General features: G+C 39.1%; 2 protein-coding genes and 1 long non-coding RNA gene across 11 annotated transcripts; 2 read left to right on the forward strand and 1 right to left on the reverse strand.

Annotated features, from left to right (window-relative positions):
- Positions 1–18,840: 18,840 nt before the first annotated feature.
- LOC136685255 (uncharacterized) lies at positions 18,841–46,557 on the forward strand. Of its 8 annotated transcripts, none has more exons than XM_066659327.1 (18): positions 18,841–18,937; positions 40,167–40,281; positions 40,562–40,669; positions 40,758–40,811; positions 40,890–40,961; positions 41,166–41,543; positions 41,621–41,722; positions 41,838–42,070; positions 42,160–42,338; positions 42,419–42,500; positions 42,575–42,925; positions 43,027–43,144; positions 43,280–43,371; positions 43,487–43,604; positions 44,114–44,218; positions 44,909–45,073; positions 45,489–45,671; positions 45,951–46,557. In XM_066659327.1, the coding sequence occupies exons 4-17, from the start codon at positions 40,775–40,777 to the stop codon at positions 45,653–45,655; spliced, it is 2,199 nt and encodes a 732-aa protein (XP_066515424.1). In that variant the 5' UTR covers positions 18,841–18,937; positions 40,167–40,281; positions 40,562–40,669; positions 40,758–40,774; the 3' UTR covers positions 45,656–45,671; positions 45,951–46,557. The 8 variants fall into 8 exon arrangements, with proteins under 8 accessions (XP_066515424.1, XP_066515428.1, XP_066515429.1 ...); XM_066659331.1 differs by lacking the exon at positions 18,841–18,937 and adding an exon at positions 37,738–37,979; XM_066659332.1 differs by lacking the exon at positions 18,841–18,937 and adding an exon at positions 38,006–38,024.
- A 2,475-nt stretch (positions 46,558–49,032) lies between these two features.
- On the reverse strand, positions 49,033–57,794 carry LOC136685257 (uncharacterized). Of its 2 annotated transcripts, none has more exons than XM_066659336.1 (10): positions 57,294–57,794; positions 55,269–55,477; positions 54,812–54,968; positions 53,399–53,686; positions 52,950–52,997; positions 52,565–52,644; positions 52,246–52,288; positions 51,416–52,019; positions 51,020–51,161; positions 49,033–50,934 (listed from the first exon to the last, which is right to left on the reverse strand). In XM_066659336.1, the coding sequence occupies exons 2-7, from the start codon at positions 55,473–55,475 to the stop codon at positions 52,271–52,273; spliced, it is 798 nt and encodes a 265-aa protein (XP_066515433.1). In that variant the 5' UTR covers positions 55,476–55,477; positions 57,294–57,794; the 3' UTR covers positions 49,033–50,934; positions 51,020–51,161; positions 51,416–52,019; positions 52,246–52,270. The 2 variants fall into 2 exon arrangements, with proteins under 2 accessions (XP_066515433.1, XP_066515432.1); XM_066659335.1 differs by having other exon boundaries at positions 56,873–57,794.
- A 7,877-nt stretch (positions 57,795–65,671) lies between these two features.
- Positions 65,672–67,564, forward strand: LOC136685256 (uncharacterized). The gene is made up of 4 exons (XR_010800041.1): positions 65,672–65,777; positions 66,505–66,605; positions 66,750–66,919; positions 67,419–67,564. It is a non-coding gene; the product is annotated as an uncharacterized lncRNA (long non-coding RNA).
- The last annotated feature ends 4,199 nt before the right edge of the window (positions 67,565–71,763 follow it).

The raw sequence follows: 71,763 nt of genomic DNA on the forward strand, positions 1-71,763 counted from the left end.
TTTGTGCGGGCTGCGCGCTCTCTCTGAGGTTTTTTTGTGAGCTTTGCGATCTCTCTGTGTGTTTTGTGCGTGCTGCGCCATCTCTCTGATGTTTTTTTTTGTGAGCTTTGCGATCTCTCTGAGTGTTTTGTGCGTGCTGCGCCATCTCTCTGATGTTTTTTTTTGTGAGCTTTGTGATCTCTCTGTGTGTTTTGTGCATGCTGCGCGATCTCTCTGAGGTTTTTTTTATGAGATTTGCGATCTCTCTGAGTGTTTTGTGGGTGCTGCTCGATCTCTCTGAGGCTTTTCTTGCGAGCTTTGCGATCTCTCTGAGTGTTTTGTGGGTGCTGCGCGATCTGTCTGAGGTTTTTTTGTGAGCTTTGCAATCTCTCTGAGTGTTTTGTGGGTGCTGCGCGATCTGTCTGAGGCGTTTCTTGCGAGCTTTGCGATCTCTCTGAGGTTTTTTTGCGAGCTTTGCGATCTCTATGTGTTTTGTGCGTGCTGCGAGATCTCTCTGAGGTTTTCTTGTGAGCTTTGCGATCTCTCTGAGTGTTTTGTGCGTGCTGCGCCATCTCTCTGATGTTTTTTTTTTTGTGAGCTTTGCGATCTCTCTGAGTGTTTTTTGCGTGATGTTCGATCTCTCTGAGGCTTTTCTTGCGAGCTTTGCGATCTCTCTGAGTGTTTTGTGGGTGCTGCGCGATCTCTCTGAGGTTCTTTTGCGAGCTTTGCGATCTCTCTGAGGGTTTTGTGCATGCTGCGCGATCTGTCTGAGGTTTTTTTTGTGAGCTTTGCGATCTCTCTGAGGGTTTTGTGCATGCTGCGCGATTTGTCTGAGGTTTTTTTTGCGAGCTTTGCGATCTCTCTGAGTATCTTGTGCGTGCTGCGCTCTCTCTGAGTTTTTTTTGTGAGCTTTGCGATCTCTCTGTGGGTTTTGTGCATGCTGCGCGATCTCTCTGAGGTTTTTCTTGCGAGCTTTGCGATCTCTCTGAGGTTTTTTTGTGAGCTTTGCGATCTCTCTGAGGCTTCTCTTGTGAGCTTTGCGATCTCTCTGTGTGTTTTGTGCATGCTGCGCGATCTGTCTGAGGTTTTTCTTGCGAGCTTTGCGATCTCTCTGAGGTTTTTCTTGCGAGCTTTGCGATCTCTCTGAGGTTTTTTTGTGAGCTTTGCGATCTCTCTGAGTGTTTTGTGCGGGCTGCGCGCTCTCTCTGAGGTTTTTTTGTGAGCTTTGCGATCTCTCTGTGTGTTTTGTGCGTGCTGCGCCATCTCTCTGATGTTTTTTTTTGTGAGCTTTGCGATCTCTCTGAGTGTTTTGTGCGTGCTGCGCCATCTCTCTGATGTTTTTTTTTGTGAGCTTTGTGATCTCTCTGTGTGTTTTGTGCATGCTGCGCGATCTCTCTGAGGTTTTTTTTATGAGATTTGCGATCTCTCTGAGTGTTTTGTGGGTGCTGCTCGATCTCTCTGAGGCTTTTCTTGCGAGCTTTGCGATCTCTCTGAGTGTTTTGTGGGTGCTGCGCGATCTGTCTGAGGTTTTTTTGTGAGCTTTGCAATCTCTCTGAGTGTTTTGTGGGTGCTGCGCGATCTGTCTGAGGCGTTTCTTGCGAGCTTTGCGATCTCTCTGAGGTTTTTTTGCGAGCTTTGCGATCTCTATGTGTTTTGTGCGTGCTGCGCGATCTGTCTGAGTTTTTTTTTGTGAGCTTTGCGATCTCTCTGTGTGTTTTGTGCGTGCTGCGCGATCTGTCTGAGGTTTTTTTTGTGAGCTTTGCGATCTTTCTGAATGTATTGTGCGTGCTGCGCGATCTGTCTGAGGTTTTTTTTGTGAGCTTTGCGATCTCTGAGTATCTTGTGCGTGCTGCGCGCTCTCTCTGATTTTTTTTTGTGAGCTTTGCGATCTCTCTGTGGGTTTTGTGCATGCTGCGCGATCTGTCTGAGGTTTTTCTTGCGAGCTTTGCGATCTCTCTGTGTGTTTTGTGCATGCTGCGCGATCTGTCTGAGGTTTTTTTGTGAGCTTTGCGATCTCTCTGAGGCTTTTCTTATGAGCTTTGCGATCTCTGTGTGTTTTGTGCATGCTGCGCGCTCTCTCTGAGGTTTTTTTGTGAGCTTTGCAATCTCTCTGAGGCTTTTCTTGTGAGCTTTGCGATCTCTCTGTGTGTTTTGTGCGTGCTGCGCGATCTGTCTGAGGTTTTTTTTTGTGAGCTTTGCGATCTCTCTGTGGGTTTTGTGCATGCTGCGCAATCTCTCTGAGGTTTTTCTTGCGAGCTTTGCGATCTCTCTGAGGTTTTTTTGTGAGCTTTGCGATCTCTCTGTGTGTTTTGTGCGTGCTGCGCCATCTCTCTGATGTTTTTTTTTTTTGTGAGCTTTGTGATCTCTCTGTGTGTTTTGTGCATGCTGCGCGATCTCTCTGAGGTTTTTTTTATGAGCTTTGCGATCTCTCTGAGTGTTTTTTGCGTGCTGCTCGATCTCTCTGAGGCTTTTCTTGCGAGCTTTGTGATCTCTCTGAGGTTTTTTTGCGAGCTTTGCGATCTCTGTGTTTTGTGCGTGCTGCGCGATCTGTCTGAGTTTTTTTTTGTGAGCTTTGCGATCTCTCTGAGGTTTTTCTTGCGAGCTTTGCGATCTCTCTGAGGTTTTTTTGTGAGCTTTGCGATCTCTGTGTTTTGTGCGTGCTGCGCGATCTGTCTGAGGCGTTTCTTGCGAGCTTTGCGATCTCTCTGAGGTTTTTTTGCGAGCTTTGCGATCTCTGTGTTTTGTGCGTGCTGCGCGATCTGTCTGAGTTTTTTTTTGTGAGCTTTGCGATCTCTCTGAGGTTTTTCTTGCGAGCTTTGCGATCTCTCTGAGGTTTTTTTGTGAGCTTTGCGATCTCTCTGAGGTTTTTTTGTGAGCTTTGCGATCTCTCTGAGTGTTTTGTGCGGGCTGCGCGCTCTCTCTGAGGTTTTCTTGTGAGCTTTGCGATCTCTCTGTGTGTTTTGTGCGTGCTGCGCCATCTCTCTGATGTTTTTTTTTTTTGTGAGCTTTGTGATCTCTCTGTGTGTTTTGTGCATGCTGCGCGATCTCTCTGAGGTTTTTTTTATGAGCTTTGCAATCTCTCTGAGTGTTTTTTGTGCTGCTCGATCTCTCTGAGGCTTTTCTTGCGAGCTTTGTGATCTCTCTGAGTGTTTTGTGGGTGCTGCGCGATCTGTCTGAGGTTTTTTTGTGAGCTTTGCGATCTCTCTGAGTGTTTTGTGGGTGCTGCGCGATCTCTCTGAGGTTTTTTTGTGAGCTTTGCGATCTCTGTGTTTTTTTGCGAGCTTTGCGATCTCTCTGTGTGTTTTGTGCAAACTGTGCGCTCTCTCTGAGGTTTTTTTTGCTTTGCGATCTCTCTGAGTATCTTGTGCGTGCTGTGCGATCTGTCTGAGGTTTTTCTTGCGAGCTTTGCGATCTGAGTGTTTTGTGCAAACTGCTGGCTCTCGCTGAGTGTTTTGTGCGGACTGCGCTATCTCTCTTAGGTTTTTTTTGCGAGCTTTGCGGTCTCTCTGAGTATTTTGTGCAAACTGCGCTCTCTCTCTGTGTGTTTTGTGCGTGCTGCGCGCTCTCGCTGAGGGTTTTGTGCGTGCTGCACCCTCTCGCTGAGTGTTTTGTACGTCCTGCGGGCTCTCGCTGAGGTTTTTCTTTGCACTGTAAAATGTGATAAGTTGATCTTACTTAAAGGAATTTAGGAATCCGGTTGCCTTGAAATAGTTAAGTAAATATAACTATTATTTTGAAGTTATGTTAACTTAACGTCTATCATTTAAGTGTACTTAAAACGCAACTGTATTTACTTAATTGATATGAGTTGTTCTGACATTAAGTAGTACATAGATGTAAGTTGCCATTTTTAAGTACTGCCAACTTATGTTACCCAAGTTAACATAATTCCACAAGAGTCCTGTTTACTTAATAGAATTTAGGAAACCGATTGCCTTAGAAAAATAAAGTAAGCACAACAAAGAATTATTATTCAGTAGTACTTCTGGTTTATTTTAATCAAATTCCATTACATCACAGAGCACATCAGCCTATCTAAATACATAAAGTTACCCAAAAATAAAATTAATTCCACATTTAAGTCAATTAAAAATATTTTTTAAAAGAAAACCTCCAGTAATCTTTATTCTTGAATGACTCAAATGGCACAGTCTGTGTAATAAACAAAAATGTACAATAATGTTTAATGCACTTAACCAAGCTAAAGTTTTGCACAATAAATTTAAGTGCTTTGACACATTATGAACAACACAAGAACATTTTGCAAGTGCAAACCATATAAATGAGAGCCTAACATCAATAAGAGGGTAAAGCTGGGTCCATCGAAACTTAGAAATCCCTTAAATTATTTTGGGCTCAGATTGCCTACTCCCAGGTTTAGCAAGTCAAATGTGTTCTCCAGTCTTTTGGGATAGTCCAAATGAAGGTTTTATAGTAGTTCAAATGTCAGGCAAATAGCTTGAGCATGGTTTTCAATGTTCTCCATAACGTTACCTTCCAGTATGATATTAATGCTAGATGGCTCAAAGTGTATGGCATTTGGACCTGGTTGCTGGCTGTCTTCAGGTATAACAGTCAATAACCCATCAGGAACCTGAATGAAATCTGTGATGGTATCTGAATCCTGCAGACAAAAGGTAAATATAATGAAAAAATATATTATTGCAAAACCTTCATGTCTTCACTAAGTAAATTTTAATTATACAATTTGATGTAATACTTACAAAACAGACCTTGAAGTACTCACTGCCTAATCTCCAAGATAAACCTGGAAGACAACGAAGGACAGCAGTCCACATTGCTGTAATATCCTGGATCTACAAGTTAAGAAAAAACAAACCAAAATATCTAAAAATAAACATGAGACAAATGTGTGATAAATTATAAGTTAAAACACATAGGTGTCTGTGTTCTATAATATATGTTACCATCCCATTAAAACAGGATTCATCTGCTAAAAAAAATATTATTGGGTGTTTGTGCTGTTTTGTTTAACTTGTCTGTCTTTGGGCTCCATGGTTTTAGAAAGAACCATTAAAAATGAAAGAAACATTACACAGCACAAAAATAACTGATTTGTCTTTAATAGTTTTCGGGAAATAGTGCAGCTCCATGGCAAATAAATGTTGGTTCTCATGTTTGGAATTAGTTGATGATGACAAGTCTACAGGAAAACTAACCAACCTTAAAGGAACACTAGCTAAGATCAGTGGAGCATCACAATGATTTTTAAGCTGTAATTAAGCTAAAAAATTAAGGTAAAAAATATTATCTAGTGTTCCATTAAGGAGGTGACTGGATCACTCTTATAAAAGTAACATTCCAAATTGTAATAAAAAGATTCCTTACCTTAATTTCAACTTGGGCAACAATGTCTGCAAGTGTACTGCCAATAATTCCTTTCCTGGATTTAAAGATCTCAAGGAATCGTGGGGTGTGACTGTCCAAGGCCTCAAAAAAGTCTTGTTCAAGATCTTTACTTGCCACCCTTGTGAACCTTTAGGAAAAACACAGCACACATAGAGCCATAATTCGATTTGTACCACATTAACAGATTACACAAATTAAAATACATTTACTCTTGTAGAAGTAATATGTTCATGTTAATACGATTGTATGTTTTATTTTACATAAATTACATATTTGTTACCATACCTGCTGCTTTCTGAAAAGGGCTGGCCAGCGCTCCAACATGCGTTTCACTGGTGGCTGTAACCACCATGTTTCTGTATCTGTAATGTCTAAGCAGTTGCCCTTTCTTTCATACACAAATTTGCAAAATTTACATGCCCACTGCATCTGATTTAGTTGTGTTCAAGCTGCAAAAAAGAAGAACCTTTTTTAAAAATGGATTCAAACATTGTAGATATAGTGCTCACACAAGGTAAAGTGTGTTTCATAAAATGTCAGCCCTGTGCTTACAAAAAAAAGGCTAACCCGTGTCTTCTATATTATTTATTAAACGTGCTCTGTTAACGTCGACTTGGTATGTGTTGTAAATAATTGTTTTATCCATGTTATACGGAGCGCTGTTGGAGTATTTTTCCGGTGAACACATTCACACAAGACTTGAAGTTATGTAAGACACTTCAGACAAAAGGTTAACCCCAACAAAGTTATGCCTTAACCAGCTTTGCATTTGCCGTTACAAATATGGAGCTTTGCCTGGGTCACGGTTTTTTAAAAAAAAAGTAACCTCTGCCGCTTTTGACTCACCATTGAGTTATGCTATGGCTTCAACAGAAATTTTGTGAGTGCTGCGCGCTCTCTCTGAGTGTTTTGTGCGTGCTGCGCGCTCTCTCTGTGTGTTTTGTGCAAACTGCGCGCTCTCGCTGAATGTTTTGTGCGCGCTGCGCGCTCTCAGGTTTTTTTTTTATTTTTTTTTTTTTTTTTGCGAGCTTTGCGCATCCCTCTGAGTGTTTTGTGCAAACTGCGCGCTCTCTATGAGTGTTTTGTGCGAACTGCGCGCTCTCTCTGAGGGTTTTGTGCGAACTGCGCGCTCTCTCTGAGTGATTTGTGCGTGCTGCGCGCTCTCTCTGTGTGTTTTGTGCAAACTGCGCGCTCTCGCTGAATGTTTTGTGCGCGCTGCGCGCTCTCTCAGGTTTTTTTTTTTTTTTTTTTTTTTTTTTTTGCGAGCTTTGCGCATCCCTCTGAGTGTTTTGTGCAAACTGCGCGCTCTCTATGAGTGTTTTGTGCAATCTGCGCGCTCTCTGAGTGTTTTGTGCAAACTGCGCGCTCTCTCTGAGTGTTTTGTGCATGCTGCCCGCTCTCTCTGAGTGATTTGTGCGAGCTTGTACTTTCCACTTCGGACGTCAGTCGCATGCTGAGCAGAGTGAATGCATGGAAGGTAGCTGGCCCTGATGGTGTACCTGGCCGGGTGCTAAGAGCTTGTGATGTGGAACTTGCGGGTGTCTTCACTCACATCTTTAATGTTTCGCTTGCCCAGGTAGCTGTACCATCTATCTTTAAGTCAGCCATCGTTGTGCTTGTGCCTCACTCACCCCAATAATTTCCAAGTGCTTTAAAAGACTAGTTCTTTCTCACTTGAAATCCTGCCTGCCTGCTACGCTGGACCCACACCAGTTTGCTTATCGTAGCAACAGATCCACCGAGGACGCTATCTCAACAGCACTACACACTGCACTAACCCACCTCGCTTGGAGGCATAAGGAAGCATAAAGTAATCTAAATCTCCCTGGTAGGCGGCTGCGTTGACCTTGGACCTCAGAAAATACAGTGGACCCACACCATCAGATGACATGGGACCCCAAACTGCCACTGACTGTGGAAACTTTGCAGGGTACCTCGAGCAACGTGGATTCTGTGCCTCTCCTCTCTTCCTCCAGATTCTGGGACCTTGATTTCCATAGGAAATGGTCCTTGGTCTCCCAGGACCAAGATGGCATGGCGATCACACTGCGAGGCTCAGCGTCTTACCGGTTTTAGTGATGTTATACTTCTGTACTTAGCTATCTCCAGTTTTCTTGCGCAAATAACTCTTGCGAACTACAGTTACGACAGACAGACACTTTTGGAAATTAACATTCACCGCACAAACACCGGATTCAGCATCGGTTTGACTTTAACCAGCTTCAAAACAACACCCCTCCCCCATCTTGGACTGTCCGATTATCTTTCTTTGTTCCTGCTTCCCAAATACACTGCAGTCATGCATAGGATTAAGCCTTCAACCAGAACTGTAAAGATCTGGATGGATGGGGCTGACTCCTTCCTTCAGCAACAGTTCCAGCACACCGACTGGAGTGAGTATGCTGCCCGAGCCACCACAGTCTCACACATCCACTTGGACACCTACACTAACTCTGTCCTGAAACAAATCAACAAGCGCTCAGGGTACAAGAGTCCTCTGTACCGCCCACTGGGGTTGCTGGCAATATGAAGAGACTAATAGCTATAGCCAAGCACTGCTACAAACGCCGGATTGAGGAGCACTTTACCTCCTCTGACCCTCGGCGTACGTGGCAGGGAATACACGCCCTGACTGACTATAAACCAACTAGCTTTGTTCCATCTACCAACAGTGCTTCAGTCCCTGATGAGCTGAACAACTTCTACGCTCGTTTCGACCAGATGATATTGATATCTTCAATAAATCTTCCACCGACGACAACCCACTTGTACTTTCCACTTCGGATGTCAGTCGCATGCTGAGCAGAGTGAATGCACGGAAGGCAGCTGGCCCTGATGGTGTACCTGGCCGTGTGCTAAGAGCTTGTGCTGTGGAACTTGCGGGTGTCTTCGCTCACATCTTTAATGTTTCGCTTGCCCAGGCAGCTGTACCATCTATCTTTAAGTCAGCCATCATTGTGCCTGTGCCTAGGCATTCTACTGCTTCAGACTTTAATGACTTTCGACCTGTAGCACTCACCCCAATAATTTCCAAGTGCTTTAAAAGACTAGTTCTTTCTCACTTGAAATCCTGCCTGCCTGCTACGCTGGACCCACACCAGTTTGCTTATCGTAGCAACAGATCCACCGAGGACGCTATCTCAACAGCACTGCACACTGCACTAACCCAACTGGACTGTCAAAACTCATAGGTGAGTATGCTGTTCATCGATTTTAGTTCTGCATTCAACACAGTGATTCCGTCTATGCTGATATCCAAACTCAACCATCTGGGTATCAGCACATCACTCTGCCACTGGATTTTAGACTTCCTGTCTAACAGACCCCAATCTGTTAGATTAGGCAACCTTCATTCATCAACCATCACCTTGAACACTGGCGTTCCACAAGGTTGTGTTCTTAGCCCGATTCTGTACTCTCTCTTCACCCATGACTGTGTACCTGCCTATGGTTCAAACACCATAGTCAAATTCGCAGATGACACCATGGTGATAGGCTTGATTACAGACAATAATGAAACGCCCTACCGGGATGAAGTACAGCATCTGTCCTTGTGGTGCCAAAACAATAACCTAGTACTACGCTGGATTATAACTTACTTCTGAACGTCATCGTTCCATTATCTTGGGCATGATTTTAATGTGTGAGCAATCTTTTTGTGCTGACTATATGCAGGTGTATTGTTTAACATTCGGATTCTGACTGGTGTTCGCTCAGAAGCTTTTACATTTTTCGCTTCCACCTTAAGTAATGCAGCACTAACGTTAGGTAACTTGAAAATTTGAAAGTAAGGCGTTCGGACAAGAGTTTCAGAAGGGCAGGCTGGCTCACTGTGGTTACGTGTTTGTCGGTTTACTGGCATTATAAATATATCAAAGATAGTTGGAAACTTTGTGAAAGGACGTTTGTGTTGCCTTATCAAAGTAGCCAACACTTTAAAATGTTAATGTCTATGGATGTTGGGCATGTTAAAAGTATTAAAAACATTACAAAACACTTCAACGAATGATAAATATATACGCCATCCCAATCCCAATATATTTGCCTGTAATGGAATGTAATGGAATATATTGGAATCGAGACGTTCCGGGAGCCACCTGGTGGATTGATGCAGAATTGCGGGTAAAAGGCCCAAACTTTGAGGATTTTTAGCTCCCACCACGTGTGCCCAGGACCCGACCCCGGGCTCTGCAAAAAAAAATCGTCTAGGGTGCGCCGCGCGCTAGGCCGATAAGGTCCACCAAGCAGCGTATCATATATGTGGATTGGGATGGTGTGGTACTACGAAGAGGTAAGCAACTGCTATTTTCTCGACTAAATGGCCTTTCGGACCTAAGACCCCACCACCACCTGTTAGGTCTAAATGGAATTGTGGACACATACTCCCATTTGTGGCCAGATGGTAGTATGTCAGTGTAGTTTTTATTTATTTTTTATTAAGTTAATGCAACATATGATTGGTCATTTGAAAATGGTACTCAGGCAGCTAGTACTTAACCTTTTCCATGTTACATATTTCAGATTATTCCAATTTTGGACATTTCAATTCCAACATTACTGATTATACACAGAGTCTTGTACAAAAAAGAAGGCATGGGTTTGAAAACGTTCAACGTACACATGTATCATTGTCACAAGCATTTTAAAATGTGCACTGTGTACACATTTGAATTTGATATGTATTTTTGAAATTGTGATGGAGAAAATAAGGACAAGTATTAAGAATTGAAATCTAACAGAGCATTTGGAATCAGAAAGTAGTTTATTTAACCTTAAGGTGGTCAACATACAATAGCAGAGAGTACTATGTGAATGTGGACAAAGGAGATGTTTTCACAGAGATATTTATATAGGTAGTTTATACGTCATAACCATAAGATAATCACTCGATGTTTCTGCAAGCTTAGTTTCCTTAGAGACATCTCAGTTTGATATACAAGATGTGGTTTGTTCTAATAAAGCATTGACCTCGAGCTGACCTGACATACACTTAGTTTTTGAGCTCTGTTGACGATTAGAAATGAATATACTGACAAACAAGCAGACAAGTTCTTTCAACAGAGACATATAAAAATTACCATTACAGAAATATCTGAGTTTGGATATCCCTATCTTACTAAGAAAAGTCGACAAGAAATGTTGTAGAGCAAATCAAAAGCTGTTCAGCAACATATAGCAAGTTTTGGTCCCTTGTGTACAACCAAAAATACAACCGCAAAGTTGCTTCAGAATATAGTGCACCTTGTCTGCCCACTGTAACGGGCTTATCCGCGCTATATTTTACCAGCCGTAACTACGAAACCTCATGTAATTCTACACACTTAGAGCAGGCCAAGCCATTTAAAATGAAAATAACCTGTTTCCAAATTGAATTATACAAGAACAAGTATAAAAACAACAATAAAGTAATTTTCACTATTAGAATTAACTCACACATCCATTCCCCTCATTTTCCTTCAGAAAAGGGTACTTAAATATCAGAGCTTTACACACTTGCACATACTCATTTGTACACTCTAAAAAGTGTATTTGGGCAGTAGTTCCTATTATAGACTTATTTACATTAACCTCAATTAATTCTTTTGCCTTAGTTCCTACAACTTACTTTCATGAGTTCAATTAACTTAAAAGTCACACATTTTATCTCAAAATAACTTTTTACTTTGAGACTACGTGAAACAATTAAGTTTAAAGCAGCTTTACGTCTGACGTCATTACGTAAGCTTTGCGCGAGGCAGATCTCTGGTACCGACAACAGGTGCGCCCCGCTTTTTCTTCCGAACATCGACGGTCGACGTGACTCGGATAAAACAGTAAGTATGCTACCCACCATAACCAAACATTTAATAAACCTTAAAAAAAAAAAACAGACTGCACTGTAAAAAATCTAACTTCAAATTTAGTTGATTATACATTGAAATAGTGAGTTGGGAATAGAACTCAATTGTGTGATAGTTCATCTAACACGAAATGTATTGTTCTGATCAACCTGTAGGCACAACATAAAAAATGTGTTGAGAAGATTTGTTTGGAAAAGTTGCTGATTAAGATAAACCTGCGCATGCTCTGTTCTAGTCATGCGCATGCTCAGTGGGAGGTTCGGGAATACGCGCGAAGGACGGTTGATTCCTCTTTGTTGTGGCTCGAAGTTTGGAGAAATTCAAGATTGAGGTAAATAACTAGTGATAGTTCACAAAGCATTTTAAAGTTACGTTTCTAGTTTTAACACTATCTTAAAGCCGTGAATATGTGAGGGAAGTTGCCGTGGCATTGTTATATTAGCAAACTTTGCCAACTCGACTGAGCCATGGAAAGTTTGAATATGAGCCGTTTGTTTCATTTAATCAAATGCCCAACGTAACAGACTCAAGCAGGCTGTAACAAGCCTGAGCGCTTTCTTTATGTTCTATTTTGAAAATGTTATGTATCTTGTTGGCTGGCTTTTTTCCATTCCACCTTAAATACCGGAATAGGTAACGCTATATTGAGCCTCCTCGGTGTTTGTTGAGCTGTTTAAGGTAGAACGGAAAATTCAGGATGCTGACTACAACAACGCTCCTTTAGTCTGATGTCATTTATATGAAAGCAGCAGGGTGTTATTACAAGATTAAGCCGTCAAAGATACAAAAATATCCGTATTGTCTGAATCAGACCTACTATTTGTTTTTTGTTTTGCTTTTGAGAAGTTCGTAGGTGTCTAACAGCACTAGCACTATACCTAACATCGTCTGTTTCTCAAAACATTTAGCTAAATGTAATATATGTGTGTGTGTGTGTAAATAAATTACAAAAACATTAAATAACGTTACATAGAGTTTGTGGTTCTGTAATTGCATTTACAAACTATAATTGTGTACAATGACAATACTAACACTAATATTGTTTTCATTTTCAAGGAAAAAAGGGATACATTAGATGAAGTGCAAAATCTGCTCTTTCACAAGCCAAGACACAGACGTTGGGTTGAAGCACCACAGAGTACGCCATGGATTTCATGGTACACGCTGGCCCTGTTTTCACTCCAATTGTGTGTGTTCCTTGATATGTCGTTTTTCAAAATGTCACAGTAAATTATCTACATGTCACCAAAGTTCTACCTTCAAATGTGATCTTTGTGATTATAAAGATGTTTGCGATATAGCCCTGCAGGGCTGAGTGAGGATTCCTTGGAAGAAGAGAGAAAGGCAATGAGGGCTGAGATAGATAAAAAGGGTCCAAACATTTTCTTTACGGTGGAAGGAGGTTGTTGAGCAGGAACCTCTGGTTGGTCTGGTTCGAGAATGATGGCCAGCACTGTTCTTGGAGAGTCAGGTGAGTAGTGTTTGTTTGCTGTACTTGTGACTCTGGCCCATTTCAGCATATTTTTCTTTTTATAGTTTTTGTAGGATTGTTTCACACTGCAAAACCTAGTGTGAACCAATCTAGTTTACTTGTCTAAAATGATACTTAACTTTTTTTCCCCAGAACAGTTCCAAAACTGTTATAATGCGAAGTCATCAGCTGTTTGGATTATTTACTTATTTTTTTAGTTATTTACTTATTAACCAAGAAGCGTACAGCATTGTCCAACCACAGTAATGTTATTCAACCAAGTTGAATTTCTGAGTAGCGTAAAGGTATTTGACTCCTATTTGCAAAACTAAAATAACATGCTAAAAAACACTTTTAAAATTATTTAAATGTAAGCTGTATTTTAAGTACACTGTAAAAAGAAAACAGTTGATCCAACTTAATTGAATTGCTTCAATTGGTAACAAGTAATTCAATTAAGTTTATCCAACTTAATTGTTTAAGTTTAACCTTAAAAAAATAAATTGAAAAAACTTAATTGAATTACTTGTTACCAATTGAAGCAATTTTCTTTTTACACTGTATAGTGTGAGTGATAATGTAATGCTCAGTGTCACTTCGTCAGCAGTCATGGGGGTCCAGGTGTATGGAATGGCGTTGGTCTCTTATAGAACAGCGTTGGGCTCTAAACGTGTGAACACATGCTCGTTAACACGTTATTAAAAATTTGCGTGTTGACACGTAAAATTTTGTCGTGATAACGTGACCAAAATTGACACGTTTACACGCTTCTTAAGGTTTTCGCCAATGGGAGGCCTCAAATCCGGGCGTACTTACATATTCATGATAGGATTTACATCACACCCTGTAGCTGACACGAAACATAAATCCTTTGTGAACGTAGTCCCTACGTTTCATCTGAATTATTCATAACATAGTGAGCTAAGCACTGACCTGTGGCTACGTTGAGCCCTACATGAGCAGTGTGAAGACAGCAATACTAGTAAGCTGTTTATGTTTCACAATAAAAAAAAACTGTTGTTTAGTACCTTAAAATTTGTAAACATGCATATTATTATATAACTTCATTCATAACATGCTCTAAAGCTTTTCATAATTTTATAAGAAACAAACATCACTATTCACTCACACTGTGTGTGACACATACTGAGGCGTAATTCATTCACATTGATAAATTATGTGCATTCTTTTAATAGCATACTGCTAAACAATACAGTGTCAATACAAACCCATAGTGAAATTAACTTTCCAGATCCTCCTCTTTCTGTAAACATGTATACTATGTGTAAAGATACATTAATTTACTCATGTGTTATTTAATTATGTGTATGTACTTATATATGTTAAGAGAGGATAAATCTCCTTCAAAATTAAATTGAACAAAAAAATCTGAATTAAAAAAGGGCTTTTTTCAGCAGTAAATTCAGTGGTGGTTGAAGTGAGGGGTATATATATATATATGTGTGTGTGCGCTTTTAAACGTATTTATGTTTATATAAATATTATGTTTGTATAATGTTTATACAAAATCTCATAAACATTGTTCAGAACATTAAACACTGGAATTGTTTCCGTTATTTGGTAAGTTAAGGCTTTATGTTGTTTCAGCAATAACGCCATACACCAGTAGGTGGCAGTAAAGCATCATGATTCACGAAATACACAAACTTAACGTGTTAACACGAAATTATACGCTGCGTGTTAACACGGAGAATCCAACACGTTTAGAGCATAATTTAAAACAGATGAAAGAAAAAAAAAACAGGAATTCAAGTTTATAAAATGTATTGGACTAAAAACAATAAGCTCGTAGCCTACTTAGTGTATACTCAAATACCTACATGCAACATTGAGCCATGCTTTGGTACTGCGTTCTTATAATGTTTTTTGTGAATTGACTACACTCGGCTCAGAGTCACAGTCAGAAAACAGCGTTGGCCCACAGCAGGCTCAGTGTCACTTTTCTGAGTGTTCTTCGTCAGTAGTCATGGGGGTCCAGGTGTATGGAATGTCGTTGGTCTCTAAACGTGTTGGATTTGACCATGTTTTTTTTTTTATGAGATTTTGTATAAACATTATACATATATAAATACGTTTTAAAGCACGCACACACACACACACACACGCACACACACACATATATATATATATATATATATATATATAAACCCCTCACTTCAACCACCACTGAACTGCTGAAAAAACCCTTTTTTAATTTAGAATTTTTTGTTCAATTTCATTTTGAAGGAGATTTATCCTCTCTTAATTTATATATAGAAGTAGATACACATAATTAAATAAAACATAAGTAATTTAATGTATCTTTTAACATATACATGTTTACAGAAAGAGGAGGATCTGGAAAGTTAATTTCACCATGGGTTTGTATTGACACTGTATTGTTTAGCAGTATGCTATTAAAAGAATGCACATAATTTATCAATGTCAAATCTCAGTATGTGTCACACACAGTGTGAGAGAATAGTGATGTTTGTTTGATATAAAATTATGAAAAGCTTTAGAGTATGTTATGAATGAAGTTATATAATAATATGCATGTTTACAAATTTTAAGGTACTAAACACCAGAGGTTTTTTATTGTGAAAAATTAACTTCCAGTTGCTATGGGGATCAGCTTACTAATATTGCTGTCTTCACACTGCTCACGTAGGGCTCAACGTAGCCATAGGTCAGTGCTTCGCTCACTATGTTATGAATAATTCAGATGAAACGTAGGGACTATGTTCACAAAGGATTTATGTTTCGTGTCAGCTACAGTGTGTGATGTAAATCCTATCATGAATATGTAAGGATTAGTTAAATGCTGTTTTAACTACAGTAACTGAAAAATATCACTGGTGAACAAGACAAAATACATATTCAATTATAACTGATATCACAACAAAAATATAGAATTAGAAACCGTACATAAAAACCCAACCAAAGTGTAGTGTAGCGAAACTGGTGGACTCTCTCTTTGTCTGTGTGTGGATGGATATAATCTCGGTGTGGGGACTAAAACTTGTTTACAGACTCACATTTTTAGTTATACAAATACACGCATTTTTGTGTGTGTACGATTGTTTACATGTGTAAGGAAGAGACGTTATAAAAAAATAACTAAATACTCTATAAAGGACTTAAATCCAGGATAATAAGTCTGAATTAATGAAGACATGGCCCCTGTGCATAACTCGTGCGGGAGCTGGCAACGCCAGCCATGGAGCTTTCCCATTGAAGCCAGTTTGCTACGGTCTCTTTTAAATATCATTTGATTAGAATACAACATTTTACATGTGCTTAATGAATATATTTTTTGTTAAATATTGGTTTTAATCATAACATAAATGTGTCGCTTTGTCAGTTACCAAAGTTACATCAGCCAGTAATGTTAAGCTACAACCCGGTCTCACACCTACTCGTGATATAGTAGTCTGCAATTCGTGACATATCGCATATTTTCAGCATGAATTGCAGTCTCCTATATATGTGACTATACCACGAGTAGGTGTGAGACCGGGTTGTAAGCTATCACTACCTCAGGATGTAAAGGTCTTCCATGTGTCTTAGCAAATTGCAAATAATTTAAATAAATGTTTTACAGTTACTGAAAGACATCTACGAAGAAATGTACTGCTTAAATTTTAATTGTTATTTTATTTTATTTTATTTTTTTTTACAGAATATTTGTATGTTAGCATCTGCTAATGTTAGCTAGCATCCAGTTAAAAGTTCTCCTGTTCCACCTTAAACAGAGTGACAGTTATTTTCTGATGAAACAAGAACAAAAAGTAACTGCTTCAGCATTTAAAAAAGAACAGAAAACTCCAGTATTGTGCTTGTAAATAGGGATTAACATTTAGTGCTAGTTTTGCTATGCTGTGTGTGTTTTGAAAATAACATTGTGTTTGGTATTTAATATGCAGACTTTTAACTTTGGGAATTGTGTCAGTATAACAATTAATTTATGTTTTGTATTCTTTATTCCAGATTGCAAACATATGTTCCTGCACTTTTTTAGACTTCTGTTTTTTTTTTAAACTTCCTGCTATATATATTGTGTTGAAAAAAAAGCGTATTTGACAATACAAGAAATTGTATAAAACTTTATCTAGACAGTATAATAATTACATTAAGCAAGACCATACATATTTTTGCACAAATCACTAATATAAGCCTTTTAAAATTCTAGTCAACTGAATGGAGAAAAAACACATAGGGAAGAAATATGAGCATCTGCAATATCTTCAGACCATTCAGCTATTTATTATAATGTTTGTAACAGCTATTTAATACTAAAATTTAATTCAAATCAAATCAAATTGTATTTATATAGCGCTTTTCACAACAAAAAGTCGTCACAAAGCAGCTTTACAGAGATCCGGGTCCAAGCCTCCTATGAGCAAGCCAGGGGCAACAGTGGCAAGGGAAAACTCCCTCAGCACATGAGGAAGAAACCTTGGAAAGAACCAAGACTCATACGGGGAACCCATCCTCCTCGGGTCCACACCGGAGACACAACAGAGAACAGAACAGAAGTAAAAGTGAAATGATGACAGATGAAGGGGTTATAGTAATGTAAATGTAGTATATTAGTGATGTATGAGTCTGAGGAAGGAGAAGGTGATCAGGGATTCTGTGTGAATTAAAAGTAGGTGCAGAGTTAATCTGAGGTAAAACAGCATGGCCAAGCATGATAGTGTAGATGAGACAAGGCCAGGATCTTGTACAGGATACACAGGGGCTGGATCAGGGCAACACCTGGAGAGCAGCAGGACATCTCAAAGCATGAGAGAGAGACAGGAGAAAGAAAACCAGACAAAGGGAACAAAAAAATACAGAGATTAGTAGGGTCATGGTAAAGAACAGGCAAATTTGTCCTGCGAAAAAAGCTTCCACGGGTCAGGCAAGAGAACCCAGTGACAGACAGCGTGTTGGCGGTTACTAGAAAGCTAACTAAAAAAGCTGTAGCTATGGTAGTATGACAGGGTTAATACAGAACAGTGATAATTAACCTGATGCTGTGTATGGGGAAAAAAGCTTGTTCCATTTAGGGGTGGGGTGGGCGTGGCTAGGTCCCAGAGGAGGTTTCAGAGCACCTGTAAGTCCAAAATCGATGACGAAAGGAGATTCACGGTGAACGTAGTCTTCTAAGACCCACCCACCCTTGAAACTTCTGTCAAAACTCAAGCAAACCACGAAGCAGACTCTGGAGAGATTCCAGAAGCAAAAGACCTTATCAGCAAAATCCAAAAAACAATAATGAAAGCAAAGACTGGCAAAATTCAAATGAAATAATGTCAAATAACTGCAAAGAGTATCTTATAAAAATAAACTTAGCACAAAAAGTAAGGAAATTTGTGTTTGGTAGATTATTTTTTTTTGTTGTAACAATGCTTCTTGGCAGTTTATCTCATACCGTTGGAAAGCCTGTTAATTTCCCCTTTAAACGGTGCCACATTTGTAAGGAACATGCATTTGTGGGATGAGCAGTAGAGCTGAGAATGTGGGTTGCGCCTCTTTAAAAGGTAAATGTGGCATCATTTAACAGGCTTTCCAACTGTATAAGATTTATTGCCCAGAAGCATTGTTACAACCAGGAAATAATCTACCAAACACAAATAACACAATTTTAAGAAATTTGTTTATTGTTTTTTGTAGAAATTTTTAAACAGAATTATATTTCTTAAAAAGTTTAGCTTTTTCAAAGTTTCTGTAAATACAAGGGTGTGTTTAGTGTTGAGTGATATTTTTTTTAGAACTGGTCTAAACTACCTCCATGATAAAGTTTTTATAGCAAAGTTGTATAATTAGTGTTCATTGTAAGTTGAACCAGAAAATTTGCACTGAAATATTTTTAATATGTTTACTGTATCATCTTTCAATAAGAATATAATTAATTAATATAATGTGTGTGTGTGTGTATTTATTTATTTTTTTTCCACATAAGATATCAACACAGAGGTGTCTTACACGAGGGGAAAAAAATTGTTGAACTGATGGAAGATGAATGCTGATGCAGCACCACAGACACTTGTGATAATGGGCATTGCAGCAGTGGTAATGGGCAGTCTTTGAATTTACCACAGCCTTCATGAAGCATTTTAGACAGCTGAAATTCGGTGTGGCTTTTTTGAATTTGTTCTGAAAAACGTGAGTTGGTGTTGTGGGCTGTGTGACAAGAAGTTTGTGCAGTCAACTAATACGTTGTGATTAGCAGCTATCGGATTCTGGAGTTTTCAAGCCCCAAAGAGCAGAGGAGCGCGCGCCATGTCAGGTTGGTAACAGTCATTTTGTTTGAAGTTTGTGTTTTTTTCTTTAGCCATCTCAAGTGAACAAAGTCATCAAAACTTTTTATTGCATTAGGCTTACTTTTCTAATGTTTGCTGCAGCTAGCCAACGTGTCATTATGATGAATAGCAAGTGTTCTACTTAGCTTTTAACCCACATTATGTAATGTCTGAGCTAATAGCCAGGTTGTTAAATTTTGAAATTTGAATAATTACTTACAGTCTACTTGAGGTTGAGAAGTAAAATGTTTCTATCATTGTTTCTCAATATGACAACTTTAGAATGTGATCATATACTTTGATATATGAATCACGCTATATTATAGGGTAAGTGTACTTTTAAGGCCACCAAAATCAGGTTTTCAGGTATGTTTAATAGATATTCTTCTGATTTCTATTTGATATCTGTGGGGAAAAGGCAAGGTCATTTGAAAATGTATGCATTTGTTTATGTACATGTTTAGAATATTAAATGGTGATATTTTATGAAATATGTCAGAAGTGTGGTATGGACCTTATTGACAAAATAAAAATGTTGTTGATTAAGGAGGCCTTGACTTACATAGGGGTGTGATTATTTTCGTAACTGGGATTTTCTCTCAATAGAGTTAATGGTGTTGAATATAGATTCTTATAAACTAGGTGCACTGGGATAGACACTTGACTCCCACAATACACACTCCAGCCACTGGGGGGGGGTCTTACTTTTCTTGAGATCTTGAAGTGGAGCCTTTAAAGGGGAGGACCTCTGGTTTTGGAGGCCAGATACCGGAGCGTCGTTTTGGATATATATAAGATGGTGGAAGTTTTGGCGCTGATTTTTCTCTAGCACTCTGGAAACTGTTGCACCTCCAGATTACTACCTACCCTTTTGAATAATCTCTACATGCTTGGGCTGGTCGACCATGGAGTCAGCGCTTGGGTTCTTCGAGGATCTTTAGGTAAGAAGAGTGAACCCTCCCAAGTTCTCATTTCATCACAATAGATTTCAACACCTTATTTTCGTGATCTAATTGTTGGCTGTGTGATTGTAACTTGATAGTTTTGTGCTCTGTTGAGGTTAGCTGTTTGCTAAGGTGGGTATTGGATTGCAGAGTTGCTTGATTGTATACAGTCTAGACCTTTGGTAATTGGGTATGTTTGGTTGAGTTCTCAGGAAATCTGATTTGGTGATGTTGATTTGACTCAAAAATACCTGTTGGAAATTGTGGCCTACTTGGGGCTTCTTGAGTTGTATGTGTTCTTTCAGAAGTCCTATGAGAGGACTTGAGGTAAGGTGGCCAAAATTGTCAAGTACTTTTAGTTTTGTAGTCATACTTTGGTGGTACTTTTACCTGGGACTACCTGGGATTTTAGGCCAATAGGGGAATATAGGTTACCTCTTGGTGTTTGAATTTTAGTAGCCTTAGAGTTAGGGGTCTCTGGTCTGTCCTCATTTCGGCTGGGGGGCTTTTGGTATTTTTTTAATTTTTTCCCAAAAATGTCTCAGTTTGATCCGGAAAGTTTTATCCAAGCCCATCTGCAGACAACGGACTGGATAAAATTAAAGAAGCCTCAGTTGCTCCAGCTTGCTGAATATTATGAGATTGAGGTAGATTCAGAGTTGAATAAAATTAAGATAGTAGATCCTTGCTCAGTCCCTAGGTTTGAGTGACTCCATCATTGAGGCAAGATTGGCTAGGGAACAAGCAGAGAAGGGTAGGCGAGAGAAGGAGAAGGATAGTTTGCGGGAGCTGGAGTTAGCTAAGATTGAGTTGGAGAAGGTTAAACTCTCGCAGATGGAGAGTCAACAACAGCGCAGACATGAGACTCGGTTTGATGTATCCAAATGTCTACATCTAATGCCAAAATTTCAGGAAGACGAGGTAGATGTGTTTTTTGATGCCTTTGAGAATATAGCCACGGAATTAGCTTGGCTGGAGAATTGTTGGACCGTTTTGGTTCAGAGTGTCCTGTAGGGGAAAGCTCGGGAGGCTTATGCAGCTTTGAATTCTGCACACTCCATGGAGTATGACACGGTGAAAACGGCAGTGAAGAATGCCTATGAAGTTGTGCCAGAAACTTACAGGCACAAATTCCGTTCTCTTAGACGTAAGCTAGCGGAAACCTATTTGGATGTAGCTAGGCAGCAGGAGGCAGTGTTTGAACGAAAGCATGTGAAGTTTATACTTTTGCAGATTTAAAACAGCTTGTTCTTATGGAACAGTTTAAAAATAGTCTACCTGTTCTTTAGGAAGTGTACATTCAGGAGCATGGGGCGACTGAAGTTAAAAAGGCTGCTATGATGGCAGATACTTACGAATTTACCCATAAGGAGTCGAGAGTGAAAGAGAGATCAGTGGTTGGAGAAAGGCTAATATAGAGGTTAAATCAGCAGAGACTAAAAGTCATAGGGAAGGGCCATCTGGCTCTAAACCTCATAGTCAACTTCAAAAACCTGTAAATTCTACTCCCTCGGGAGAAATAATCTGCCATTATTGTAGAAAACCTGGCCATATAAAATCAGGTTGTCCAGTTCTGCAGAAGTGCAGACGTGGGTCTTATACTGACTCTTCAAAATCTGTGGCATTGGTAGTTGGTTCAGAGAGGACTATTAGTTGTGTGGATCCTGAGTCTGAAATAACCCCCTCTCTGTATGATGGGTTTGTCTCCTGCTGTACAGTGTCCATTGGTTCTGGGGAGCCAGAAACCAAAATTAAAATTTTCAGGGACACTGGTGCAGTTCAGTCCTTGTTGTTACAAGGGGTTCGTGATTAGCCAGTTTCAATGACTCTTCAGTGTTGCTTCAGGGTGTGGGAAGTTTGTTTGGTGCCATGCCATTGCATAAAGTGTACCTAACCTCTAACTTGGTAAATGGCTATGTTAATGTAGCAGTAGTGCCATCATTACCAGTCCCTGGAGTTTCTATGCTAATGATCTTGCTGGGGTTCAAGTTTCGGTAACCCCTTTAATTAGTCACATGCCATGTGAGGTACCAGAAACAGAGGCTTTGGCCAGGGAGTATCCTGAGGTGTTTTCAACCTGTGTCGTTACCCGTGCCCAGTCTCGCCCCAAGGGGGTGGTTCCACAGAGAGGGCTGGAGGAGGCAGCATTTGAGCTTGGAGATACCTTCTTTGGAAAACTAGGTTAATCAGATGCAGCTCAGTTTAATAGGGAAACCTTAATCAAGGAGCTCAAGGAGGACCCTGAGTTGGCCTCATTGTGTAAGGGGGCTGGTACACGGGAGGAGACAGAGGAGTCGGCAGAGGTCTTCTATATGCATCAGGGAGTGCTTATGCGGAAGTGGAGGCCTCCTTATCATCCTGCTGTTGAAGATTGGAGTGTTGTGGAGCAGATTGTGTTGCTGAAGAGTTTTAGGTTGAAAGTGTTGCGCTTGGCACATGAAGCACCCATGGCAGGGCATGTGGGTATTCGTAAAGCCCAAGAGAGAGTCTTGCGTTATTTTTATTGGCCGAAGATGCATCGAGATGTAATCTCCTACTGTCGGACATGTCATGCTTGTCAGCTAGCCGGTAAGCCAAATCAGAAAGTGCCTTGTGCACCATTGTGTACTCTCCATTTTTGCGAGTGACGATAGATTGTGTTGGACCTTTGCACAAGACAAAAAAGGGTTATAAGTATCTGTTCACAATATTGGATGTGTGTACTAGATTTCCGGAGGCTGTACCCTCGAGAAACATTAAGGCAAGAACTATAATTGAGTGTTTGTTTCAGTTCTTTTCTCGGTGTGGGCTGCCTCGTGAGATTCAATCAGATTGTGGTTCAAACTTTACATCTGGTGTTTTCCAGGAAGTAATGTGTGAGCTAGATATTAAGCAAATTTGTATTCATTAAAGGAGCAGGAACACTCTTGTCTGTGATGTTTCTCTTTTCTCTGAGACCTCCTGTAACAAAATGCACATATGCCATTTGTTCAAAACTGTGATCTTCAAAATAAAATTTGGGCATTTAAACCATCTAACAGTGATTATGGAAAAGCGAAGAACCACTATGTTAGTACACAATAGGTTTCTGAACAGGGGCTCAAGCACTCATGAATAATAATTTACAAATAAACAAATAAGTGCTCATTTATTCTGGTTCATCCTGAGTAAACAGACCTCGGTGTGCATTTACCTCAGATCAGTATCTGGTAATGAGGGACAAACAGGTTTGTACTCACAGTAAAATCTTTAATGCTTTGTTTTAGACAGAACATTAGCTCAATATCTGCATTGATTGTCGAAGTTTGCAGGTATTTCATCGTTTTAAAACAGTAAAGTACAAAGAGAATTTGTGTGTGTAAAGTTGTTCACTCTTTAATGTTAAAATCTTTCCTGTCTCTCCGCTGCTGAGCTGCAAGTAGGTGTACGCATGTGTAGTCCAAAATGCCTTGGGCACTGAGTTGTCACTCAAAAACTCATTAGCCAATGGGAAGGTACCCCTGAGAAAACCCGCCCACACGAGAGCTTTTTGCCAAAACTGCTTGCAAAACTCAAGGATCCAGTGTACAAAACTCAGAGAGCTCGTGCACAGAACTCGTGCTGCTTGTGCACAAAACTCAGAGAGCACACGCAGAACTCAGAACTCACACACTAAAGCCATGGAGCGTTTCATATTTGGCACAAATCTGATTCCATAATCCTTGGAATCCTGAAGGTTCCAAAAAGCTGTGCAAGCCTATTCTATACTTCACTCAGCACATGGAGCATTTACAAAAGAGGCGTGAGCCTAATCTTTATTTTTTTTAGCACATCTGTAACATTCCAAAATGCTGCGAGAGCCAATTCTTAATTCTCGTAGCAACCGGAGCGTTAAAAAGGGTGGCGTGAGCCTACTGTTTATTTTTAGCGCATCCTGAAGATTCCAAAAAGCTGCAAAACCTGTTCTTAATTCTTGTAGAAACCGGAGCGTTCCAAATGATGACCTGAGCATGCTGTTTATTTTTAGCATGTGCTGAAGGTTCCAAAAAGCTGCACGAGACTATTCTCAATTCTCGTAGCAACCGGAGCGATCCAAGTGGTGACGCAAGCTTGTTTATTTTTAGCGAATCCTGTATGGAACCTGATTGGTGCCAAAAAGAATCGCACAAAAAAAAATTAACATCAAACGTAAAACTTAAAGGTTACCCTCTACTCATGTGTTTACCTAGCTTGACTGGAAATAGGAATCCCATCTTGATATATACAGTTATACATTTTATGGACTAGAAGAGGTCTCCATATCTCAGCTTTGGGATATGGTAGAGCGAAAATAACCACACCACTGTCTTTGTCAGGACTTCCCTGACACACGGTGTGGGTTTGGAGAAGATCTGAGGAGGTCACAGTTTTCACCCCAAAAAAAAAATAATAAAGGGTACCCCTTTGTGTTTTTTTTTTTATACTAAATTTTTGACCGTCTCAGACTTCTACCTCTACCTCTACCTTGCTAGATGTTTTTTTTTTTTTTTTAGCGCATCCGGAATCTTTCAAAATGTTGCGCAAGCCTATTCTTAATTCTCAAAGCATCCGCAGCATTCCAAATGGTGACGCAAACTTGTTGATTATTTTTAGTGAATCCTGTATGGAATCTGATTTGTGCCAAAAAGAATGCACAAAAAAAATTCATCTCAAATGTAAAACTTATAACTTGCAAACAAAAAATCCAGCTCTGACATTTGTGCTCCATGACTTTGTGCGTGAGCGCTGAGTTCAGCGCATGCTCTCTGAGTTTTGTGCGCCAGCTGCACGAGTTCTGTGCGTGCTCTTTGAGTTTTGTACGCCTTGTTCCTGAGTAACTGTAAACTGCTTATGCATGCAAATTCATTAACTACAGAACTTCAAATGTAAAAGATTATGAGGTTATAGTACAAACGATTATGCTACAACTGATGCTAAAGATCTCATCTAAATAACTTAAATTAACCTCCTATTTGCTTTTCTCCCTGCCCACCATTTTTCACTGCCCTACTCATTTTTTTTTACTACAGTCCATCTTTACATAATTACATAAAGAAAATGAATTAGTTCATGTTCATAGTTAATTTTGAAAAAAATGTACTAACTTCACAGCTCCAAAAATAAACTACTTCACGTGCTTTTGTTTATTTTTTTCTCTCAGTAAATAAGCTTCTATAGCTTTCATATAACCTTCTGCAACCCATTAATCACCAGCCAAAACTCACTGCTACTCACTAACAAAAAATGAGTGTATGTGAAATTATATATTCAAAATATTACTTTACACCAAAAAACCAGCACTGAGATTGAGAATGTATTTTAACCCACGTAGCTACTACTTTATGTCTTCTTAATGTGTTTAAGCAGTTTTATTTCTTATTTTATTTCTTATACTGAGGGAAGCGGTTCTGTGACATAAAAAATGCTCACATCGTCTTGTAAAATTCGCCATCAAACCACATAATTACTCAAATTAAAATACTCATGTATGAGCGATTGTCATGTCATTTAAATGTTTTCTATGTCAGAGGGGAAAAAAGAGCTAGCTAGAGTTAAACAGGTTAGCTAAAGTTTGTCATTTGGAAAAAAAACAAACAAACAAAACTAAAAACGGTTCAATATTACGTATGTACCATATAGCAGTTGATAGAATAACGTACATAACATTAACGATGTTGACTACATTTGGGCGATACCAAAATACATATGTATCCAAAAATAGAAGGTTAAATTGACATATTTATGGGATGAAGCTGTTCCCTGAGGCTGGTGAGAGCTGCTCGCGTGCCGCGGTCACTGAAAAGAGTGCGTAGCTTCATCGTCGTCTTCTTCTGTGTTTTTACATCAGTTCTCTTCTGCCACCTTCCGGTTTCTCACTCAGAGTTCATTCATTTTAGAGCTGTCGTTCCAGTCCAGTCGTCTTCACTTAAACTTAAATAACAATCTCCTCCCTTCAGCATGACACTGAATGTTTCCATATGTGTTTAATAAAATGCTCTGATCAGTGTAGTGTGCTAACTGCAATCCCAGTAAACATTTAGCCGTTGATTCAATGTTGAAATAATGTACTTGACTGTGGTCTAATCAACGTTTTTTTAAGGTTGAAAATGAAAATGAAACACTGACGTTGAAAAGACGACTAACTAAGTCACATTAAAGACGTCCTTTTAAAGCCGTTATTTCAATGTGGAAATCACGTACATAAATGTCATCCAATAAACTCTGGATTAAAGTTGAAAAGACATCCAAACATCAACTTTATTTGTATAGCGCCTTTTACAACTGACGTTGTCACAAAGCAGCTTCACAGTTTCAGAACAGAACATTTAAAACAAAGCCCAATGCGAGCAAGCGGAAGGCGACACTGCCAAGGAAAAACTCCCTCAAGGCTGGAGGAAGAAACCTTGGGAGGAACCAAGACTCACAAAGGAGACCCATCCTCCTCTGATCAAACTATAGATTGAATTTTAAATGATCACCAATGAATTGTCATTATGCTACATAATAATAATAATGATAATAATCATAATAGTGACATCAATCTTGGGGCATAATAATAGTGCATCAGATTTGGAAGAATCAGTCAATGTTGCTAATCTGAGTCCATTTCTACTTCAGTGTAGTTGATCATGGTGAGTGGTCAGAGGCTGGCAGCAGTAGATGGAGGTGAGCAGCTGGTCTGGTCTGGTCTGGGCCGCAGGAGAATCCAGCAAACAATCTTCCATCAGTGGGCCACCATTTTCTCAGAAAACAGTAAAGGGAAGCGGTTAGTTTAGTTGAGTGCAGCAGAGAAAAAGAGCATGTGACGGATCTGACTGTAACAGACTGGGAGGAGGGAAACCAGAAGGAGCTCAGGCAAGGACGTCCTTCAGCTCCAAAAAAGAGAAATTGTGAGCACATCATCCGCGTTTACCCTGATTCCCCATGTCCATGAGTTCCTGAAATGACAACCTTAAACTAGACAGAGGTTAGTTGCCAAAGGCTAAACTGAACAAGTGTGTTTTGAGCCTAGACTTAAACATAGTGACTGTGTCTGCGTCCCGGACACTAGCTGGAAGATTGTTCCAGAGCCGAGGGGCTTTGTAGGAGAAAGAGTTTACTCAAGTTTCTGCTGGAGCATTCTGATAAAAGTGCATTGCAATAATCTAATCTTGATGTAATAAAAGCGTGAACAAATTTTTCTGCATCTGGGTGGGATAAGGAATTTCTTAACTTAGCGAGGTTCCGAAGATGTAGGAAAGCTGTTTTTGTAATTTTACCTATATGCTGATCATGATGATAGATCTGAATCAATTATGGCACCCAGATTTTTAGCTGATGAGCTAGGGAGAACAGGGAAGTCAAAATTATGTATTAAGTCTGATACCTTATTTATAACAGGTTTTGGACCTAGAAGGAGAACCTCGGTTTTGTCGCTGTTTAGCAGAAGGAAATTGTATGACATCCAATGCTTCACTTCTTTAACACAGTCCTCCATTTTCTTTAGTGTAGGTTTGTCATCTGGTTTGGCTGATATGTATAACTGTGTGTCATCTGTGTAACTGTGGAAGGTAATGCCATGCCTGCTAATAACTCTGCCCAGTGGCAGCATTTATAATATGAATAGTAAAGGTCCTAGAATGGAAATTCCAGATCTCATTTTTTTCTTACAAAGAAGAAACATTATTTACTTTTACAAACTGGTAGCGATCCTTGAGATAAGACTTAAACCATGATAGGGCCGTTCCTGTTATTCCAACCATGTTTTTTAATCTTTCTAGCAGAATAGTATGATCACTTGTATCAAGAGCTGCACTGAGGTCGAGTAGAACTAGCATGGATACGCAGCCTCGATCAGAGGTGAGAAGAAGGTTGTTTGCTACCTTAACTAAAGCCGTTTCGGTGCTATGGTGTGGCCTAAAACCAGATTGAAATTTTTTATATATGTTATTCTTATGCAAGTATGAGGGAAGTTGTTGGACCACAACTTTTTCTAAGATCTTAAATATGAAGAGAAGGTCTGTAATTGGATAGTACACTAGGATCAAGATTCGGTTTCTTGATCAGGGGTTTAATAACTGCTAGTTTAAATGCTTTGTGTACGTGATCACATACAGTATAAGGGACGAATTTATGATTGTTAAAAGGGGATTGATTATGACTGGTAATACTTCTTTAAATAGTTTTGTTGGTATTGCATCAAGTGTGCAGGTCATACAAACAGGTCAATCCAATTCTAGCTGTGGTAGTGGGTCAAAGTCCTCTAGTCGTCCTTCTCTGTTTTGTTCTATATCATCCACACCAGATGACAGACAGGCTGGATTTAGTATATTGTTTGTCTAATATGTTCAATCTTATTGTTAAAAAAGTCCATAAAAGCATTGCTGGTGTGAACAGCTGGGATCTGTGTATCAGTAGCTGCCCGATTGTTTGTAAGTTTAGAGATTACATTAAAGAGTGCTCTAGGATTGTCTTTATTATTTTCAATCAGTGAGGCCAGATGTGCTGAACGTGCATTGACGAGCGCCCTTCTAAATTCGATAAGGCTGTTTTTCCAGGCACAGTGAAATACTTCCAGTTTAGTCGACCGCCATTTCCGCTCTAATTTCCTTACGGTTTGTTTTAAGGTGAGTGTTTCTTCATTATACCAGGGAGCGAGTTTTTTCTGTCGTAGCTTTTTACGCTTAAGTGGTGCTACACTATCTAAAGTTGATCAAAGTGTGTTATCTAAGTAGTCCATTAGTCTGTCCAGCTCCAGTGGGTCCGCTGGACTACTGACTGAGGTCAATAAATCAGTGATGTTTTCAGTAAATTTAGGGGAAGTAGATGGGGTTAGTGAGCGCTTTATATAGTAATGTGGGCATGTACATTTTTTTTTATATCTAAACTATTCATACGAAATTATGTAGTGGTCTGAGACTGTGGAAGACTGCGGGAGAATATTTAAGTTTTTTATGTTCGTGCCCAGGGTCAAAACCAAGTCTAGTGTGTGATTACAATAATGAGTAGGACCTGATACATTTTGTGTGAAACCAACAGTATCTATGATTTATGTGAATGTTCTTTTTTAGGGGATCATCACTTTTCTCAAAATGAATGTTAAAGTCTCCTACAATTATTAACGTATCACAGGACACTGCTAAATTAGCAGCTAGTTCACCAAATTCTTTTATAAATTCTGAATATGGCCCTGGTGGTCTATAAATGTTTAATAAGGAGATTGTGTTCTTATTTGTGGCGGGGTTAATTATGTTAATGTACATAATTTCAAAGGAAGTAAAGTTGTAACCATGTTTTTGGTTAATAATTAAATTATTTTTGTAAATTATACATAATCCACCCCCTTTGCCCGTCAGTCTGGGGCTGTGTACATATTTATAGCCTGTAGGAGTGGCTTGATTTAGTGCTAAATATTCATCATTTCAGACTGACAGACAGTCTTGATACTGTAACAAATGTTTATATTCCTTAGAGCAAGCTTTGTACATACACCCTTACTATGGGCAAACAAATGGCCATTATCTGTAAGTGTATCCTTAAAATCACTTACCTGTTCGCTGTGTAATCTACTTGCCTGGTTTGTGCTGGTGGGTGGGGTTAGTCAAGTCTGGCGCAGACGTCGGACATCCCATTCCCAATGTATTTTAATTGAATGCAATAGATTGGAAGTGGGACGTCGGACACGGAACTGACTGATCCCATTCCCAATGTATTTGAATTGAATGCAATAGATTGGAAGTGGGACGTCGGACCCGGAAGTGACCGATCCCACTCCCAATGTATTTGAATTGAATGCAATAGATTGGAAGTGGGACGGCAGACTCGGAAGTGACCGATCCCACTCCCAATGTATTTGAATTGAATGCAATAGATTGGAAGTGGGACGTCGGACTCGGAACTGACCGATCCGACTCCCAATGTATTTTAATTGAATGCAATAGATTGGAAGTGGGACGTCAGACTCGGAACTGACCGATCCCACTCCCAATATATTTGACTTGAAGTTAGGCTTACACAACTTCACAGGCTGTCTCGTGGGGTGTGCACAATAAACATATTAACATTTGGGGTCATTCGGACCCTTTTAAGGGGTGTCCAAAACCCATGAATGAAATTTGAATGGGAATAAATTGGGAGTGGGATGTCCAGAAACTGAGCTTGGGGGGGTCTACCGACTTCACGGCGTCGAGTACTGAATCATCTGAGTCCCCCAAACAACATATCAGAAGATGGGGTCACTGGGATCTTGCGTAGTATGTTATGTTCAGCAAATTTATTCATGAAAAATGTTTTCCTTTGTTTGCCCACTTCCAATCTATTCTAACCAAGTCAAATAAATTGCAAGTGGGATCTTACTTCCAATCTATTCCAGTCAAATCAAATAAACTGGAAGTGGGATCCCACTTCCAATTTATTTTACTATTTGGAATTTGGAAATCTTTGATTTTGGGGCCAGAACTGAGGCCTATATTGACAAATTGGGACCCTATCTCACTTCCAATTTATTCCAGTCAAATCAAATAGAATGGAAGTGGGATCCCACTTCCAATCTATTCTAACCAAGTCAAATTGGGGTCAATTTTGACAAATTGGGACCAATTTTGGACCCAATCTCACTATCCCATTTCCAATTGATTTCATTCAAGTCAAATAAATTGGAAGTGGGATCCCATGGAACATGTACATGACTTGGCTGAAATAAATTGGAAGTGGGATCCCATGAAACACGTACATGACTTGGCTGAAATGAATTGGAAGTGGGATCCCAATTCCAGTCTATTTCAGCCAAGTCAAATAAACTGGAAATGGGATACCACTTCCAATATATTCCAATATAGTAAAATAAATTGGAAGTGGGATCCAATTTCGAAAACTTTGACTTTGAGTATTTTGTGCCTGCTGCGAGATCTCTGAGGCTTTTCTTGCGAGCTTTGCGATCTCTTTGAGTGTTTTGTGCATGCTGCGAGATCTCTCTGAGGTTTTTCTTGCGAGCTTTGCGATCTCTCTGAGGTTTTTTTGTGAGCTTTGCGATCTCTCTGAGGCTTTTCTTGCGAGCTTTGCGATCTCTCTGAGTGTTTTGTGCATGCTGCGCGCTCTCTCTGAGGTTTTTTTGTGAGCTTTGCCATCTCTCTGAGGCTTTTCTTGCGAGCTTTGCGATCTCTGTGTGTTTTGTGCGTGCTACGCGATCTGTCTGAGGTTTTTTTTGTGAGCTTTGCGATCTCTCTGAGTATCTTGTGCATGCTGCGCGCTCTCTCTGAGTGTTTTGTGCATGCTGCGCGCTCTCTCTGAGGTTTTTTTGTGAGCTTTGCCATCTCTCTGAGGCTTTTCTTGCTAGCTTTGCGATCTCTCTGTGTTTTGTGCGTGCTGCGCGATCTCTCTGAGGCTTTTCTTGCGAGCTTTGCGATCTCTCTGTGTGTTTTGTGCGTGCTGCGCGATCTGTCTGAGGTTTTTTTTGTGAGCTTTGCGATCTCTCTGTGTGTTTTGTGCGTGCTGCGCGATCTGTCTGAGTTTTTTTTTGTGAGCTTTGCGATCTCTCTGAATGTATTGTGCATGCTGCGTGATCTGTCTGAGGTTTTTTTTTGTGAGCTTTGCGATCTCTGTGTGTTTTGTGCATGCTGCGCCATCTCTCTGATGTTTTTTTTGTGAGCTTTGCGATCTCTCTGTGTGTTTTGTGCATGCTGCGCGATCTGTCTGAGGTTTTTTTGTGAGCTTTGCGATCTCTCTGAGGGTTTTGTGCATGCTGCGCGATCTGTCTGAGTTTTTTTTGCGAGCTTTGCGATCTCTCTGAATGTATTGTGCGTCCTGCGCGATCTGTCTGAGGTTTTTTTTTGTGAGCTTTGCGATCTCTGAGTATCTTGTGCGTGCTGCGCACTCTCTCTGAGTTTTTTTTGTGAGCTTTGCGATCTCTCTGTGGGTTTTGTGCATGCTGCGCGATCTCTCTGAGGTTTTTCTTGCGAGCTTTGCGATCTCTGTGAGGTTTTTTTGTGAGCTTTGCGATCTTTCTGAGGTTTTTCTTGCGAGCTTTGCGATCTGTCTGAGGTTTTTCTTGCGAGCTTTGCGATCTCTCTGAGGTTTTTTTGTGAGCTTTGCGATCTCTCTGAGGTTTTTTTGTGAGCTTTGCGATCTCTCTGAGGCTTTTCTTGTGAGCTTTGCGATCTCTCTGTGTGTTTTGTGCATGCTGCGCGATCTGTCTGAGGTTTTTCTTGCGAGCTTTGCGATCTCTCTGAGGTTTTTCTTGCGAGCTTTGCGATCTCTCTGAGGTTTTTTTGTGAGCTTTGCGATCTCTCTGAGTGTTTTGTGCGGGCTGCGCGCTCTCTCTGAGGTTCTTTTGTGATCTCTCTGAGGCTTTTCTTGTGAGCTTTGCGATCTCTCTGTGTGTTTTGTGCGTGCTGCGCGATCTGTCTGAGGTTTTTTTTTGTGAGCTTTGCGATCTCTGAGTATCTTGTGCGTGCTGCGCGCTCTCTCTGAGGTTTTTCTTGCGAGCTTTGCGATCTCTCTGAGGTTTTTTTGTGAGCTTTGCGATCTCTCTGAGGCTTTTCTTGTGAGCTTTGCGATCTTTCTGTGTGTTTTGTGCATGCTGCGCGATCTGTCTGAGGTTTTTCTTGCGAGCTTTGCGATCTCTCTGAGGTTTTTTTGTGAGCTTTGCGATCTCTCTGAGTGTTTTGTGCGGGCTGCGCGCTCTCTCTGAGGTTTTCTTGTGAGCTTTGCGATCTCTCTGTGTGTTTTGTGCGTGCTGCGCCATCTCTCTGATGTTTTTTTTTTGTGAGATTTGCGATCTCTCTGAGTGTTTTGTGGGTGCTGCGCGATCTGTCTGAGGTTTTTTTGTGAGCTTTGCGATCTCTCTGAGTGTTTTGTGGGTGCTGCGCGATCTGTCTGAGGCGTTTCTTGCGAGCTTTGCGATCTCTCTGAGGTTTTTTTGCGAGCTTTGCGATCTCTGTGTGTTTTGTGCGTGCTGCGCGATCTATCTGAGTTTTTTTTTGTGAGCTTTGCGATCTCTCTGTGTGTTTTGTGCGTGCTGCGCGATCTGTCTGAGGTTTTTTTTTGTGAGCTTTGCGATCTCTCTGTGTGTTTTGTGCATGCTGCTCGATCTGTCTGAGTTTTTTTTTGTGAGCTTTGCGATCTTTCTGAGGCTTTTCTTGCGAGCTTTGCGATCTCTCTGAGGTTTTTTTGTGAGCTTTGCGATCTCTCTGAGTGTTTTGTGCGGGCTGCGCGCTCTCTCTGAGGTTTTTTTGTGAGCTTTGCGATCTCTCTGAGGCTTTTCTTGTGAGCTTTGCAATATCTCTGTGTGTTTTGTGCGTGCTGTTCGATCTCTCTGAGGCTTTTCTTGTGAGCTTTGCAATATCTCTGTGTGTTTTGTGCGTGCTGCGCCATCTCTCTGATGTTTTTTTGTGAGCTTTGCGATCTCTGTGTTTTTTTGCGAGCTTTGCGATCTCTCTGTGTGTTTTGTGCGTGCTGCGCGATCTCTCTGAGGCGTTTCTTGCGAGCTTTGCGATCTCTCTGAGGTTCTTTTGCGAGCTTTGCGATCTCTCTGTGTGTTTTGTGCGTGCTGCGCGATCTCTCTGAGGCTTTTCTTGCGAGCTTTGCGATCTCTCTGTGTGTTTTGTGCATGCTGCGCGATCTGTCTGAGTTTTTTTTTGTGAGCTTTGCGATCTCTCTGAATGTATTGTGCATGCTGCGTGATCTGTCTGAGGTTTTTTTTTTGTGAGCTTTGCGATCTCTGTGTGTTTTGTGCATGCTGCGCCATCTCTCTGATGTTTTTTTTGTGAGCTTTGTGATCTCTCTGTGTGTTTTGTGCGTGCTGCGCGATCTGTCTGAGGTTTTTTTTGTGAGCTTTGCGATCTCTCTGTGTGTTTTGTGCATGCTGCTCGATCTGTCTGAGTTTTTTTTTGTGAGCTTTGCGATCTCTCTGAGGGTTTTGTGCATGCTGCGCGATTTGTCTGAGGTTTTTTTTGCGAGCTTTGCGATCTCTCTGAATGTATTGTGCGTGCTGCGCGCTCTCTCTGAGTTTTTTTTTGCGAGCTTTGCGATCTCTCTGTGTGTTTTGTGCATGCTGCGCGATCTGTCTGAGGTTTTTCTTGCGAGCTTTGCGATCTCTCTGAGGTTTTTCTTGCGAGCTTTGCGATCTCTCTGAGGTTTTTTTGTGAGCTTTGCGATCTCTCTGAGTGTTTTGTGCGGGCTGCGCGCTCTCTCTGAGGTTTTTTTGTGAGCTTTGCGATCTCTCTGAGGCTTTTCTTGTGAGCTTTGCGATCTCTCTGTGTGTTTTGTGCGTGCTGCGCGATCTGTCTGAGGTTTTTTTTTGTGAGCTTTGCGATCTCTGAGTATCTTGTGCGTGCTGCGCGCTCTCTCTGAGTTTTTTTTGTGAGCTTTGCGATCTCTCTGTGGGTTTTGTGCATGCTGCGCGATCTCTCTGAGGTTTTTCTTGCGAGCTTTGCGATCTCTCTGAGGTTTTTTTGTGAGCTTTGCGATCTCTCTGAGGCTTTTCTTGTGAGCTTCGCGATCTTTCTGTGTGTTTTGTGCATGCTGCGCGATCTGTCTGAGGTTTTTCTTGCGAGCTTTGCGATCTCTCTGAGGTTTTTCTTGCGAGCTTTGCGATCTCTCTGAGGTTTTTTTGTGAGCTTTGCGATCTCTCTGAGTGTTTTGTGCGGGCTGCACGCTCTCTCTGAGGTTTTCTTGTGAGCTTTGCGATCTCTCTATCTCTCTGATGTTTTTTTTTGTGAGCTTTGTGATCTCTCTGTGTGTTTTGTGCATGCTGCGCGATCTCTCTGAGGTTTTTTTTATGAGATTTGCGATCTCTCTGAGTGTTTTGTGGGTGCTGCTCGATCTCTCTGAGGCTTTTCTTGCGAGCTTTGCAATCTCTCTGAGTGTTTTGTGCGTGCTGCGCGATCTGTCTGACGTTTTTTTTGTGAGCTTTGCGATCTCTCTGTGTGTTTTGTGCGTGCTGCGCGATCTGTCTGAGGCTTTTCTTGCGAGCTTTGCGATCTCTCTGAGTGTTTTGTGCGTGCTGCGCGATCTGTCTGAGGTTTTTTTTTGTGAGCTTTGCGATCTCTCTGTGGGTTTTGTGCATGCTGCGCCATCTCTCTGATGTTTTTTTTGTGAGCTTTGCGATCTCTCTGTGTGTTTTGTGCATGCTGCGCGATCTGTCTGAGGTTTTTTTTGTGAGCTTTGCGATCTCTCTGAGGGTTTTGTGCGTGCTGCGCGATCTGTCTGAGGTTTTTTTTTGTGAGCTTTGCGATCTCTGAGTATCTTGTGCGTGCTGCGCGCTCTCTCTGAGTTTTTTTTGTGAGCTTTGCGATCTCTCTGTGGGTTTTGTGCATGCTGCGCGATCTCTCTGAGGTTTTTTTGTGAGCTTTGCGATCTCTCTGAGGCTTTTCTTGTGAGCTTTGCGATCTCTCTGTGTGTTTTGTGCATGCTGCGCGATCTGTCTGAGGTTTTTCTTGCGAGCTTTGCGATCTCTCTGAGGTTTTTCTTGCGAGCTTTGCGATCTCTCTGAGGTTTTTTTGTGAGCTTTGCGATCTCTCTGAGGCTTTTCTTGTGAGCTTTGCAATCTCTCTGTGTGTTTTGTGCGTGCTGCGCCATCTCTCTGATGTTTTTTTTTTTGTGAGCTTTGCGATCTCTCTGAGTGTTTTGTGCGTGCTGCGCCATCTCTCTGATGTTTTTTTTTTTTTGTGAGCCTTGCAATCTCTCTGTGTGTTTTGTGCATGCTGCGCCATCTCTCTGATGTTTTTTTTGTGAGCTTTGTGATCTCTCTGTGTGTTTTGTGCGTGCTGCTCGATCTGTCTGAGGTTTTTTTTGTGAGCTTTGCGATCTCTCTGTGTGTTTTGTGCGTGCTGCGCGATCTCTCTGAGGCGTTTCTTGCGAGCTTTGCGATCTCTCTGAGGTTCTTTTGCGAGCTTTGCGATCTCTCTGTGTTTTGTGCATGCTGCACGATCTGTCTGAGGTTTTTTTTGTGAGCTTTGCGATCTCTCTGTGTGTTTTGTGCATGCTGCTCGATCTGTCTGAGTTTTTTTTTGTGAGCTTTGCGATCTCTCTGAGGGTTTTGTGCATGCTGCGCGATTTGTCTGAGGTTTTTTTTGCGAGCTTTGCGATCTCTCTGTGTTTTGTGCATGCTGCACGATCTGTCTGAGGTTTTTTTTGTGAGCTTTGCGATCCCTCTGTGTGTTTTGTGCATGCTGCACGATCTGTCTGAGGTTTTTTTTGTGAGCTTTGCGATCTCTCTGTGTGTTTTGTGCATGCTGCTCGATCTGTCTGAGTTTTTTTTTGTGAGCTTTGCGATCTCTCTGAGGGTTTTGTGCATGCTGCGCGATTTGTCTGAGGTTTTTCTTGCGAGCTTTGCGATCTCTCTGAGGTTTTTCTTGCGAGCTTTGCGATCTCTCTGAGGTTTTTTTGTGAGCTTTGCGATCTCTCTGAGGCTTTTCTTGTGAGCTTTGCGATCTCTCTGTGTGTTTTGTGCATGCTGCGCGATCTGTCTGAGGTTTTTCTTTCGAGCTTTGCGATCTCTCTGAGGTTTTTCTTGCGAGCTTTGCGATCTCTCTGAGGTTTTTTTGTGAGCTTTGCGATCTCTCTGTGTGTTTTGTGCGGGCTGCGCGCTCTCTCTGAGGTTTTCTTGTGAGCTTTGCGATCTCTCTGTGTGTTTTGTGCGTGCTGCGCCTTCTCTCTGATGTTTTTTTTTTTTGTGAGCTTTGTGATCTCTCTGTGTGTTTTGTGCATGCTGCGCGATCTCTCTGAGGTTTTTTTTATGAGCTTTGCGATCTCTCTGAGTGTTTTTTGCGTGCTGCTCGATCTCTCTGAGGCTTTTCTTGCGAGCTTTGCGATCTCTCTGAGTGTTTTGTGGGTGCTGCGCGATCTGTCTGAGGCGTTTCTTGCGAGCTTTGCGATCTCTCTGAGGTTTTTTTGCGAGCTTTGCGATCTCTGTGTGTTTTGTGCGTGCTGCGCGATCTGTCTGAGTTTTTTTTTGTGAGCTTTGCGATCTCTCTGAGGTTTTTCTTGCGAGCTTTGCGATCTCTCTGAGGTTTTTTTGTGAGCTTTGCGATCTCTCTGAGTGTTTTGTGCGGGCTGCGCGCTCTCTCTGAGGTTTTCTTGTGAGCTTTGCGATCTCTCTGTGTGTTTTGTGCGTGCTGCGCCATCTCTGATGTTTTTTTTTTTGTGAGCTTTGTGATCTCTCTGTGTGTTTTGTGCATGCTGCGCGATCTCTCTGAGGTTTTTTTTATGAGCTTTGCAATCTCTCTGAGTGTTTTTTGCGTGCTGCTCGATCTCTCTGAGGCTTTTCTTGCGAGCTTTGTGATCTCTCTGAGTGTTTTGTGGGTGCTGCGCGATCTGTCTGAGGTTTTTTTGTGAGCTTTGCGATCTCTCTGAGTGTTTTGTGGGTGCTGCGCGATCTGTCTGAGGTTTTTTTGTGAGCTTTGCGATCTCTGTGTTTTTTTGCGAGCTTTGCGATCTCTCTGTGTGTTTTGTGCGTGCTGCGCGATCTCTCTGAGGCGTTTCTTGCGAGCTTTGCGATCTCTTTGAGGTTTTTTTGCAGCTTTGCGATCTCTCTGTGTGTTTTGTGCAAACTGTGCGCTCTCTCTGAGGTTTTTTTTGCTTTGCGATCTCTCTGAGTATCTTGTGCGTGCTGTGCGATCTGTCTGAGGTTTTTCTTGCGAGCTTTGCGATCTGAGTGTTTTGTGCAAACTGCTGGCTCTCGCTGAGTGTTTTGTACGTCCTGCGGGCTCTCGCTGAGGTTTTTCTTTGCACTGTAAAATGTGATAAGTTGATCTTACTTAAAGGAATTTAGGAATCCGGTTGCCTTGAAATAGTTAAGTAAATATAACTATTATTTTGAAGTTATGTTAACTTAATGTCTATCATTTAAGTGTACTTAAAACCAACCTGGTCTCATGGGTTATACGTACCTCTGAACACTTTTTTGCAGAGGACCAAATACGTACTGACTGGTACATTTTGGTGCCGATTTTAGAAGCAAATCTCCACAGGGGGTGCTAAAGAGAAATGCAGACTAATGAAAAACTGTGATGGTTTTTCTATTAAAACTCTGGTTGACGTTAGGATTTTTGAAGCTGTTAATCGTCACTGTTAATTTTTTGTTAATGTTTAGAATAGTTTGGGATCGCCCATGATGACTGTCTGTTCTTGAGTGAGCAAATCAACTAACTATTGCCTCCTGTAACGTAGCATCTGTGTAGGTGAAGCTATATCGTTTAGTCTGGTTGATGGAGCAGATTGTGCACTTTTTTGCTACCAAACTAAAGGTTCCCATAACCTTTTACCTAGACATATCGGGGAACGAGACGTGCTGTCTACTGATTAAATTATTAAATCGCATGAGTGACTTTTTAAATTACGTGTCTTGTCGTCAGGCGACACCTGAGCATATACGTAGCTTTAGATACGTTTTGTAGCCTGGTGGCTAATGAGTTGGCGTTTGCTAAATAAAACGGTCAGTGTGTTTCTGTGGCCGTAACGATGTACTTTGTAAACACCATCGCTCTTGTTATGTTACAAGAATGTAAAAGATATCGTGGCTCAGTCAGTGGAAAAATAACAGCGTACTTCGGTTGCTATGGTAACAACGAGTCTATGGCTGTGTCTGAAACTTGAAGGTATGTGCCTTGACCTCTTGTTGCCTATGTAGGGCCTTAGAAGGTAGCATTGAGATAAAGGTATTTGAAACCAAATCTCTTTTGGGACACATTCAGCAGGCATTAATTCATTAACAATATTCCAACAGCTTACATCTAGCTCTCAGTGTACATTTAAAAAGTGGCCAAACCGAGTTTTAAAATGCATTAATTAAATATTGGATTTGGGACACTACTTCATACCGTCCTGCTTAGCTTGTGTTGGCAGCATTTCTTCGTCTATTTAGTATTATTATTATTATTATTATTATTATTATTATTATTATTATTGTCATTGTTATTGTCGTTATTATGATTAATGATAATAATAATAATAATAATAATAATACTTTTGTCGCACATTTATAAGCAAATAAATAAACTACATATTCCATTTAAAGAAAATAAGTTAATAGGAAAAAAGAAGCAGAATCTTTTGAAAAAATAAATTTCTTTAGAAATGTAAAATTGAGGCTGTACGGAGTTCCGCATGATTGGTTTTAAGTAGGCCGTTAATCAGTGCAACACCGTGCTTAACGGGAGCAGGAGTGAGCGAGTGAGCGAGTGTGTAAAACTTTGTCACGTTAGTAATGAATGGTACACATTTATATGAGATTAGTAAGAATTATTAAATGTGTGCTGAACTTTTCTACGCTGTGTTCAACTTAAATACGCTGTTAATGTTACAGCAGTATGTTTACACACGGGACCGATTCCCTCCAGTCCACCTTAAATTCAGCCTTTAAACTACTCGTTTTTATCCATTTTCACATGCTTTATTGTTATGCTCTTTAAATGTTGTGTATAACTGATAACCACATCTCATAAACTTTTCCTGCCCTCAACTTGTAACTTGTAATGTAACGTTAACTTAAAATACTTTAAAAACATAATTTAGTGAGTAAGGTGGACATGATTTACTTTTTGCGCGTTTTCATAGACACTTTCGGTGTGCGCATGTGTGAAAATGTGCCTGTGTCTGCTTGTACTTTTGTTTGCGTGTTTGTATTTAAATCGCATGAGTGACTTTTTAAATTAGCCTGGTGGCTAATGAGTTGGCGCTTGCTAAATAAAACGGTTAGTGTGTTTCTGTGGCCGTAACGATGTACTTTGTAAACTCCATCGCTCTTGTTATGTTACAAGAATGTGAAAGATATCGTGGCTCCGTCAGTGGAAAAATAACAGCGTACTTCGGTTGCTATGGTAACAACGAGACTATGGCTGTGTATGTTTGTGTGTCTGCGCGTGCTTGTGCGTTTGTTTGCGTATGTGTACATATACGCCTGTCCATCTATTCGTGTCGTGGATGTACGTACGTTTGCTCATGTTTGTACCTTTGTTTCTTGTGCTCTTGTTTGTGAATGAGCCCGTATGTGTTGAGAGTTGCTGTAAAGTAGTCTCTATATATTTATCCGTATTAAAACCACAGATCCCATGAATCTGCCAAACTATTCGGTACTGTAGTTATAAGAATGTCATAAGAATTAATTGTTTTGGCAGATGACGGACACACAAATCCACTAGTTAGATAAGGTGTGTGTCAGAGGACAAATTTTTATTGTCCCTTGGAAAATAAACGAGGCTTTGTAATCCAGTATTTTTTTAAATGCTGTTCACAAGTAGGAAGTTAATAAAAGTAGGAAGTATAAAATCCACTACTTAAATATTTTAATTTAAAATGTAATTTATCTTGTGACCCTCAGGTGTAAAAACATGGCTGAAAAGAGATCATCTGGTAAACCTGCACAAGAGGACAGAACGGAGGAGGAATTACAACTTGATATTGATGAACTAATGGCTGATTTGGAAGAGATGAAGGTAATTTGTATGAAAATAATTACTGCATCAAACAGTATTTCACAACTCCTTCTCTGCATGGACATTTTATAAGTATGTTGTTTCCTTGTTATAATCATTAATTTTGTTCTTGCAAGTATTTGAGGGTCACTAACAATGAAATTACTGCATTCAAAAAATTATTTATGAATTATTTAGGAATTTAATAGCACTGTTATTAAGTATTTGTGCTTTTTGCAAAATGCTATTTTCTGAAATACCACATTGTTCTACCTCTTAAATGTTTATATGAGTAATATAGAATGAAGAAGTAGTTGAACCAAAAAAAAGCATGTTGAGCCAAAGGTGCGCTGGAAAAAGAGAAATAAAGAAGGATACTTGGTCTATGAGAGGCGAAAACAAAAGAAGGGTATGTTTTGATGTTTTTGATCCTTTGCTCTTTGTGAATTATTTTAGAACTCATTCAATCATAAACTTTTGGATTTGGTTTACTCTAGATCAGTCTCGACGTTCCATGGCTTTTGCAAGTAACCTACAGGAACTTGAGATTGGTAAGCCATTTTTAATTTATGGTAATGTACAAATGGTAATGTATTTATTGAATTAAAAAAAAAATCATATAATTCCAGAAACTGCAAACACATCTAAACCTTCAACTAGCAAACAAGACCTGGCAGATGTAGATGTACAACAAGTTATAGGTGAATATTTTTTATACTTAATGTCATTTTATATTTATTGTAGCACTGTCTTCATTAAGTTCCACTGAATTAGTTACTTTCTGTTTGCACTCGAGAAATAATGTCTTTTTTAAAATTAAATAGGACTGTCTGTTCTCAATGAACAAGCTCATAATGTAAGGAATTGCTGAATGTTTATTAATTAATTTTATTTATTTTTGCAAGATTTACAACTACAACTACTCCAGGATACACTGGACTGTGATGTTGCAGAACCCAGATCCACAGCATCTCACAATTGGGCATTAAGGCAAACTTTGTCTGAAGATCGCTGGCGGGAAGCAAGACCTAAACTCCTTGACAGTTTGCTAGCTTCAGGTCATGTACATCATGGGTATTGTGATCACTGTAAATCAAAAGAAGCAGTGATCAGATGCAAGGAGTGTTTGCCAAAATCCAGTTTCTGTGGAAATTGGGATATTTCCACACACAAATATCTTGTCTTTCACAACAGAGAGACTTTTGTTGATGGGTTCTATAAAACTCTCCCGCCATCAACTGCTGTGCAAGACATCAGTGGACAAAATGTCCTATTTGAACAAGGTAAGAACTACTTAAAAATTAAAAGCATGTTCATATTTTCCCATTTTTGTAGTCAATATATTATTCCGTTCTGATAGCGTGTTTGATGGCAATTACACAACCAGACAGAATCTGTGATTGTGACACTCACAACCTGTCCATTGATACTGGACGACCAGTTGTACTCATCTGTATTAATGGTATGTGAAACTCAGAGTATTTTTATTGTATATTAGGTTAACCTGCTGACATACAGTATGTGTTGATAATCACTGTGTATGTCCTGTATTTTGTTTTCTTTTTAATTGTGTACAGGTCGCTATGATCTCTTTCTGCCTGTAGTGAATTGCAGAACATGTCTTGTGTCATGGACACCTGAGGTACGGGATCTGCTTTTTAGTGGTTACTGGCCAGGAACAGTTGCGTTTCAAACTGTATACCAGGTAGACCTTTTCAGGTCTTTTGAGGAACTAAAGATCACTTCACCTGGGCTTTCAAGACAAGCATTTGTAAAAATGTTACAACAGCGCTCACAACTATTTGGAAGGGTAAGACTGTTGGAAGGCTGTATGTCCACTGCAATTGTCCTGTCTGCAGTTTGGCATGTAACCATGTTTCATTATTTTCCTAATTCCAGAGTGGCAACATATGTGGTGATGTCTTCCAAAAAGCTTTTCTTGAATGGACATACTGTCGTCATGAAAAAGAAAAACTCTGTGGAATTGACCACTTCTCTTGCCCAGCTTGCACCCCAGATACAGTTGCTGTGTCTGCTGATGGAAACAGAAAACTATATTGTTTCAGCAAAACAAAGGGGTATATTATAATTGAGAACATTTTCACTGTATAGAACTTGTGACTGTCTCTTGTAGCATTAAAATATTTTCTTTATGTAGGGTAGAGGAGCAACCATTTTTTGATGGTGATTTTCTGGCTGTAGCAACTTTTGTTGACTGTATTCGTGAGAAGACCAAGGCGGTAAGAAATGTCTTTGGACTGTACACAGTAAATCAGTATTTGCATACATATCTTACATTGACATTGTGTTACAGGTACATGGAAAAGGCATCTGTGGAAAGTCAACATGGGCTGCAGCTAGGGAGACCTCTAAAAAGACAAACACAAAATGCGATGAAGAGGGCCTAGAGGTCGCAGTTTGCAGACACTGTATATTGCTTAGAGGTCTGAACATGTTTAGGGGGGAAATATTTGCTTACCCTCTGTTTTTGCAAAAAGAACTTGCAGCTAAAACAAATTGCCATTTCTTCTGCACTGACATAATGTGTCGGTATTGGCCCTATCTGCAAAAGGTGGCTCATGTGTTCCCAGAATTAAAAATCTTGACTCAGATGAAGCCTTTTCTCTCGGTTATGCATGCAAAGGGGCACTCTACAAAATGTGAGGTAATTGTATATTCCTCAACTAACAGGTAAGTTCTTTGACATGTTGATGTTGTTGTTAAACTCGATATTTATATTCTTGACATCTGATGTATATTCTATAGGTTCAGTGGGGTGGCAAAAATCAAACAGGGGCAGGTACTACCCTAGGTGAAGAAGTTGAACAAGTTAACAGCTTTTTGTCACGAGTGGCTCTAACTACGAAGTACATGAGTAAGGCTGGTAAGAGAACCTTTATTTACAGTTCTCATGTATTGTGCTCAGTTTTTGGCATTATAAACTGCTTGGTTGTTTCTTTACTCATACTTAGTGACTTGCTTATAGTTGAGCAGCACTTTTATTCTTTCATCATCACAGCACGGGTAGACATGATCACTTTGCATGCCAGGGGATGGAATGAGCGAAAGAAAAGAAACCTGCACAAGTACTTGTATAAACGCTATGTGAAGGTAACTGTGAAAGATTTTATTTATTTCAAACTGACTTAAGTCTGCTAATGATTTTCATACCTAATAATAGTATTGCCAAAGGTTTGTTTAACTTTCAATTTATTATACTTTTGAGATTTTACAAACAAGTAAGGAGGTCAAAGAGGACATTGAGGCTATAAAGAAAAGCACAGGAAAATCCGATGAGGAACTACAGCAGTGGGTCACTGATGTAAAACAGTGGGCAGTTGACAGTAAGTATTTACGTGTTGTTGCCTCTTGTGAATTGTAAAGAAGGATCACCATCATCAGTTTTTTTTTTTTTATGTATTTCCATGCCTGCCGCCTTAACTGGCTAAAACTATCATGTGACCATGCCAGACAAAGATGCAATGTGTTGCATGATCAGTAACTGTTTTAAAAAGGTAAACCTAGGTGAGGTAGCTTTCTCATTCAAAACATTGAGATATTTATTAGTCACCATAAAACATAAAGGGCAAACTGTATACATGTTCTCTGATTCTTTGGCAGAAAGTTAGTGAATGTTCTTTTTTGACTTGTTCTTTTTTTTGACCTGTATTACAATTTCTCTTTATTTTTTGTAATTTAATTATTTTTTTTTTTTTTGCTTTTAGATTTGTTAGATTCATATTTAATGTAAATCACTTTTGTCAAAAAAATATAAATTGTGTTATTTTTCTTTTTTGTATATGGCACAGAAAATGCATGATACTGATTAAATACTTATATAAAAATGTTATAGCTCCAGATGACCTCAGCACAGATGATCCAGTGAGGTTGCAACATTTGATTGAAAGCCTCTTTTTGGGTATCCAGCAAAAAAAGCGGGATCTATATAGAGTAACCGGTAAGTATCCATGACCAAATTGCCTTACTGTCATCATGTATTTGGGTGACAATTTTTTTTTAAATGTGAGATATATATGCCCTATACATTTCTAGGAGTACAGAAAGTTACGCTCCTTTGACCACATATACGTGGTATGGTATTTGTTGACTACAATAAAACACGCACACACACCAGTGCACTCTATGGGTTGTGATCACACACCCAAAGTGGGGGGCAACAATCCCAGCACCCGGGGAGCAGTTATGGGTTCAGTGCCTTGCTCAAGGGCACTTCAGCCCAGTCTCTAACCATTAGGCCACGGCTGCCCTGTCAGATTTAAAGTCCTCTGTGGGAGTCCTGACCATTGAAGAAACAGTGTAATATGAGCATTTTGATTTGTTATGGTACACTGTATCAGTGTACACTGAGGAAACAACCCTACCTTCCAATGTCTGGTGTAAAAATAAGCATTCCTATGTTTAACATTACCTGACTGTCTGCACTACTGTTCTTTTTATTACCAGAAATTTATGATAGTGCTGAATTAATAAAAAGTAAAATTTCAGGTATTGAAGTATTCACAATTACTTTCTTAATTACTGATATACAGTATTGTTTATAAGGTGCCTTTTGAGTGTCCACTAATCAAACTTTATGCATATACTCCTGAAACCTCTTTTTAAATTTTTTTCATGAATTTTACTGCAGACCGTAACAAACAGCGACACAAGATCCGAAGACGGATTGCAGAGGATAAGATAAAGCTGTCTGATGCCATATCCCAATATAATGATCTTCCGACCAGCACAGAATCTGTAGATTCTGTTGAAGATCTTTTGGTATCAGAAAGTCCTATCTGGCCTTGGGATTCTGGTATGATACTTTTAACATGAATTATTTTAGTGAAACTTTATTGAGTACTTCATTGAACTCTGTCTTTGAAAGGTAAGAAGCCTATGTATTTTTCATTTGTTTTGGACTATAGAAGTGTGTGGATTTCCATGAAAATAAGATTTATATATTTACCCCTTTTTCACATACTTGAACTGTGCCATCCCTCCCATAGAGTGACCATCTCTCACACACTTCAGAAGTGACTCCATGCCTGACTCCTCTGATTATGGTGTCAAGGAGGGTCTCTGTCTTCTTTCTCCACACTTGTTGGCTTGTGTTGTCAGGACAGACAGCTGCACCACTAACATTTGCTTTTACTCCCAAAGGCATTAAGAAGTATTAATTAATGTATTTGAATAGGATATTTATATCAATGTGTTGTTTGTATTTCTAGAACTTGACACTTCTCTAGGCATGAAGAAGAAAGTTTTTGACAAGGTGATGCAGCTGGAGAGACTGATCGAAGAAGAGGCTATACTTTTGCGAGAAATGAAACAACATTGGAACCATCTTACAAGAACCTGCAAAGCTTTAAGGGACCAGGCTGGTGTAATATCATAAGACCTGGCAGCATACAGTGAGTATTCATTTCTTAATGTTGTTTGCTCCATATTAGATACATTCTTGAATCATTTTACAGATTATTTTTATGTCCACATTGAAGCATACTTTATGAACACAACCCAACATTCACAACTAGATCATACTTTTCAAACCCTAATACTATGATCAGATGAAGGCATGTTATTTGTGTATACTGCTTGACTATATATGTTCTTTCAACCTTGTACCATTTTTTACATTATATTTGGTGTTTAATTGTGCATTGTACTATATATCCCAATTTGATATTTAGGCTACTCTTGAGGAATTTCTGATCAAGCTTACCATGGCCTGCACAGTGCTGTCCTCCAAAAACTTGAGGAGCTTAAGACTGAGTTGTTAGCTGTGAAAGAAACATACCACCAAATAGTGGTTGGTCATCATGGCACTGTTGTGGAAGAAGAAAATGAAGACCCATATGAGGATGTTTCCACAGATGCATCTACAGATGATGAATTGTAGATTCCATCCACTGCAGTAGCCGAGTACATTTCAGATCTGTTTACATATGTACATTTTTTTTCTTAAACTTACATACATGTAAGCATACATATTTTTCACCTGAATAGGATTACGGTTGATTTTGATTATAATCATCTAAGTTTGATTATTTGATTATAGCTGTTGTGTCCAGAGTTAATATATGAGCATTCAACATTTTAGTTGATTATGGACGTTTGCATCTATTGAATGATTGCATCTGTTAATATTTTGTCCTCTACATATTTGCTGCATTGACTACATTGATTCAATCAAGATCACATGCTTTACATAAACTGTAGCTGAAACTGGGACCCTAATATTGCATGCTCAGTGATGTCCTTTTGATTATTTTTTTTTTTTCTTAATAAATAAGTATAATGGACAAAGATTGTTTTTGATTATTTATTTATTCTTTTGTGGCACACAATCAAATCATTATGTATACTGACAAAAAACATTAAATGAAGTTCAAATTGTGGGCAGGCTCCAAGGTGTCGTCCCATGTTTTCACTCTAAAAGGCATCATGGATGCAAACAAACTTAGTATTTCATATACTGACATTATTTTATTTGAATTTGGTATTATGATTAATTAGGTTCAGTTTTGCAGAAACCTGGTAATAAACTAGTAAAGAAGGAGAATGCATATTTATTAACAAATCAATGCTGGCAAAGGTTCTTAACATAAGGCTTAAGGCAGCCAGCTGATACTTGCCTCTTCTCATCCCTACACACAAACACAGACAAAAACAAGTGTTAGTCATTTCAGCAACAACTGATAAATTTATAATTATACATCCACAGTCAGTTTCAACATCTTGCCTCCTTTTCTCTTTTAAATACAATGCAAAAATCCAATGTTTTTAATACACAGGTATCCTTGTTGCATATGAACATTTAACTACATTCATTCATTCATTGTCTGTAACCCTTATCCAGTTCAGGGTTGCGGTGGGTCCAGAGCCTACCTGGAGTCATTCCACATTCACTCACACCTACGGACAGTTTTGAGTCTCCAATCCACCTACCAACGTGTGTTTTTGGACTGTGGGAGGAAACCGGAGCACCCGGAGGAAACCCACGCAGACACAGGGAGAACACACCACACTCCTCACAGACAGTCACCCGAAGAAAACCCATGCAGACACAGGGAGAACACACCACACTCCTCACAGACAGTCACCCGGAGGAAACCCACGCAGACACAGAGAGAACACACCACACTCCTCACAGACAGTCACCTGGAGGAAACCCATGCGGACACTGAGAGAACACACCAACTCCTCACAGACAGTCACCCGGAGCGGGAATCAACATTTAACTACAACATAGCAAATTCATGATTATATTACAACTATAAATTTTAGTAGAATGTTGATGTGATTTCTTTATATGCCATATGATCCCCCAGTGATGAACTGGAGGTGTTTCTGTGCAGTGCCCAGCCTCAGTGCAGAAAGCATGCAGTTCCTTCACCAATACTGTGGATTTACACTTTGTTATTAAGCTTGCATAATAGTAAATGACCAGGGGCCAGGAAAAATGTGGTATGAAAATGTCAAAAATAATTATTAGCCAAATGAGTAAACTTCCTGACTGGCCATTGACATTAATATGCTACAATGCCAAAGCCATGCAGGGCAACTGAATATATTGTATCAGTCCTTGGTGTAGTAAAATACAGCAAACCTCTAGCCAGCTAGACCTCTAACCAGCTGTATCGAGCTGTCATTCTCTTCCCTGCCCTTGTCTTACAACTAAAACACAGAACATATGATGAGAACGTATGAGCATTACTTTTCCCCTAGCTCATTAACTCTGCACAACTTCATGCTAAATGTTCACAGCCATACCAAAAGTGTTTCAATGAAGACAACAGATGAACCAATTATATTATCATGGGAACAAAAAGCTCACTGAAGCGCATGGGGAGAAAAGGTTAGCGACCTAGCCTAATCCCACAGAAGAGCTACTGCAGGACTACTGAAACGTTTAAGATGGATATGATAGAAATGTGTAAGGACACAAAGTGCATTACAGATTGTTGCATATGAGGCTGCATAGCTGCAGACCAGCCAGAGTTCCCAAACTGACATCTGTCCACCACTGGCAGTGCCTACAAAGGGCATATGAACAACATAACTAGACCATGGAACAATGGAAGATGGTGAACTTGTTTAATATATCTGGTTTTATTTTATATCATGTGGGAACCTGGGAAGACATGACAAGACGATGCTGGGTGAGGCAGTGTTAGTGAAGCAATGTTTTGCTAGGAAACCTGGGGTCCTGGCATTTACATGGGTGTTACTTTGACACATAGCACCTACATATGCACCTACATACACATTAGCACATAGCAAGAACACCCCTTCAGGACAACAGTAGTTGTAATATTAGGGCTGATCTATGTGTGTCCAAATATATGTGTATTTATTTTAATGCATGCTAAGTTACTTTAAGTTGCACCCATAAGTGACACATATATACAAATACACACACACAGCTTGTCAAGTACCTGTAGAGAAGTATTGCCAATAGAATATGACTTCCTGGAACACATAAACACGAATCTAATAGCACCATATCTAATACCAAGTGTTGTCTAGAGAGGTACAAACACCCCAGCATTGAGGTGTGTGATATTGGGAGATGGGGGTGAGGTGATGGTGGTGATCATCCAACATCTTGGACGCACAAACGCTAATCACTGAATGCAGTCAAATCTTCAAAGCAAGGTTCCAAAATCTAGTAAAAAGTCTTCCCTCGACATAAAAAGGAGAAACTCTTTTTAATGTCCTTGATTTCAGAAGAAATAATAAGCAAACAGGTGTCCCAATACTTTTGTCCAAATTGTATTAGTTTATTTTGCATCATACCACACCATCTTACAAAGTCTGTTTTGACCTCTTGAATTGTTATTGTGGCAATCTTAAATATGATTTCATAAAAAAAAACTGTTGGCAAGTATAATTTATTCAGTGATTTTCCAGTTACAATTTAATCAAACATTGTAAAGCATATGTGTGTAAGATCAAGAGATTTTACTGTAATTTCAGCTATATACCAGTACACTGTGAAACTAAATAATCTCTTTCAGGAATATTGTATGACACAAAACATAAGTGCAGGACAGCACAGTATACAGAGTGCAATAATTACAAAGACTTACAGTAAATACAGATCAGGACCAATAGTCAGAAGACTTTAACTATTGAATCTACTAACTAAAGTAGATGTGGAATGAAGTTGTTCATAGAAAGATGTAACATGCTACGACATAAGTATTTTCAGACAGTCCACATATATAAGCACAGAAGTCACATGTAGCATCCAGAACATCAGTAATGGAATACAGTACTAGTTAATACACTAATTTAGTGGCAGTAACAGAATACAGTATTAATACAGTACTCTAGGAGAAAACTGTGCAAGGTGCTACAAAATACAGATTTTTGGAATTACAAAAAATGCATCTCAGTGTTAAGTACAATAATTGCATTGAAAATAATTTTTAAGTGAAACTGTGTCTATGTGTTGTGTTTGAGGGCATGCTTGTGTATGGAGGTTACATAGACATGTCATGTGGTTGTTGTGGCACAGTAGGTAACATCACACTATGTCCCCTTCAGTCCTTGGGTACAACTCCTAATAATACATTGGTCTACCTGCAATACGAATAGCCTTGTATGTCACTCTGGATAAGAGTGCCTGCCAAATGCCATAAATGTAAAAAAAAAAAAAAAGTGAGCAAGTGTGTTTGACAGATAGAGGAGGTTACATAGACGTTAATTAGAGTGTGCATGTGTGTGTTGGGAACTGTCCATTCAGATTCTGGGAATTAAGGAGTATGTTAGCTTGTGGAGGGGAATCAATGTCATACAAAATGTAGCAGTATTGGACTGAATGCTATGGTACCTTCTTCCAGACATAAGTCAGAGCTAACTTCAAATTAAGTAAATATTGAAAATTCACGTAATCAAATCCTCACAGCAATGTTACAAATCTAATAGAAAGCCTTCCTCAGACAGTAAAGACAGTTATTCCAACAAAAGCAGGAGAAACTCAAACATTTGATGATACAGTGTACATTCAATATTGTAGTGTGCAAAGAGAAATGTGGTCATAACACATAAGTGACTCATGATAAATTCAAGTGATCAGATATATTCAATTGTCCTAGTAGTCCTAATATACAAAGAGCAGTTTGTGATAAGAATAGTCATAGCAAGTTTAGTTAAAATGTTATGCCATCAGGATTTGGGTAGGTGTACAAAGAATTTCCATCATCACCAGCAGTTTTACCAGCATTCTGTCCTACACAACCTCCTACAGTGTGATCTGCTTGGATCCAGTGAGAGACTCAAGTCTTCTTTATGAGTTTATTCAGTCCGTTGGCCTCCTTTGCTGTGTTGCCCTCTCCCCAGCACACCACAACATAGAAGATGGTGCTTGCAACAACAGGGTGATAGAACATTTGTAGCATACTGTTGCACACACTGAAGGACCTGGGCATTCTCAGAAACTAAAGCTGGTTCAGGCACTTCTTGTGGATGTCCTCAGTGTTGGTATACCATTCCAATTTTGACCCAGCTGGCCATCATTGTCAACAGTTGTTGATATCTGGGTGAATTTAGGCCTAGACCTCAGAAGACAGATGTCAACAGTTGTCCTTGTACATCACTGCAGCTCTCTCATTGTTCTTATGTGGATCAGGCAGGTGAGAATCTTCTTTGCATTCTCTGTTAGATGTACTTAAGTATGAAAAAGATGTCATTATACAGACATTTAAAATTGGTGAAAAGTATGTACAAAAACAAAGTAAAAGTGAACATTTACTTTGCAGGTTGTCCTTCGTCTGATAGAGAGATAACTTCAGAGAATCACACACACAAGGATCACAAGGTTCTTCTTCCCCTCTTGAAGCTTTGCAACACCAATGACTCTGTGAGACCTCTTTTTGTGTGAAAAACACCCAAGCCTGTAAAACATTGATTTGGAAGGTTAAGCCCGCTTACACAAAATATGTACGCTCAGAGACAAATGATCTTGTCAAGTCAATACAAGGAACAACTGTAAATGAATCTTTTGTGGATAAGGAAGGGACTAGTACAGCAGCATATTAGCAGCATGATGTTTGAGCAATGAACTATACAGGTTGATATGACAATGCATGGCAGTATGGACAGTTAATTTAAATGAGATATTCCAATAGCTGTGCAAATATGAACTTACATGTTTGGCTTTGCTGTGTATGTGACACAAATCTGATGACATCTTTGTGATTAGTGATGAAGATAGCTTGACAAGCTAAAGACAAAACATAACAGCTTATAATGAACAGCGACAGGTTAGGTATAGTTTGCTGTACAATGCATAATTGTGTAGTTTGTCATTTGTTGATGTAGAGTGTGAATATGTACGTTCTTGAATACCTTGCTATACAATGTAATGATTGTGGTTTACATCAACTGAGACCACAAATATTGCTGGGGTGCAGTAAGGACAGCTAAATAGCTTCTTGCAAATGGAATAACTTCATATTGATTATTGTTTAAAATGAAGCAAATGCGAAAATGTAACAGTAAATTAACTGTATGTAGTTTATTGAACAGAGAATGTTAGTTAGACCACAAAACTGACACAGCAGGAGTTTGTAAATATCAAAAAAGCTTTTTTTTTCATGAACAGAACAGTTTAGAAAAATCTAACCTCTTAAATTGTAGCCATTATTTTAAAGTAAATAATATATTAATGTACAAAGATTATACAAATGTTATAACAAATTCATTTGTCAATAAAGGATGATGGCTCCCAGGAATCTTTCCATTTGGTCCCACTGTAAACATAAATGAAATACTGTCAGTAATCATATTTAGGTAATTTTTCAAGCTAGCAAATTGTACATGTAAATATTATATTGTACTTTTATACAGTATTATAATTAAAACAAATATTTCAGGAACTATTGATACTTTAGAAATATCACACTGTTTAAACAGTTGTGGATTGTGAGCCCATTACCTATAAAGTTTCAAATGTAACAACTTTATTTACACACATACCAAGACTTGCACGGAACCCATCGAATTAGGACCTCCTTTTCCCCTATATAATTAAAAAAAAAAAAAAAAAAAAAACGATCATAACACAAGTCTGAAATTTCAGAAAAAAATATCAATATCCAGCTGCATTTGTTTGGCACAATGAATGCATAATACCTCTGCTGTACTTCCTGCAATTGTGGTGGTAATATCAGATACTGATATTAAGATGAATGAAACAGTCTTGTTTATATAACCAAAGATGATTAAAAAAAAAGAATAATAAGTGAACCTGAGTATATCTATATAAAACCTGTGAAAAGGCTTAAGGAAGACCTACATTTTTCACTCTTCTTTTCAAAACACTGGAATAAGGAAATTGGTTCTGCATCTTTCTTCTAGTGCATTCAGGACACTCATCTGAAAGACAGGCCATTACAGCCATTACTGGTTTATTACAGTAACAGATAAAAAGAACATACCAAACAGAGCCTGCATACACCAAGTTTTGACTAATGAACACCTTATTAAATTATAATCATACACAGGATAAGATCCTATGCTAATCCATTAGCGCGGCTCTATATTATAATTATATATATACACAACAATTCAGGTATAATTTGACAAAAACTGCATTTTATATCACTATTTCAGGTTTGTGATAATATAATAATGTATATTAATTATGTTAACATATTTTAAAAAGAGAAAATGTTCATTACGTTTTTGCTTTTTGTTTTTCTTCTCAACTCCTCTTTGCTCGCCTGGCTCTAAATACAATTAATAAGATAAAAGCAATTAATACGAAATAAAACAATATGTAGTGTAACATACAATGCCTTTAGAACATTTTCAGAACTTTGACTTCGTTATGTTGAGGCTTTGGGATAAATTTCAAGTGTCATACAAAGGTTCTGAATACTTATGTCCATACAAATTTTATTTTTTGCCTTATAATAAATTTGCAAACATTTCTAATATTCCATATTCACTTTGTGATTGTGGGTAATTGAACGTAGATTCATTGGGGAAAACTTTGTTTTTAATTTTATTTTATCACAAGGCCTCAACATAAAATGTGAAAAAGTGAAAGGGTCTGAAGACTTTCCAATCGCATTGTAACTACTGTGATACACAACACTTTACTGTCTATTAAGAAAATATACTTCACTTCTCGTTCTTTTTTTGGCCTTTTGGCCCTGGGGACCAGCAATATTGCTTCCTTTTGCGGGTCTGGTGGTCAGGTTGGTGGTCTGCAGATGATGGGTTCCTGGGCTGGCAGATTCCAAATCAGAAGTCTGTGCGTCATCAGTCTCTTGACTGGTGACCTGCAAGCCAGAGATTTCCAGACTGGCAGTCTGTGGGTCTTCAGTCTCTTGACTGGTGATCTCTGAGCTACCATCCAGGACAGTGGTTTTTGGGCACCCAGTGGCCTTGTCCTTCTCTCTTTGAAAATGAACTTAAAGACAAGACAAATTTAATTAACAAGACAACTCCAACACATTTTGCACAATTTTTTTAACAATTGCACTTCATGCCATAAAATCGATGGCTAATTGGCTAATTATTGATGCTACAAGTAAGGGGCTTGCAAAAACTGGTGCAGTATTATTATAATTTGGATTGTAAGTAGATATATAAATATCAAGTATCGCAACATTTGTTTTGCAATATGGTATAGATTCTTAAAAACAAAGTTTACATTTTTAATTTGTAGTTTACAGGTAAAGATTGGTGGCAGACAGTGGTTTATTTTGTACTGTGTTTAAACCCCAACACCTTTCTTTTAATTTGATTTTATGCATATATGTTTTTTATACTAAAACAGTTTTCATAAACTTCGGTTCTAAATTGGTTTCTTACAGTGTCATCAGAAAATTCCGGATATCCATGGCAATGAGAGAGGTAGAGTGCTACAGACACAGCTTATTCTATTGGTTGCATATTTAGAAGGGGGATACACAAAATATAAAAAATGCTGGATTCAAACCATTGTTTCCACAGGAGGACCAATTCATTTTATAATTCTCATTTGGTTGAGAAAACAGGAATTGGGTACTGACATGTGGTGTTAATGCTATAGCTGATCTGTGTAAATGTTCATTTGATTTGTAATTTTTTTTCACCAAGAATAATTACATAACCCTTAAGAGGGGAGATTTAGAATAGCTTTATTTTACCATGGAAATTCATGGAAATTCATTATCTGTAACACTTATCCAGTTCAGGTGGGTCCAGAGCCTACCTGGAATCAATGGGCACAAGGCGGGAACACACCCTGGAGGGGTGCCAGTCCTTCACAGGGCAACACACACGCACAGTCACAGTCACTCACACACTCACACCTATGGAGTCGCCAATCCACCTACCAACATGTGTTTTTGGAGCGTGGGAGGAAACCGGAGCACCCGGAGGAAACCCACACGGACACAGGGAAAACACACCACACTCCTCACAGACAGTCACCCAGAGGAAATCCACACAGACACAGGGAGAACACACCACACTCCTCACAGACAGTCACCCGGAGCGGGGCTCGAACCCACAGTAGCAATATTTAAAAAAACTATTTTTTTATACTTACTCTTTAACATGGCTTCGTACATCATTTTTAACCTCTGAAGCAAATCATCATCTAGAAGGTAATCCCCACCTAGTACTGCATCTGCCACCAAACTACCTTTGCATTTCTTCCCCAAAAGCAATACAGGGAAGAAATCAAGGGTTGCAAGTTTGTCAAGCTGAAAAAAAGACATTAAATAGCATATAAGACGACTGTCACATCAAATAATATGTGACTAAGTGCTTTTTATACTTCATAACCAAATAATACAAAAATACTGTCTTATTGATCAATTTCTCCTGTACAAAATATTGTGTTCAAAAACCTTAAAACTCATGTATACAATACATAATACAATACATAATACAAAAAAAAAAAAAACAGTAAAAGACAAAACAATTATCTGTGAAATATGACTGGGTAACTGACTTAACTTCTTAAATAGCTGGTAGCACCTTTAGCAATGACCTGACCTTACCAATACATGGCTGCTGTTAAGAACAGTCCTGTTGTTGTTCTTTTTGATATATTTTTTCCACTTGTTTTTATTGTCTTCGAATAATTTTCTCTTTTCCTTAAGTTTGGCTTTATATGGTTGTGGCTCTTTGCAAATTGGGCAAGCTTTGTAGGAGACACTTATCTGACCATTGCACCCTGGGCATATCTTCCTGGTGCTTCCTGGCATATCTAAACAAATAGAAAGCAAATGGCATTAAAAACCATAACAACTCATTTCTGTTAATGTGACTACTTATATTTGAGCCCCTTAAACAAGAGGCCCAATTATGCATACAAGTTTTGAAATTAAGTAAAGACATCTGTGACTGGCTGGCCTAGCCACCTCAGTTGTTTTCACTGGGGCACCATATTTGCACTGGCCTTTCACAGACTTCTCTACTTTTACACAGAATATGCCATCATGGCAGAGTCATGGCTGCACTTTATTTTATATGAGTGAGCCTAGTTTAATTTATATATTGACATTAAATGTACATAGTAAATTTGTCTGGTTAATAAGATAAAGACTGCAATATTTAAACGGTTTTCTGTGTCCTGAAAACCATCTTCATCATGAACGACACTAATAGATTGACACGTGCATATTTTCACACATGCGCACACCGAAAGTGTCTATGAAAACGCGCAAAAAGTAAATCATGTCCACCTTACTCACTAAATTATGTTTTTAAAGTATTTTAGGTTAACGTTACATATGAAGTTGAGGGCAGGAAAAGTTTATGAGATGTGGTTATCAGTTATACACAACATTTAAAGAGCATAACAATAAAGCATGTGAAAATGGATAAAAACGAGTAGTTTAAAGGCTGAATTTAAGGTGGACTGGAGGGAATCGGTCCCGTGTGTAAACATACTGCTGTAACATTAACAGCGTATTTAAGTTGAACACAGCGTAGAAAAGTTCAGCACACATTTAATAATTCTTACTAATCTCATATAAATGTGTACCATTCATTACTAACGTGACAAAGTTTTACACACTCGCTCACTCGCTCACTCCTGCTCCCGTTAAGCACGGTGTTGCACTGATTAACGGCCTACTTAAAACCAATCATGCGGAACTCCGTACAGCCTCAATTTTACATTTCTAAAGAAATTTATTTTTTCAAAAGATTCTGCTTCTTTTTTCCTATTAACTTATTTTCTTTAAATGGAATATGTAGTTTATTTATTTGCTTATAAATGTGCGACAAAAGTATTATTATTATTATTATTATTATTATCATTAATCATAATAACGACAATAACAATGACAATAATAATAATAATAATAATAATAATAATAATAATAATAATACTAAATAGACGAAGAAATGCTGCCAACACAAGCTAAGCAGGACGGTATGAAGTAGTGTCCCAAATCCAATATTTAATTAATGCATTTTAAAACTCGGTTTGGCCACTTTTTAAATGTACACTGAGAGCTAGATGTAAGCTGTTGGAATATTGTTAATGAATTAATGCCTGCTGAATGTGTCCCAAAAGAGATTTGGTTTGAAATACCTTTATCTCAATGCTACCTTCTAAGGCCCTACATAGGCAACAAGAGGTCAAGGCACATACCTTCAAGTTTCAGACACAGCCATAGACTCGTTGTTACCATAGCAACCGAAGTACGCTGTTATTTTTCCACTGACGGAGCCACGATATCTTTCACATTCTTGTAACATAACAAGAGCGATGGTGTTTACAAAGTACATCGTTACGGCCACAGAAACACACTGACCGTTTTATTTAGCAAACGCCAACTCATTAGCCACCAGGCTACAAAACGTATCTAAAGCTACGTATATGCTCAGGTGTCGCCTGACGACAAGACACGTAATTTAAAAAGTCACTCATGCGATTTAATAATTTAATCAGTAGACAGCACGTCTCGTTCCCCGATATGTCTAGGTAAAAGGTTATGGGAACCTTTAGTTTGGTAGCAAAAAAGTGCACAATCTGCTCCATCAACCAGACTAAACGATATAGCTTCACCTACACAGATGCTACGTTACAGGAGGCAATAGTTAGTTGATTTGCTCACTCAAGAACAGACAGTCATCATGGGCGATCCCAAACTATTCTAAACATTAACAAAAAATTAACAGTGACGATTAACAGCTTCAAAAATCCTAACGTCAACCAGAGTTTTAATAGAAAAACCATCACAGTTTTTCATTAGTCTGCATTTCTCTTTAGCACCCCCTGTGGAGATTTGCTTCTAAAATCGGCACCAAAATGTACCAGTCAGTACGTATTTGGTCCTCTGCAAAAAAGTGTTCAGAGGTACGTATAACCCATGAGACCAGGTTGCAACGCAACTGTATTTACTTAATTGATATGAGTTGTTCTGACATTAAGTAGTACATAGATGTAAGTTGCCATTTTAAGTACTGCCAACTTATGTTACCCAAGTTAACATAATTCCACAAGAGTCCTGTTTACTTAATAGAATTTAGGAAACCGATTGCCTTAGAAAAATAAAGTAAGCACAACAAAGAATTATTATTCAGTAGTACTTCTGGTTTATTTTAATCAAATTCCATTACATCACAGAGCACATCAGCCTATCTAAATACATAAAGTTACCCAAAAATAAAATTAATTCCACATTTAAGTCAATTAAAAATATTTTTTAAAAGAAAACCTCCAGTAATCTTTATTCTTGAATGACTCAAATGGCACAGTCTGTGTAATAAACAAAAATGTACAATAATGTTTAATGCACTTAACCAAGCTAAAGTTTTGCACAATAAATTTAAGTGCTTTGACACATTATGAACAACACAAGAACATTTTGCAAGTGCAAACCATATAAATGAGAGCCTAACATCAATAAGAGGGTAAAGCTGGGTCCATCGAAACTTAGAAATCCCTTAAATTATTTTGGGCTCAGATTGCCTACTCCCAGGTTTAGCAAGTCAAATGTGTTCTCCAGTCTTTTGGGATAGTCCAAATGAAGGTTTTATAGTAGTTCAAATGTCAGGCAAATAGCTTGAGCATGGTTTTCAATGTTCTCCATAACGTTACCTTCCAGTATGATATTAATGCTAGATGGCTCAAAGTGTATGGCATTTGGACCTGGTTGCTGGCTGTCTTCAGGTATAACAGTCAATAACCCATCAGGAACCTGAATGAAATCTGTGATGGTATCTGAATCCTGCAGACAAAAGGTAAATATAATGAAAAAATATATTATTGCAAAACCTTCATGTCTTCACTAAGTAAATTTTAATTATACAATTTGATGTAATACTTACAAAACAGACCTTGAAGTACTCACTGCCTAATCTCCAAGATAAACCTGGAAGACAACGAAGGACAGCAGTCCACATTGCTGTAATATCCTGGATCTACAAGTTAAGAAAAAACAAACCAAAATATCTAAAAATAAACATGAGACAAATGTGTGATAAATTATAAGTTAAAACACATAGGTGTCTGTGTTCTATAATATATGTTACCATCCCATTAAAACAGGATTCATCTGCTAAAAAAAATATTATTGGGTGTTTGTGCTGTTTTGTTTAACTTGTCTGTCTTTGGGCTCCATGGTTTTAGAAAGAACCATTAAAAATGAAAGAAACATTACACAGCACAAAAATAACTGATTTGTATTTAATAGTTTTCGGGAAATAGTGCAGCTCCATGGCAAATAAATGTTGGTTCTCATGTTTGGAATTAGTTGATGATGACAAGTCTACAGGAAAACTAACCAACCTTAAAGGAACACTAGCTAAGATCAGTGGAGCATCACAATGATTTTTAAGCTGTAATTAAGCTAAAAAATTAAGGTAAAAAATATTATCTAGTGTTCCATTAAGGAGGTGACTGGATCACTCTTATAAAAGTAACATTCCAAATTGTAATAAAAAGATTCCTTACCTTAATTTCAACTTGGGCAACAATGTCTGCAAGTGTACTGCCAATAATTCCTTTCCTGGATTTAAAGATCTCAAGGAATCGTGGGGTGTGACTGTCCAAGGCCTCAAAAAAGTCTTGTTCAAGATCTTTACTTGCCACCCTTGTGAACTCAGCAAAAACCTTTAGGAAAAACACAGCACACATAGAGCCATAATTCGATTTGTACCACATTAACAGATTACACAAATTAAAATACATTTACTCTTGTAGAAGTAATATGTTCATGTTAATATGATTGTATGTTTTATTTTACATAAATTACATATTTGTTACCATACCTGCTGCTTTCTGAAAAGGGCTGGCCAGCGCTCCAACATGCGTTTCACTGGTGGCTGTAACCACCATGTTTCTGTATCTGTAATGTCTAAGCAGTTGCCCTTTCTTTCATACACAAATTTGCAAAATTTACATGCCCACTGCATCTGATTTAGTTGTGTTCAAGCTGCAAAAAAGAAGAACCTTTTTTAAAAATGGATTCAAACATTGTAGATATAGTGCTCACACAAGGTAAAGTGTGTTTCATAAAATGTCAGCCCTGTGCTTACAAAAAAAAGGCTAACCCGTGTCTTCTATATTATTTATAAAACGTGCTCTGTTAACGTCGACTTGGTATGTGTTGTAAATAATTGTTTTATCCATGTTATACGGAGCGCTGTTGGAGTATTTTTCCGGTGAACACATTCACACAAGACTTGAAGTTATGTAAGACACTTCAGACAAAAGGTTAACCCCAACAAAGTTATGCCTTAACCAGCTTTGCATTTGCCGTTACAAATATGGAGCTTTGCCTGGGTCACGGTTTTTTAAAAAAAAAGTAACCTCTGCCGCTTTTGACTCACCATTGAGTTATGCTATGGCTTCAACAGAAATTTTGTGAGTGCTGCGCGCTCTCTCTGTGTGTTTTGTGCAAACTGCGCGCTCTCGCTGAATGTTTTGTGCGCGCTGCGCGCTCTCTCAGGTTTTTTTTTTTTTTTTTTTTTTTTTTTGCGAGCTTTGCGCATCCCTCTGAGTGTTTTGTGCAAACTGCGCGCTCTCTATGAGTGTTTTGTGCGAACTGCGCGCTCTCTCTGAGTTTTTTTTTGCGAGCTTTGCGCTCTCTCTGTGTGTTTTGTGCAAACTGCGCGCTCTCGCTGAGGGTTTTGTGCGTGCTGCGCGCTTTCGCTGAGTGTTTTGTGCAATCTGCGCGCTCTCTGAGTGTTTTGTGCAAACTGCGCGCTCTCTCTGAGTGTTTTGTGCATGCTGCCCGCTCTCTCTGAGTGATTTGTGCGAGCTTGTACTTTCCACTTCGGACGTCAGTCGCATGCTGAGCAGAGTGAATGCATGGAAGGTAGCTGGCCCTGATGGTGTACCTGGCCGGGTGCTAAGAGCTTGTGATGTGGAACTTGCGGGTGTCTTCACTCACATCTTTAATGTTTCGCTTGCCCAGGTAGCTGTACCATCTATCTTTAAGTCAGCCATCGTTGTGCTTGTGCCTCACTCACCCCAATAATTTCCAAGTGCTTTAAAAGACTAGTTCTTTCTCACTTGAAATCCTGCCTGCCTGCTACGCTGGACCCACACCAGTTTGCTTATCGTAGCAACAGATCCACCGAGGACGCTATCTCAACAGCACTACACACTGCACTAACCCACCTCGCTTGGAGGCATAAGGAAGCATAAAGTAATCTAAATCTCCCTGGTAGGCGGCTGCGTTGACCTTGGACCTCAGAAAATACAGTGGACCCACACCATCAGATGACATGGGACCCCAAACTGCCACTGACTGTGGAAACTTTGCAGGGTACCTCGAGCAACGTGGATTCTGTGCCTCTCCTCTCTTCCTCCAGATTCTGGGACCTTGATTTCCATAGGAAATGGTCCTTGGTCTCCCAGGACCAAGATGGCATCGCGATCACACTGCGAGGCTCAGCGTCTTACCGGTTTTAGTGATGTTATACTTCTGTACTTAGCTATCTCCAGTTTTCTTGCGCAAATAACTCTTGCGAACTACAGTTACGACAGACAGACACTTTTGGAAATTAACATTCACCGCACAAACACCGGATTCAGCATCGGTTTGACTTTAACCAGCTTCAAAACAACACCCCTCCCCCATCTTGGACTGTCCGATTATCTTTCTTTGTTCCTGCTTCCCAAATACACTGCAGTCATGCATAGGATTAAGCCTTCAACCAGAACTGTAAAGATCTGGATGGATGGGGCTGACTCCTTCCTTCAGCAACAGTTCCAGCACACCGACTGGAGTGAGTATGCTGCCCGAGCCACCACAGTCTCACACATCCACTTGGACACCTACACTAACTCTGTCCTGAAACAAATCAACAAGCGCTCAGGGTACAAGAGTCCTCTGTACCGCCCACTGGGGTTGCTGGCAATATGAAGAGACTAATAGCTATAGCCAAGCACTGCTACAAACGCCGGATTGAGGAGCACTTTACCTCCTCTGACCCTCGGCGTACGTGGCAGGGAATACACGCCCTGACTGACTATAAACCAACTAGCTTTGTTCCATCTACCAACAGTGCTTCAGTCCCTGATGAGCTGAACAACTTCTACGCTCGTTTCGACCAGATGATATTGATATCTTCAATAAATCTTCCACCGACGACAACCCACTTGTACTTTCCACTTCGGATGTCAGTCGCATGCTGAGCAGAGTGAATGCACGGAAGGCAGCTGGCCCTGATGGTGTACCTGGCCGTGTGCTAAGAGCTTGTGCTGTGGAACTTGCGGGTGTCTTCGCTCACATCTTTAATGTTTCGCTTGCCCAGGCAGCTGTACCATCTATCTTTAAGTCAGCCATCATTGTGCCTGTGCCTAGGCATTCTACTGCTTCAGACTTTAATGACTTTCGACCTGTAGCACTCACCCCAATAATTTCCAAGTGCTTTAAAAGACTAGTTCTTTCTCACTTGAAATCCTGCCTGCCTGCTACGCTGGACCCACACCAGTTTGCTTATCGTAGCAACAGATCCACCGAGGACGCTATCTCAACAGCACTACACACGGCACTAACCCAACTGGACTGTCAAAACTCATAGGTGAGTATGCTGTTCATCGATTTTAGTTCTGCATTCAACACAGTGATTCCGTCTATGCTGATATCCAAACTCAACCATCTGGGTATCAGCACATCACTCTGCCACTGGATTTTAGACTTCCTGTCTAACAGACCCCAATCTGTTAGATTAGGCAACCTTCATTCATCAACCATCACCTTGAACACTGGCGTTCCACAAGGTTGTGTTCTTAGCCCGATTCTGTACTCTCTCTTCACCCATGACTGTGTACCTGCCTATGGTTCAAACACCATAGTCAAATTCGCAGATGACACCATGGTGATAGGCTTGATTACAGACAATAATGAAACGCCCTACCGGGATGAAGTACAGCATCTGTCCTTGTGGTGCCAAAACAATAACCTAGTACTAAACATGCTCAAAACAAAGGCGATCATCATGGACTTCAGACGGACTAGGAATCAAGCTCACGCCCCCATTTACATCAATGGAACTGCAGTGGATCAGGTGTCCAGTTTCAAGTTCCTTCGAGGACATCTACCATAAACGCTGCCTGGGCAGGGCACGAAAATCACTATAATATCACTACTGCACTTTATGTAAATAATGTAATATATTGCACTTCTGGTTAGATGCTAACTACATTTCATTGGCCCTGTACTTGTACTCTGCACAATGACAATAAAGTCGAATCTAATCTAATCTAATTTACTTTAATCAGGGAACATAACTTTGGACCACTCAGGAGCAGTCCAGTCCTTTTTCCTGACGCTGTCTCTTGTTCAAGAGTGGCTTGGCATAAGGAACATGACAGCTGAAACCCATGTCTTGCATACATTCAAATTTTATGACCAGCACCTGTATGTGCTTGTATAATTTTAAACTACTGATTCTTAACATTGAAGTTGCCCAGAAGCTCTATTGCAACTCTTCGCTTCCACATTAAATTACCTGACGCTGGATTATAACTTACTTCTGAACGTCATCGTTCCATTATCTTGGGCATGATTTTAATGTGTGAGCAATCTTTTTGTGCTGACTATATGCAGGTGTATTGTTTAACATTCGGATTCTGACTGGTGTTCGCTCAGAAGCTTTTACATTTTTCGCTTCCACCTTAAGTAATGCAGCAGTAACGTTAGGTAACTTGAAAATTTGAAAGTAAGGCGTTCGGACAAGAGTTTCAGAAGGGCAGGCTGGCTCACTGTGGTTACGTGTTTGTCGGTTTACTGGCATTATAAATATATCAAAGATAGTTGGAAACTTTGTGAAAGGACGTTTGTGTTGCCTTATCAAAGTAGCCAACACTTTAAAATGTTAATGTCTATGGATGTTGGGCATGTTAAAAGTATTAAAAACATTACAAAACACTTCAACGAATGATAAATATATACGCCATCCCAATCCCAATATATTTGCCTGTAATGGAATGTAATGGAATATATTGGAATCGAGACGTTCCGGGAGCCACCTGGTGGATTGATGCAGAATTGCGGGTAAAAGGCCCAAACTTTGAGGATTTTTAGCTCCCACCACGTGTGCCCAGGACCCGACCCCGGGCTCTGCAAAAAAAATCGTCTAGGGTGCGCCGCGCGCTAGGCCGATAAGGTCCACCAAGCAGCGTATCATATATGTGGATTGGGATGGTGTGGTACTACGAAGAGGTAAGCAACTGCTATTTTCTCGACTAAATGGCCTTTCGGACCTAAGACCCCACCACCACCTGTTAGGTCTAAATGGAATTGTGGACACATACTCCCATTTGTGGCCAGATGGTAGTATGTCAGTGTAGTTTTTATTTATTTTTTATTAAGTTAATGCAACATATGATTGGTCATTTGAAAATGGTACTCAGGCAGCTAGTACTTAACCTTTTCCATGTTACATATTTCAGATTATTCCAATTTTGGACATTTCAATTCCAACATTACTGATTATACACAGAGTCTTGTACAAAAAAGAAGGCATAGATTTGAAAACGTTCAACGTACACATGTATCATTGTCACAAGCATTTTAAAATGTGCACTGTGTACACATTTGAATTTGATATGTATTTTTGAAATTGTGATGGAGAAAATAAGTACAAGTATTAAGAATTGAAATCTAACAGAGCATTTGGAATCAGAAAGTAGTTTATTTAACCTTAAGGTGGTCAACATACAATAGCAGAGAGTACTATGTGAATGTGGACAAAGGAGATGTTTTCACAGAGATATTTATATAGGTATTTTATACGTCATAACCATAAGATAATCACTCGATGTTTCTGCAAGCTTAGTTTCCTTAGAGACATCTCAGTTTGATATACAAGATGTGGTTTGTTCTAATAAAGCATTGACCTCGAGCTGACGTGACATACACTTAGTTTTTGAGCTCTGTTGACGATTAGAAATGAATATACTGACAAACAAGCAGACAAGTTCTTTCAACAGAGACATATAAAAATTACCATTACAGAAATATCTGAGTTTGGATATCCCTATCTTACTAAGAAAAGTCGACAAGAAATGTTGTAGAGCAAATCAAAAGCTGTTCAGCAACATATAGCAAGTTTTGGTCCCTTGTGTACAACCAAAAATACAACCGCAAAGTTGCTTCAGAATATAGTGCACCTTGTCTGCCCACTGCAACGGGCTTATCCGCGCTATATTTTACCAGCCGTAACTACGAAACCTCATTCTACACACTTAGAGCAGGCCAAGCCATTTAAAATGAAAATAACCTGTTTCCAAATTGAATTATACAAGAACAAGTATAAAAACAACAATAAAGTAATTTTCACTATTAGAATTAACTCACACATCCATTCCCCTCATTTTCCTTCAGAAAAGGGTACTTAAATATCAGAGCTTTACACACTTGCACATACTCATTTGTACACTCTAAAAAGTGTATTTGGGCAGTAGTTCCTATTATAGACTTATTTACATTAACCTCAATTAATTCTTTTGCCTTAGTTCCTACAACTTACTTTCATGAGTTCAATTAACTTAAAAGTCACACATTTTATCTCAAAATAACTTTTTACTTTGAGACTACGTGAAACAATTAAGTTTAAAGCAGCTTTACGTCTGACGTCATTACGTAAGCTTTGCGCGAGGCAGATCTCTGGTACCGACAACAGGTGCGCCCCGCTTTTTCTTCCGAACATCGACGGTCGACGTGACTCGGATAAAACAGTAAGTATGCTACCCACCATAACCAAACATTTAATAAACCTTAAAAAAAAAAAACAGACTGCACTGTAAAAAATCTAACTTCAAATTTAGTTGATTATACATTGAAATAGTGAGTTGGGAATAGAACTCAATTGTGTGATAGTTCATCTAACACGAAATGTATTGTTCTGATCAACCTGTAGGCACAACATAAAAAATGTGTTGAGAAGATTTGTTTGGAAAAGTTGCTGATTAAGATAAACCTGCGCATGCTCTGTTCTAGTCATGCGCATGCTCAGTGGGAGGTTCGGGAATACGCGCGAAGGACGGTTGATTCCTCTTTGTTGTGGCTCGAAGTTTGGAGAAATTCAAGATTGAGGTAAATAACTAGTGATAGTTCACAAAGCATTTTAAAGTTACGTTTCTAGTTTTAACACTATCTTAAAGCCGTGAATATGTGAGGGAAATTGCCGTGGCATTGTTATATTAGCTAACTTTGCCAACTCGACTGAGCCATGGAAAGTTTGAATATGAGCCGTTTGTTTCATTTAATCAAATGCCCAACGTAACAGACTCAAGCAGGCTGTAACAAGCCTGAGCGCTTTCTTTATGTTCTATTTTGAAAATGTTATGTATCTTGTTGGCTGGCTTTTTTCCATTCCACCTTAAATACCGGAATAGGTAACGCTATATTGAGCCTCCTCGGTGTTTGTTGAGCTGTTTAAGGTAGAACGGAAAATTCAGGATGCTGACTACAACAACGCTCCTTTAGTCTGATATCATTTATATGAAAGCAGCAGGGTGTTATTACAAGATTAAGCCGTCAAAGATACAAAAATATCCGTATTGTCTGAATCAGACCTACTATTTGTTTTTTGTTTTGCTTTTGAGAAGTTCGTAGGTGTCTAACAGCACTAGCACTATACCTAACATCGTCTGTTTCTCAAAACATTTAGCTAAATGTAATATATGTGTGTGTGTGTGTGTAAATAAATTACAAAAACATTAAATAACGTTACATAGAGTTTGTGGTTCTGTAATTGCATTTACAAACTATAATTGTGTACAATGACAATACTAACACTAATATTGTTTTCATTTTCAAGGAAAAAAGGGATACATTAGATGAAGTGCAAAATCTGCTCTTTCACAAGCCAAGACACAGACGTTGGGTTGAAGCACCACAGAGTACGCCATGGATTTCATGGTACACGCTGGCCCTGTTTTCACTCCAATTGTGTGTGTTCCTTGATATGTCGTTTTTCAAAATGTCACAGTAAATTATCTACATGTCACCAAAGTTCTACCTTCAAATGTGATCTTTGTGATTATAAAGATGTTTGCGATATAGCCCTGCAGGGCTGAGTGAGGATTTCTTGGAAGAAGAGAGAAAGGCAATGAGGGCTGAGATAGATAAAAAGGGTCCAAACATTTTCTTTACGGTGGAAGGAGGTTGTTGAGCAGGAACCTCTGGTTGGTCTGGTTCGAGAATGATGGCCAGCACTGTTCTTGGAGAGTCAGGTGAGTAGTGTTTGTTTGCTGTACTTGTGACTCTGGCCCATTTCAGCATATTTTTCTTTTTATAGTTTTTGTAGGATTGTTTCACACTGCAAAACCTAGTGTGAACCAATCTAGTTTACTTGTCTAAAATGATACTTAACTTTTTTTCCCCAGAACAGTTCCAAAACTGTTATAATGCGAAGTCATCAGCTGTTTGGATTATTTACTTATTTTTTTAGTTATTTACTTATTAACCAAGAAGCGTACAGCATTGTCCAACCACAGTAATGTTATTTAAAGGCAACAAGTTTTATCGCGCACAACATTTGTCACGAAAGCGTCCCAAAAGAGCAATTTTCCTGTGGGCTATTTTTTTGGCCTTGGGATGACGGGATGGTTTTTGTCTGGATCCCTGCATAACTGTTATCAACTGAATCAGTGTTTGTCTAGAAATGTTCAGGCTCTGTACGTAATGACTGATAATCTGTATTCTCTATTGTTTACTCCTCTCTCTCTCTAGATATGCAGTGAGTTTCGTAGAATAACTGCCATCAACCTGAAGAGTCAGTTTCATGATGCACTGGACACATGTGCCAAAACTCCTTAAACTGTACAGGAGTAGAAGGGCAGCCTTTGGAGGAGATGGGATGCATCTGTAGTATGTTTAATGCACAAGTTTTTGTGAAAAACTAAGTTTGTGAGGTTTTCACAATAAAATTTTAAAATATTCCATTTGTGCAATGTAGATTTATTATTTTAACCAAGTTGAATTTCTGAGTAGCGTAAAGGTATTTGACTCCTATTTGCAAAACTAAAATAACATGCTAAAAAACACTTTTAAAATTATTTAAATGTAAGCTGTATTTTAAGTACACTGTAAAAAGAAAACAGTTGATCCAACTTAATTGAATTGCTTCAATTGGTAACAAGTAATTCAATTAAGTTTATCCAACTTAATTGTTTAAGTTTAACCTTAAAAAAATAAATTGAAAAAACTTAATTGAATTACTTGTTACCAATTGAAGCAATTTTCTTTTTACACTGTATAGTGTGAGTGATAATGTAATGCTCAGTGTCACTTCGTCAGCAGTCATGGGGGTCCAGGTGTATGGAATGGCGTTGGTCTCTTATAGAACAGCGTTGGGCTCTAAACGTGTGAACACATGCTCGTTAACACGTTATTAAAAATTTGCGTGTTGACACGTAAAATTTTGTCGTGATAACGTGACCAAAATTGACACGTTTACACGCTTCTTAAGGTTTTCGCCAATGGGAGGCCTCAAATCCGGGCGTACTTACATATTCATGATAGGATTTACATCACACCCTGTAGCTGACACGAAACATAAATCCTTTGTGAACGTAGTCCCTAAGTTTCATCTGAATTATTCATAACATAGTGAGCTAAGCACTGACCTGTGGCTACGTTGAGCCCTACATGAGCAGTGTGAAGACAGCAATACTAGTAAGCTGTTTATGTTTCACAATAAAAAAAAACTGTTGTTTAGTACCTTAAAATTTGTAAACATGCATATTATTATATAACTTCATTCATAACATGCTCTAAAGCTTTTCATAATTTTATAAGAAACAAACATCACTATTCACTCACACTGTGTGTGACACATACTGAGGCGTAATTCATTCACATTGATAAATTATGTGCATTCTTTTAATAGCATACTGCTAAACAATACAGTGTCAATACAAACCCATAGTGAAATTAACTTTCCAGATCCTCCTCTTTCTGTAAACATGTATACTATGTGTAAAGATACATTAATTTACTCATGTGTTATTTAATTATGTGTATGTACTTATATATGTTAAGAGAGGATAAATCTCCTTCAAAATTAAATTGAACAAAAAAATCTGAATTAAAAAAGGGCTTTTTTCAGCAGTAAATTCAGTGGTGGTTGAAGTGAGGGGTATATATATATATGTGTGTGTGTGCGCTTTTAAACGTATTTATGTTTATATAAATATTATGTTTGTATAATGTTTATACAAAATCTCATAAACATTGTTCAGAACATTAAACACTGGAATTGTTTCCGTTATTTGGTAAGTTAAGGCTTTATGTTGTTTCAGCAATAACGCCATACACCAGTAGGTGGCAGTAAAGCATCATGATTCACGAAATACACAAACTTAACGTGTTAACACGAAATTATACGCTGCGTGTTAACACGGAGAATCCAACACGTTTAGAGCATAATTTAAAACAAATGAAAGAAAAAAAAAACAGGAATTCAAGTTTATAAAATGTATTGGACTAAAAACAATAAGCTCGTAGCCTACTTAGTGTATACTCAAATACCTACATGCAACATTGAGCCATGCTTTGGTACTGCGTTCTTATAATGTTTTTTGTGAATTGACTACACTCGGCTCAGAGTCACAGTCAGAAAACAGCGTTGGCCCACAGCAGGCTCAGTGTCACTTTTCTGAGTGTTCTTCGTCAGTAGTCATGGGGGTCCAGGTGTATGGAATGTCGTTGGTCTCTAAACGTGTTGGATTTGACCATGTTTTTTTTTTATGAGATTTTGTATAAACATTATACATATATAAATACGTTTTAAAGCACGCACACACACACACACACACACATATATATATATATATATATATAAACCCCTCACTTCAACCACCACTGAACTGCTGAAAAAACCTTTTTAATTTAGAATTTTTTGTTCAATTTCATTTTGAAGGAGATTTATCCTCTCTTAATGTATATATAGAAGTAGATACACATAATTAAATAAAACATAAGTAATTTAATGTATCTTTTAACATATACATGTTTACAGAAAGAGGAGGATCTGGAAAGTTAATTTCACCATGGGTTTGTATTGACACTGTATTGTTTAGCAGTATGCTATTAAAAGAATGCACATAATTTATCAATGTCAAATCTCAGTATGTGTCACACATAGTGTGAGAGAATAGTGATGTTTGTTTGATATAAAATTATGAAAAGCTTTAGAGCATGTTATGAATGAAGTTATATAATAATATGCATGTTTACAAATTTTAAGGTACTAAACACCAGAGGTTTTTTATTGTGAAAAATTAACTTCCAGTTGCTATGGGGATCAGCTTACTAATATTGCTGTCTTCACACTGCTCACGTAGGGCTCAACGTAGCCATAGGTCAGTGCTTCGCTCACTATGTTATGAATAATTCAGATGAAACGTAGGGACTATGTTCACAAAGGATTTATGTTTCGTGTCAGCTACAGTGTGTGATGTAAATCCTATCATGAATATGTAAGGATTAGTTAAATGCTGTTTTAACTACATGTTACAGCCTGTCTAGGTAGGCCGCAACATAAAGTAAAAAGGAAAAAAAAAGTATATATGTCTCCCCCAACTCCTCACACTTCAATCCCACCAGACCAAGGAAACGACAGGTTCACCAGAATTTAGTCTCCAAATGTTTTATTTACTCCAAGATGACAATGGAAGCAAAACTTCAGGAGTGGTCTAAGCCTAAAATAAACAAATCCCATTCCACCCAACATATATAACTTACCTACCCAAATCAATAAAGAAAGAAAATACAAAAACATTACCTAACTCCCTAACATAAACAGAATGCAAGTCAACCCCTTTAATGAAAATAAATAAGGCTACACCCCCTACAGCTTCCAAATGAGTAGGAGAACTATGAGGTTAACACCACATTAGACAGCTGACTCACACACAATAGCATGAGCTGAATCACAAACAATAGTATGTTCACAGATGCACATACACACAAGCTTTAGTCTGGCAGGAAGAAGCAATGACCAGGAGGAAGAGGAGGAGCTTCTTTCAGTCATCCAGCAGGGCTTTAAATCTGTTCCGCCTTAATCCTGTCAGCCAACCGGAGCACGGTTCCAGCAGCAAATCAGCAGCAGCACCTGTGGCATTTACTCAGGATAGAGAAACAACACAAATAAGTCACCAGACGTAACACCCCCACCCTACAGAATCAAACAACATGTTTGAAACTATAAAATTAAACACGTGACAAAGCATCAGCAACTATATTTTCACTTCCCTTTTTATGATGCATCTCTAGTGGGAAAGATTGTACCAACAATGACCATCTCAAAAGACGTTGATTATGATTGCTCATTCGGTTAAGGAAGACCAGTGGGTTGTGGTCAGTGTAAACCACTATCGGCACTGAACTTGATCCAACATAAACTTCGAAATGTTGCAAAGCCAACAAAAGAGCTAACGTTTCCTTTTCGATAGTACTATAGTTTAACTGATGTTTGTTGAATTTCTTTGAAAAATAACAAACAGGATGGTCAATGCCTTGGTGATCTTCCTGTAGCAATACAGCCCCTGCACCTGTCCCACTTGCATCTACTTCAAGTTTAAAAGGTATCTCAAAATTTGGTGCAGTAAGGACTGGAGAGTTACACAAAACAGCTTTGATGGCGTCAAAAGCTAATTTACACTCTGGAGACCACATGAATAGCTGTCCCTTCTGAAGTAGGTCAGTAAGAGGAGACACTAGACTAGAAAAGTTTCTACAAAACGCACGATAAAACCCAGCCATTCCTAAAAATCTCCTTAACTCACGCCGGTTAGTGGGGGCAGGAAAATCCAAAATGGCAGAAATCTTGGCCTGTACAGGCCGGACTTGACCTTGGCCAACCTCACGACCCAAGTAAGTCACTACAGCTTTAGCAAATTCACATTTTGCTAAATTTAATGTAAGAGAAGCATTCTGCAACCGACTGAACACTTCTGAAAGAGTTTGCAGATGGTCAACCCATTTAGATGAATAAATGACAATATCATCCAAATATGCATCACAATTAGTTATACCAACTAACACATGATTCATCAAACGTTGAAAAGTAGCA

This window comes from Hoplias malabaricus, unplaced genomic scaffold, assembly GCF_029633855.1.
Source record: "Hoplias malabaricus isolate fHopMal1 unplaced genomic scaffold, fHopMal1.hap1 scaffold_27, whole genome shotgun sequence".
Lineage (NCBI taxonomy): Eukaryota > Metazoa > Chordata > Actinopteri > Characiformes > Erythrinidae > Hoplias > Hoplias malabaricus.

Excerpts from the sequence above, each read along its gene's own strand:
- LOC136685255 (XM_066659327.1), top strand. The coding sequence starts at position 40,775 with ATGGCTTTTGCAAGTAACCTACAGGAACTTGAGATTG. Across the intron at positions 40,812-40,889 it reads CCTACAGGAACTTGAGATTG|AAACTGCAAACACATCTAAA; the intron begins GTAAGCCATTTT and ends ATATAATTCCAG. Across the intron at positions 41,723-41,837 it reads TGTACTCATCTGTATTAATG|GTCGCTATGATCTCTTTCTG; the intron begins GTATGTGAAACT and ends AATTGTGTACAG.
- LOC136685257 (XM_066659335.1), bottom strand. The coding sequence starts at position 56,912 with ATGGTAACAACGAGTCTATGGCTGTGTCTGAAACTTGAAG. Across the intron at positions 53,687-54,811 it reads GTACGAAGCCATGTTAAAGA|TTCATTTTCAAAGAGAGAAG; the intron begins GTAAGTATAAAA and ends CTTGTCTTTAAG. Across the intron at positions 52,645-52,949 it reads GAAAAACAAAAAGCAAAAAC|ATGAGTGTCCTGAATGCACT; the intron begins GTAATGAACATT and ends CCTGTCTTTCAG.